The sequence below is a fragment of the Lissotriton vulgaris genome, chromosome 7 (genome assembly GCF_964263255.1).
Source record: "Lissotriton vulgaris chromosome 7, aLisVul1.2, whole genome shotgun sequence".
NCBI classification, from domain to species: Eukaryota; Metazoa; Chordata; class Amphibia; order Caudata; family Salamandridae; genus Lissotriton; species Lissotriton vulgaris.
Window position 1 is genome coordinate 1,137,861,076 of NC_141695.1, and position 72,089 is coordinate 1,137,933,164.

Sequence of the window (72,089 nt, forward strand, 5' to 3'; positions counted from 1 at the left end):
AAATCACAGAAGGGGCACAATTTTGCATGTTTTAGACAGCAAAAAGCTAGGCTTTGGACATGGTCTGAAGTGAGATCATAGGGCTGTAATAAAGAGGATACATAACATGAACCAATCAACATTAGAAACATTGTGCTACCTGAAATAAAAACCTTTTAGAAAACACCTTCATTATGATGAGTAATTCAACACCCACTTCCTAACAAGGGAAATGCCATTTCACTATTAAAGGAAAAAAAGCACAATAAGACTTTTAGAAAATAAGTGAAGCACAAGTGGGGCCTAGCAGCAAGACTTGAAAATGTTGAAAATGTTACATACTGGGCGCATCTTCTGTTATATGGCTTCCTTCTTGAGAAACAAATGAATACATTTTATTTGTAACTTCTAAGCACCATGAAAATGATCTTTTTTTTAAAAAAATCTGAAAAGAAAAAAACACCATCCAGAGAAGTAAACGTGAAAACCTAATTATAGAAAATTATGGCAACACCTTTTCTTCGGAAACTTTAAAATGGACGTCAGTGAAAGTAGGCTAAGCCCCTATAATGTCAATGTGTGGCCTTTTTACTCTAACTAAACATTATTTTCAATAAACGCTGTCTCAGTAGTAACCCTGCTAAAGCAGTGGTTTAGTTTACATATGTTTCATAGCAATGAATTGTCATCAAGCTAAGAATCCATGTTCTTTCCTAGTTTCTGATGTGCACGTGCACCACTGAGCATTGCCTGAAACAGACACTGCCGCCTCAAACTAGCATGAACATGGCACACCCAAGAACACTAACCCTGTCTCCTCCCCCCAACTTTGCACATGAGAAAAAAGCACACTCAGGTATGCAGCACTAAGAAAAAACATAACTTGCCTATGCACAGCCGAATAAGCACTATCAAAAAACAGTTGTACGCTTGATAAAGTGTTTTTCATGAGTGGCAGAAAGACTTGCAGGCCACCGCTAAGGATTATGTTTTTTAATGGGTGGATCATAGGGATGTGAGAAGAGAGAGGACAAATGGACGAGACATCTTGAGTACTTTTGACTACTGTTACATGCATATTAAGGGAAAGTTATTGGGACCCTTGGAAGCCCAACACCACTTCCAAGAACAAGAAGTGGCAAAATCTATGGTCAAGCAAATAAAAAAATTAATGAGTTTTCATCCTGAAAATTAATGGATATAATTCTTTTTCCCAACATTCAACTAAGGGGAAGTTTGGAAGAGGCTTACTTGGGCCTTCTACAAATCAGGTCCAGAAATACAATTGGACAGAGATTGCGGCCCGCTGTCTACCTAAAGAAGCAGAGACAGTGGTGGAAACAGAGAAATCGTGAAACTGTGGTGAAAAAAAGAGAGAACAGCAGGCACATAGAAGATCAAATGAGAGAGAAAGGAAATAAAGGCAAAGTAGGCATCAGGGAACATGAATTTTCAAATGGTATGCTTATTAAATATATTTGTGGTCAGCCTAAATTAACGGGCTTACAAAATAATAAAAATATACTCTATTTGGAAAACGCACCACAAAGATTAAAGAAAGCTTAAAATGCTTATACAATTATAATAAACAATGGCATTATCTAATATTTACAATAAAAATGTTTGGTTTATATAGGTTAGGGTATTAAAACAGTGGTTCAAGTAAAGTTTGTCTTGGTTCCTAAACAACAAGCTTATTGAAGGGACCAGGGAATACAAATATTTAGCATAAATGATCGACTGTAAAGGATCATTCTATGTGTACATTGAAGAAAAGACCCGTGTGAGGGGGGGCGCGGTTTTGGCGCCGCGCGTGATGGCTGCCTGAACTCAGAGCTCCAACACACCGAGATGCTCTTCAAGCCGCGAGTGCGTTTTTTCACGCTCTTTATTGACGGTCTTCACAAATTCAGGAACCGGAACATGCAGAGAGTTTGATGAGGGGCTTCAGAGTGTAAGTCGCGTTGCACTTCTCATCTTTCCCTTCATTTGCAAATGTTCTTCACGTGGCTGCCATATTAAGGTTGCGCTGTCGTTCCTGTCAGTCCTGCATGAGGCGTTTATAAACCTCAGTTTTTCCTCTCGATAGATGCGTTACAGATTCGCTTGCAACTGCAGCATGTCTCTCTTCAAGACATTAATACCAAAGTAAGCTGCCTTTTTATACTGAATGATTTGCTTCATACAATTTCTGTTGCTGTCACACTCCTCAGAGTTTCTACATATCATCCTGCTTTACTGAATTTTTTTTAACATTTCCCTAGTGCAACGCCTGCTGGATTCATCCACCCTCCCACAATGTTGCCTTGATATCTGAATGTTTTTCTCTTCCTGACATGCTTCTCAGTGCCATTTATCTAACTGGATGCATTCAGTAAAGTTCCTACCAGAGCTGTGCTTTTACTCCATCTCATCAATGTGAGATCAGGTTATTTCTCATTTTTATTTTTGACATCATCACCTAGGTTTGCTATGGTTTGTCATTCTCTTTCGTAATAATCTTTACTCAATGCAGAGCTTCTCTTATTGATTTGGCATTCGCATATGGGCAGGATACACAAGCCACAGTTTGTTTTGGTCCCTAAAAATGTCTCAACATTGTCACCTTCACAGTCTGTGACCTTTACACCGTAGACTCCTTCTTCAACAGGTATGGCTGGAGTGTCTTCTGCTTGCTCCCAAGCTTCGCAATTGACGCTTCATAAAATGTCTCCTCCGACTTCCACTACTAAAAGACTGAAACAGGACCCTCCATCTCCTGACAAACCATCTCCTACCGTTTCCTTGGAATTGTTATTGGAGGAAATTCACGCCTTACACCCGTTTGTGGAAGAAACAAACAGTAGATGCAATTTCTGGAAGACAAATGGTCCTCAATGGAGAACAGAGTCTCTACAATGGAGCAACAACTGTCATTGATCCAGGACGATTCTCAAAGACTTTCCTCTCTTGAAAAGGAAGTCCGCAAGTTTCAACAACACACTGAGGACTTGGAAAATCGCAATAGAAGGAATAATTTACGTATCTATGGTTTGCCAGAATCTTTGGAAGGAGAAGACCCTGTCACCTTTTTCTCTTCCTTTCTCCCAAAATTACTTGAGGTGCCTCCCTCAACAATGCTGAACATTCAGAGAGCCCATAGACTTGGTCCATGTCCTTCACTCTCTTCACCGTCGGTCAAACTTCAGGGTGTCATTATTCTCTTCCTGAAATCCACTGACCTGCTCTCTGTTCTTTCTGCAACTAGAGCCAAACAACACATTTTTTGGCTCGGTCAGAGAGCCTTTCTCTCTCAGGATGACTCCAATGTTACAGCCGCCAGACGAAAAGAGTTTCTTAATCTTCATCCTCCTCTTCGCTCAATGGGTGCTCACTATGGACTTTTTCATCCCAGCATCTTTAAAGTTACTTTTCAGAATCAAACCTTGTCCTTTGAAGATCCTGCAGAACTCAGGAAGTTTATCCATTCTCATTCTTCGGCCAACATGAATACCACTAATCCTCCTACGGGATGATATGTTCTACTCATACTATCAGGACTCGCATTGTTGTTGCAATGTTAATATATAAGTCATCTTTGTCCTTGTTTATATTTGTTCCCTGTTCAGCTTTCCCTGTATATTATTTGGATTGACATGTTTATATTCTTATTCCTATTATTTATCACAGTTGTTATAATATATATATTACATTCAAACTTGTTTATATCCTCGTTTCCTATTCTCATGTTATATTGCTGCCCTTCTTCTCCTATTGTTTCACATGCCATTGTTTTTTGTTATTTTCTTCTCCACTATTATTCTACTTGCCATTTCTATACTTCATAGTTATTGTCTGTGTTCTCAGTTCACTTTGACATATGTTCTCCAGTTATTCCTTATTATTTTCATACGAGTGTACGAGCTTCGCCGTCTCCAACGAATTCAGAACCAGTCTGCCAGGTTAGTTTATAAATTCCCCAAACACCACCATGTCACCCCACTTTTAAAAGTACTACATTAGTTACCTCTCTTTGAACGCTCTTTTTTTAAACTTGGCTGTTTGATCTTTAAAGCTTTAGCTGGCACTGCTCCTGCCTTCACAGCTGCTAAACTCAAGGTTTACATCCCCACTCGTGACCTTTGGTCCCTTTCCAAACATCTCTTGTGCGTTCCCCGTTGCAGAAGGAAGAAACATGGTGGCATGAGTTTTTATTTTCTGGCCCCTTCCTTCTGGAACTCTTTACCCCTTACCATTAGGATCTCTGCTTCTTATATGGACTTTCGCAGGGAGTTGAAGACCTGGCTCTTCCTGCAAGCCTTGGCCGAGTAGCCTGCCTCTCTGCCCCCCCCCCCGAACGTCCGTCCTTAGCACCAAGAAACCGCTTGGTCTACAAGCGCTCTACAAAACCATTAACTTTAACTTTCATAACCTCTTAATTCCCTTTTTTATCTTCCTTCAGGTTCGTTTTGTCATGTGTATAGTTGTTTGATCCGCCTGCACTCTTTTATGTGTTCTGGTGTAGTTTGGACTCCCTGATTCGGGCATTCTGTTTTACGTTCGTCGCCATTGCCCCAGCTTCCTTTTGCTCCCATTCCCCTCAGGTATGTTCTTCTCAGTCGTCCTTTATGGATAGGTACTGTCTCTTCTTATCTCCCTCTTTTGCTTCCTATCATCCCCTTTTCTCCCCTAATTTTCATTCCCTATTTTTCATTCCCTATTCTGTATGTATTTCTTCTTTCATTTTCATTTTTCTATTAAAGCATATTTGGTTCTACATAAAGCTTTACTGTTTTTACATTCAGAGTTCTTTCCTGGAATATGAAAGGTTTTAATAACTCTATTAAGAGACAGAGAATCCTTTCGCACCTCGCCCCTTATAACCCTGATCTAGTACTTTTGCAAGAGATCCACCTCACTGAAACTGAAGCGTTAAAATTAAAAAGAGGCTGGGTGGGTACAGTATTATTCTCTCCTTATTCTAATTAAAAAAATGGTGTCATTCCTCTATGTCATAAGAAATTGAACTACAAGGTCCTATCTCAAGTAATTGATACTGAAGGTAGATGGTTACTAGTTAAATTAATTAATAATGTTCCTTTAACCGCTTTTAATGTTTATGGTCCTACACATCCTGACTGCTCCTTTTGGCATGTTATCACGCAAAAATGTGTCCAATTTCAGGATGACTTTTTCATATTAGGAGGCGACTGCCACCAAGTTATAGACCCATTTCTTGATCGTCAGTCTCAAGTTTGTTTTACTTCTAGTAAGACTCACAAACATTTTCTTGACACCATTTCTCAAGCACATCTCATTGATTCTTGGAGACTCTCTCACCCTGACTCTTTGAGAACATTCCTCCCTCCCCTTCATCCCATCTTAATCTTCTTGCTCTTGAATCGGACTTGTCCCTTACTGAACTATCCAACACCCTAAATTCTGTCACTAAAGGGAAGACTCCTGGCCCAGATGGCTTTTCTGTTGAATTTTATTTGCACTTGTCAGATCTTTTACTTACGAAACTTTTAGCACTTTTTCATTCCTTTTTTTAGCTGGTAGAATGGAAGGTACCTTTCAGGAGGCAACAGTAGTTTAATTCATAAAGAGGACCGAGATCCTAAATATTGCAAGAATTATCGCCCAATATCTTTAGTAAATGTTGATTATAAGTTGTTTGCTAAACTGCTTGCTCTACATCAAGATCCTCTCATGCCCTACCTTATTGGGAAAGAACAGTGTGGGTTTGTTAAACGTAGGCACACCTCTGATAATTCTCAATATTTTCTTAATGTCCTAAACAAACTTCCCTCTATCTCTACTTCTCTAGCGGCCAAATCAGTTGATGCTGAGAAGGCTTTTGATAGAGTGGACTGGTCCTTCTTATTTGCCTTGCTACAGTGGCATGGGTTTGGACCCAAATTAATTTATTGTATCCCTCTTTTGTATTCTGCCCCCAGGGCCTCAGTATTAGTAAAAGGTTCTATTTCATCCTGATTCCCTCTTCAACAAAGAGTTTGTCAAAGATGCCCTTTATCCCCTCTTCTTTTTGTCCTAGCTCTTGAACCATTTTTGTCTTCTATCCGTAACAATGACTCTATTTATGGTTTTTCTTTTGGGGACCAGCAACTTAAACTTTCCGCATATGCGGACGACATTCTTTTATTTATTTCTAAACTTGACACCTCTGTCTCTTCTTTGCTTCATGAATATGACTACTTCTCCAAGGTCTCTGGTTACAAGATTAACTCGGACAAAACAGAAATCTTTCCCCTTACTAAATGCTGTCTTCCCCATTCTTTTTCGTCCACCAGTTTTGCCTGGAATGCTTCAAAAATTAAATATTTAGGTATATGGTTTTCCAACTCTATTGCTTCTTCGATTAAGTTAAACATAACTGCTGTTCTGTCTCGTATTGATAAATGACTCTCTTACTGAAATCCCCTTTTTCTTTCTTGGTGGAGTCGATTAGATTCAATTAAAATGATGATTGCTCCTATTTTAACTTATATTTTCTCTATGCTTCCAGTCTACATTCCGGCCATATACATGAAACGTATTGATTCTTGTCTTTCTAAATTTCTTTGGAAGAATAAAAAAGCTAGAATTGCCCTTTCTTCTCTTCGTAAGACCAAATCTAATAGTGGTGTGAATTTTCCAGATTTTCGTCTTTATCATAAATCCTTTTCTCTTCATCAAGCTTCGGAATGGCCCGTATCTGAGCATTCTCTTTTTACTCCTCTTTGGCTATCCATTGAGCAAACTTTATTATTATCATTCTCTCTCAAGGAAGTAATAGCTTTTTCTGCGAAAACTTCTCATACATCCTTCCCCGTGTTTAGACATACTTGTTCCCCTCTGAAGCCTTTAGCTTTACCTAATCCCCTTTCTCGTGATGACTTATTGGACTCTCCTATTTGGCACAATTCTCTTATTCTTCTTAATAACAGGTCCATCTTCTGGAATTCTTGGAGGGCAAAAAACATCATTTGGGTTAAACATCTTTTCAATGGCCTTTCGCCATGTTCTTTTCCCGAATTTAAAGCCTTATTACACTGTCCTCGTTCCTTCTTACAGAAGTTTACCACTCTTATGGCAATTATTATAGATGTGTACTACTCTCTTCCCCCTCATCTCCTACTGAAGCTCAAAACTCTCTTCTTAGACTTCTTCTCTCCTTACACAAAGCTTCTCTTATATATAAGTATTATTTAGCCCCCAATCCAGATTGAGTTAAATCTAAATTGGAACTTTCCTGGGAGTCTGATCTGGGATGTGAATGCACTATCTGCTTCTGGGACAAACTCTGGTCTCGATCTTTGAAAATCTCTCACTCTCCCGCTTTTTTCCTGATTCAGATTCTAAATGTTGGACCTGCGGTTCTTCTGATGCTAACCTTATGCATCTTCTTTTTCTCTGTTCGTCGGTTTCCAATTTTTGGAGATCCGTTTGTTCCTATATCTCTCACATCTTTAACCTCTCTATCTCTTATTCAATACCCCTATTGTTTACTGGAAGCATCTCTGACTCTTTATCTACACCCTCTCATAATCATGGTCTTTTTCATCTCATGCTCGCGCTAGCCATTCAGCACATTACCTGCAATTGGAAAACTCTAATCTTTCTACACAACACTGGTGGAATACTCTTTGCCACTTTCATAGACCTGATGTTGCCTTCTCCTCCTCCTCCTCCTGTAAACCAACACTAAACAGAGAGCATTTTTGGTTACCCCTTTCCACTTATTTAGATCAGATTGTTTTTAAACATAATACCTCCCTTAATTCTGAAAATGTTAAACCTCCTTGAATACCTTCTCTCTGTTCTCTTTCCATATCATCCAAGATAAGTTGATATACGTTGTTAATTGACCAATGGCTTGGTCTCATTTCGTTGTGTTATGCAATGTAATATCCATTCTTCTTTTATATTAATATGTTATTATTTTCCCCTCCCCTCCTCCTTCCTTCCCTTCAATTCTTCCCATCCCTTTTACATATAAAACCTTAAAATAGCTTTTATTTCTTTTATTGTACTAGCCATATATCTTGGTATAATTATGTTTCAATGTTCAAATCTATTGCTGGTATTTTTGCCTACTTCTCTGTTTATTCAAAAAAGCTTTTCAAACATAAAAAAGAAAAGGCCCGTGCATTACTATCATCATTTATTTTGCTATGCTTAACGCTAAAGGGCCATTTATTAGATCCAATATTGAAAGTTGTTGATGCAAACCTTTTACTAACCATTAATTATGGAAGCCTCAGCCTGGCGAGGAAGAGGAGCACCTCTATTAGACAAAATTGTGACAAAAGCGTGTAAATCGCTATTTCGTCTGCCAAAGCCAGCCTCCCTCATGCAGGTGCGGTCATCACAAGGCAAGGGGCCATTTTAATTTTCTGTTATATACTCACACCAACAAAAAACGATTCATTAAATGAATGCCCTGGGCCGAGTTGAAGATACAGAAGCACCAGACTCTCTTGCTCGTCTATACAGGGAAAGAGCATTGACAAACTTGGGAGTGCGAGAGCTGGGGAATGCGCCAGTACACGTTTTTAAGAAATATATGAACAGGAATAGGAGAATACTGTCACGCTTGCAAGACCAACTGATATTAACTAAACAGTCTCACCCATTGATGGTGGTAAATAGTTTTTACGGCATTGCCGAGCCAACCATATTTTCAGCGGGATACTCGCGTCAATATCATGCATTTATGCAATATTGTTTAGGTTATTTGCTGACTCCTGCTGAGGGGCAGATTTACAATTCCTGGCGCATTCCTGCATATCAGCAGGGATGTGCCAGGAAACTTGTGACACGCATTACAATACTTGCACCATCACGGATGCACCGCATTTATAATGCAAAAACAACAATTGATGGACAGAATGCAGAACAATGTCATACATTCACCCCAGTACAGAGATCTGCGCCTAAATCCATCGATTTTTGCACTCCACACCACCCCAGTTCAGACATGGCCATATGCAAATCAGCCTTGACCCTGTGCCTTATGGGAACAGTCCAGCCCGAACTGCCAAGCCATGTCTTCCCTGGACCGGAATCAAGCATCCTAGGACCAGTTTCTGGCTATCAGCCGTCTTCAGCCAGGATAGCTTGACGCCAGTGGTGTGGAGAGCACGGGACTCACGTCAGAGCATACCCTTCACACACGAGGTGACAAATGCAAAAACAACAATTGATGGACAGAATGCAGAACAATGTCATACATTTACCCCAGTACAGAGATCTGGGCCTAAATCCATCGTTTTTTGCACTCCACACCACCCCAGTTCAGACATGGCCATATGCAAATCAGCCTTGACCCTGTGCCTCATGGGAACAGTCCAGCCCTAACTGCCAAGCCATGTCTTCCATGGACCGGAATCAAGCATCCTAGGACCGGTTTCTGGCTATCAGCCATCTTCAGCCAGGATAGCTTGACCCCAGTGGTGTGGAGAGCATGGGACTCACGTCTGAGCATACCTTTCACACTCGGGGTGACAAATGCAAAAACAACAATTGATGGACAGAATGCCGAACAATGTCATACATTCACCCCAGTGCAGAGATCTGGGCCTAAATCCATCGTTTTTTTGCACTCCACACCACCCTAGTTCAGACATGGCCATATGCAAATCAGCCTTGACCCTGTGCCTCATGGGAACAGTCCAGCCCGAACTGCCAAGCCAGGTATGCAGCACCAACTGCGCGGTTACAGGCATTACAGTTTATAAAGTACATGCAGTTCAACATTCTGCTGTCTCATCCTTCCTGCTTCTAGTTTCCTTTTATTCCTTTTTATTGCAGGTTTAACAAGCCATTTGTACTCTTCTTGTGTCTCTCAGCTCCAATGTAATTAAATATGGTGTTGTAGAACATTGCTGACTAGTTGGCAACCGCGCTTTCTTCCAGTTCCCAAAACCCATCATTCTGAAGTGCAGGTATCCGGAAGATACACTTAGCTTTACCCACAACATCGACAGCCCTACTTGACTGTGTGTGCGGCCTAAAACGTGTTCCACACACACTGGCATGCTCAGCAGTGCATTTTTTACACGAAGAGTCATAGGTTTATTGCTGGACGAAAGACAAAGCGTTACACTTGAGTAGAAAAGGATATTTGGTTTATTCAAGTGAGTAAAGGCCAAGCTAAAGGGCAGCTGCTGAGGTAACCAGGTCCATTTCAACTGCCCAAAATGGAATCCTGAACTCATCACAACCACAGTTGGAAAAACTTGTGAAACACAGCTCACAACAACAGCGTACAACATTCATGACAAACAAAATATCAAATCCTCAATAAACATAAGTACAATGGATATAACACATACCCCGCCCCCTTTTACAAAACATAATTTGAAAAGAAAAAAAATGTAACTAAAGTTCAACAAAACCAAATCAGAAATAAAATACTTTTTTTTAGAAGAAAAAGCTAATGACCCAAACCCTAGGCAACACTAGCTGCACAGATAATCCCTAAAATGACGAGGAGTTTAGATACTACTATGGAACTACTTAGTTGAAGAATATCATTACCTCCTCGTCCACCTTACTCGATCCAGTCCTCATGCATGATACTTCTCCCTTCTGGCAGAACCAATTCCCTAGCTGAAGCTCAAAAAGTTCCCCCAAGAAAGGCCCCCGTTACCCATGAGCCACCACAAAAGAGAGGAACAAATGAATCACTTCCTGTAACATAACACGCCAAACTACACAAGAAATACAGGAAATAGTCAACCGCTAGGCCCGGGTGGGAGGGCAGGACTCAGGACTGCATCCAGGAAGACCAGGACTCAGAGTAATGAAGATTACCAGTAAGAAACAAGGGCATTCTCCATGCTGGAAGCCTCCTGCCCTAGTGAAAGCTGACGCCTTCACTGGAAATATCTTGATTTTCACACAATATATCTTCCTTGTCACCATCCATACAAGAATTAGTACATTGCATTGGGTGCTAGAGTAGTGTATTTTTAATTAAAAAATGTATAGAGCACATCTATTGCCCAAAGTGTGTCCTGGTGCTAAACTGGCTCTACTGTGATGAGCTTATTAATTCATGAATAAGCTCCTATGTGCTTATAAAGTGTAGAGCCACAGTTTTAAGGCCTTAGAAAAGCGTAGAATGCAGCAAAGAGACACAAGCAGGCTATTCCATAGCTGGACGGCCTGAACTGTGAAGGATCTACCTCCCGTTCGAGTGTGTTTGAACTTTGAGATGATCAACCGGTTGGTATCAGCAGACTGTAGTGGCTGAGTGGGTGTGCAACAAGAAAACTTATTGTGGAGGTAGATGGGCCAAGACCAATGAATTGTTATGTGCATTTAATAAAGTTGTTTGAATTAAATTCTGTTAACAACAGGGAGCCATTGTAGCTTCTCCAGAGTAGCCAAGGCTGAAGATCTGCAGGAGAGAGAGGGAGAGAGAGGGAGACAGTCCCATTATATTTGTTTGTATTTTAGTAAATCACATACCAACAATTATTCCTGATTGGAACAATTAGTACATTTTGTAATAGTTCTCAAATTAATGCAAATCCCGAACAGTACATAAAAGTTACACAAAATGATCTGGTTGTTTGGCACATAGTATGAGTCCAACGCCTATAAAATCAGACACTTTGCAGTGGTCGCGTTTCATTGACAATATTATAATGGTGTGGGAAGGTGACCAAGAGATCTTAGACAGGTTCCATGGTTGGTTAAACTCCAGAACACAGGATTTAAATGTTACCATGACATACAGTTCTGACAGGATCAACTTCTTGGATGTCTGAATTATCAGTAACGATGGCAAACTAGAGGTCAGTTTAAATAAGAAACCCACCGACCGCAACACGCTCTTGCATTTTACAAGCGGACATCCAAGAAGCTTAAAAGAGAATTTGCCCTATGGGCAAATACTCAGAATTCTAAGCAATTGTACAAAGAAGGTAGACTATTTCAGAAACGCAGAAAGGAGGCAGTAATGTGCTTGATCCAACCAAACATATTGTAAGTTTCCTCTCCACCACTGTTTTCATGGTGGGTAAACTGCCAATAAAACCGTGGTGGAGAGGAAACAAAGGGGGCTCTGCAGGCCCCCCTGCTGCCTCACACCCTGTGGATGCACACAAGGGGGCACACATGTGCCCTCCCCTTCTTTGTGCATACACACCTGCTCCTGCACAGCATGGACTTTACAGTCCATGCCATGCAGGAACTGTTTTTGGCATTCCCATTGCGGTGGCCATCTTCAGAGCACAACTTTGGGAATGTAAAAAAAAGCCAGCTAGACAGTAGGAAACTCCTAATCTAGCGAGTGAGTCTGACCACGAATTTAGCAGTGCCGTAGCAGGCGGATTGGGCTCCACACCACCAAAGTCATAATCGGGCACTAAGTAATCAATGCGCCTCATATAGTTGTTGGGAAGAGGTGAACTGAAAAGAAGCATAACATACATATCTTCAGCAATAACAATCTATTGTTTACCTTGGCTAATGCATTTTGCGTATGTGTATGACTACATATCCAGAGTGGATTAGGAATGTGCCTCTCTTCTATAGTTATTTTGTTCACCTTAGTATTGGCAAGGTAGTACATAAATTCTACTTTTCTCTTTTATATTTCTAGTATTTAAGGAAAATAATGACACTGAGAAGAAGTTCTTTAAAATCAACTTTACAACAGGTAAGTTGCTTTTCTTATTCTAAACTGTTACCATTTTCTGTTTCTACATTTACTACACAAACATGACATGTCTAATATTGTATTTAAAACAAATAGGTCAATCAGATACACTTCACTTGCAGCGTGATGTTGTAGAATCTCTTTCAATCTCACTGGAAGCATAAAATGCTCTGGAACACAATTCAGCTGCTGACAGCTGTCAGAAAGAGACACTAATCTCTATGCGGCACTGCCAGGAAGTTTAAAACTAGGAAACACTCTTCAGCTGAGGGGGGAAATACTATACACTCTGAAGCACAGTTATTTGTTGACAGCTGCCGATTAGAAACACTAAACTCTACTCCGACACTGCCAGCAAGGTTTCACAAGATAACACTATTTAGCTAAGGAGAAATACTGCACAGAGTTTAGACAATTGCAGGACTGAGACACTATTCTCAACACTGACAATGTCTGGATAGCCTGCCAGGAAATGCTACAGGCTGTAGGTGGACATTGACCCAAAAATCGCCCACAACCAAAGAGGAGACTCACTAAATGAACACTAGTCTCCACTAGAACTGCCTAACACTGTTTCCATGCAACTAAACTAAACGATGCCCTCACACGATGTCTCTACTAACAATAGCTAACATGACAGAGCTTCAATAAATCCTTCCTAACAGGTAAATGAAAAGGGGGGGCCCTCGGCTCCCCCGCCCGCATGGCGGTGCGGCGACCGCCTCCCCCTTCGTGCCTCTTGGTGGTGGGGCGGGCCCTCCGGGTGCGCCCCACCACCGATTGGTCAGCACCCTCCCTGACCCGGATACCATGGTAGGATGTCCGGGTCGGGGGGGGCGTGCCGCAGGAGGGGCTGGGTGGGGGGCGTAGCCACCCCCCACCCGGTTCCTTGTGAATAAAGAGGCGGGGAGCGCCCGGGAGACCCTCTTGTTCCCTGGACGCTCCCCCACAGCGTGTTGTGCCCCGCGCTCGGGGCTTCTTGTTTCCCCACCCACCATCCCTGGAACTAAATGGTTGATGCTGTATTAGTCTGCTTTAGGTGTAATTTGTTAGGGGATTGTTGCCATCTTTGCCATGCATAAGTGAACTTTGTCTGGTTTGTATATTATGCTGATGATGCTTTCTTTAGGAATTTTTTCCCCTTTTAGTGAACTGTGCTGAAATATGTTATGATGTTGCAATTGTGTTTAGGACTTTTTTCCCTTTGTAGCTTTACAGTGATGTTTTGATGTGTTAGCCAGAGTAGTTGTTCATTTGAAATTTTTCCCATAGGTCGTCGTATTTATTAGGTATGGGGCATGCGGTAAGGTCATGACCGGTGAGCAGCTATTTTAAGGTCTGAGGGGGCGGGCATCATCCTATGGAGGTTCCCGCCCAGGGGAGGGGCCATTGCCACTCCTAGAACTTCAGGGGCAAGGTAACTGATGCTTCAAAGGGGCGCGGGTTGGAGTAGTCACGCTTTCCTTAGGCTGGTAGCCACCCCGCGCGCGCATACTCATGACGTCACCGGACGGCGCAGAGCAAGGGCCCTCCTTTAGTGGGTAAATGGAGTTCACGGCGTGGACCGGGTAATTGCCAGGCCCGGCTGCGCATGCGCATATCTCTAGGTGAGGCGCAGCTAGTAGGACCTGACACCGGTTAGCGACCTTGCCATATGGCCAGAAATGTAGTATACAAAAATCAAGATGAGGATGTTGGATTCGGTTAGGAAACAATCTGTATTAGAGTTTCTGTTAAGGTTAGTCTCTCAAACTTGTTGACAATATTGTATCTAATGTCCTGCTGATTTTTGTATAAATTGTTGACCATGCAATTAAAACTTTTAATTTCATATCTTAATAAATACGGCCGGGGGGTCTTGCGACCTCCCGCCTTCCAAAGATAACCAGGTCTCATGTTCAAGAGTCTGGGGGTTGGTGTGGTCCGATGGGGGGGGGGGGGGGGCGGCAGCCAGTCGCTGACCATGTTGCTACAGCAAAGTGCGCAGAGTGGAGTCCTTGCACACTGAAAAGGGCCAGACTGGGAACATAAACCGGCCTTAGCAAACTGCTCAGCAGCCCCCCCCCCCCACCCCCCCCCCCCTATGGGTCGAGGGGGAGTGCAGCCGAGCAGTTTGCGAAGGCCGGTTTCGGACGATTTTCTTACAGCGGGTCCATATTGGCGACCCCCGGTAACACAAGCACTGGCGTTGCCAATAGGTCTCGCAGTAGGAAAGTTTGAGCTATTGGTTTTCTAAATTACATTTTATTTTTTTGTTTTGTGATTTACAATGCCCATACTTTTAACTTTTCGCATTAGGAAAGTTTGAGCGATTGGTATTGTAAATGACACTTTTTTAATTTATGTGTTGGTTTTGAAAATAGCAAAATTAATAGCTTTGTCAGTTACAATGTCAATAGTTTTAACTTTCGCAAATGTGACACCTATAGCATTTGTAATGCAATGTGTGTTGTATTTACGTGACTTAGATGTATTGATATTACAAATAACAATGGCTTTTAATTTTGTAAATAATTAATACTTAAATAAAAGTTATTGTAATTTATAATGGCAATAGCTTAAACGTTTGTAAATAAATTTTGTGAAGATTATGTTCAGTGTATTTTATTGTGACGAAAATCCAAGAACATCGCATTTGCACCTACACACACATATGTGTTGTAGCACTGAGTGGTGTGAGGGTGTGAGAGTGAGGGGGTGTGAGGGTGAGGGTGAGTGGGTGTGTGAGTGTGTGAGGGTGAGTGAGGGGGTGTGAGGGTGAGAGGGTGTGAGGGTGAAGGTGTGAGGCTGAGGGTGAGAGGGTTGTGAGGGGGGTGAGGATGAGGGGGTGAGTGAGGGTGTGAGGGTGAGGGGGTGTGAGAGTGGGTGAGGGTGGGTGAGGGTGTGACGGTGGGTGAGGGTGAGGGTTTGTGAGGGTGAGAGGATGTGAGGGTGTGTGATGAATAAAAAAAATATAAAATAAATTACATTTGTATGCGCTTGCACAATGGCAATACAAAAATGCTCAATGCATAATGGTATGTTTGCATAAAGCAGAAAGTAAAGTCAGACATCAGCGAAGTAGCCATCTTTAAAGCAATAGGGAAGCCCATTCTTGTGTTCAGAATGACCAATAAATATGCAAATAGTCTCAACTCAAATGCATAATATGTAAATTAACCTCATACATATTCATCGTGGTTAGCCTGAGAACCTGACTGGAATGTGCTACTCTGTTGCTCTGTGAACCTAGTTTTAAATTCCTACGAATGAGGTAGAAAAAGACATGAACAACTACGTGTCCGTTTTTTTCACAACAATTTGAACGTCAGCCAAGAATGCTGTGGAAATCTGCGGAGTGAAATGCTTCAGAATGTCTGCAGGCAAGACTCTAAAGGCCTTTGCAGATAGTTTTGCAAAGTCAGTAAATCTGTATTTTCCTGTACAGGATTTCATTACAAGTGCCAAACGCAGCGCGTGAGTTGGAATGGAACAGGACAGGATGCGGAAATGCACTTGTGCGCGAGAGAGGCAGGGAAGAGGAAGCAGCTGTGAGTGACCCTGAATAACCCTGGCGCGGCACAGAACCTGCTGCGTCATCTCTTTATGCACTGCTTCTGGGGTGGGCTGCAGTACTGGTTCTGTGGTTCCAGTTTCACGGGGTGTCGGGTGGTGGCTGCAGTGGCGCGAGGCAAAAAGATGCGCCCCACCCCAGAATGTGTGAAGGACTCCCCGCGTCTCAGACAGTTCAGAGATATTCATTGAGAATTTGAGATTGAGCTAAAGTGTGTCCCCCACCCCCTCAGTGGTTGGGCCCCCCTGGAATGCTGGGGGAAGGGGGGGGTCTATGCCATAGGGGCCTGTGCTACGTCCCTGGGAAGCTTCAGTTCACTAACTTCAGTTCACTATCGTTCCCCGGCCCCGGCAACGCTTGGAAACTTCGCACCAGGAAAATTTGTCATCTGGATCTGGGAAACTCTTAGCCACTTTCATTGGTTCTGTACATAGCTGGCTACTGGGCAATTTGTTTAATTAGAAACACTAACTCTTTATGCCGGAAAAGGAACTATATGGCGCTAAAACCACACAACTTGCCCAGGCTGGCACAGTTGGCCGAGTAGGGGAGCTGGGATTACTCCCCGGCGTTGCTCTGGGAGTGCTGTCCATAACAATGCAACTAGAGTTCTTGGAACATCGAACACGGAGCGCCTTCGCCTGTTCTTACTTTATGTAGCGTGCTCGCCTCTAGGAGCTGTGTGCGGCAAGGGGCATTGGGGAGATGGAAAGGTTTGTAGACGGGCCAGCAGATTAATGAGCCGGGCATTAAGTCTTGAGTAACCAGGAGCGGCGCATCCAGTTTGTGATGTTTATCTGAGAGTGAGGGATGACGTCATGAATCTCCAATACGTTTATAAGTGGGTCATGTCAAATGTTGGCAGAGGACAATGGTCGATATGTGCACCAATGTGGTTACAGCTCTTTGTATTCTGCTTATTTTCTTGGAAGATAAATATTCCTCTGAACAGAAAAAATGGTGGATCTGACTTTGCACACAGATAAACAGTGGGTTTTACCTCCCCCAGAGACAAAAAGCCGGGCTTTAAAAGTGGAGCGTGCGTGAGCGCCCGCCGAGGTTAAAGTGAAAGCACATATGTTTCCAATTAGACTGAAGTCGATGAAGGGGAAGACATTAGGAACAAGAGCGGCCGGGAAACTGAAAGTACGGCCGGCCACCGGCCCGAGGTTAAAGTGAAAGCACATATGTTTCCAATTAGACTGAAGTCGATGAAGGGGAAGACATTAGGAACAAGAGCGGCAGGGAAAGTGAAAGTACGGCCGGCCACCGGCCAGCCATGAATAATTAGGGGAGGAGAAGCCGCAGATCACACGCTGGGAGAAGCCCTTTGATGTGGTGGCGGCCGTGAAAAAATGCAATTAGGAGGGAGGGAGGGAGGCTGATGCGCGTGCTTGTTTGGTCAAGCGATTCACGTGAACTCAAAGAAAACCGCACAAAAAAAACCTTGGTTTCACGAGTATTTTGAGCACTTGAATTCTCGCCATTTTCCATTCCTTCGGAATGGAAAAGGCGAGACCTAAAAAACGGCTCCCCAGGGTCCCAAATCCGCCCACCACCCTAGTGGCCCACGGGGTAAACGCCCCGTGCCCGCTATGTCCAGTCCGGCCCTGGCGCTGAACATTCCACTCTGAGCTCCAGAGTGGAAACGTAGCAGCACTAGACTGGGTTTCCTTCAATGTGAATTTTAGCAGCCATTTTGGAGTTTCTCTAACTCCACTTCATTCTCCAGTGATTTGATTTAACTCATTCTAGAGTGCAGGAATTTTGTCGAGAAAGGATTGTTTTAACAGTTTCAGCCCTGAATCTTGCTTTCTTGGGAACTGTTCTGACAGTACCCCCTCGCAAAGGGGAATCTACCAGTCGAGGTTTGGTTGGACATTTCTGATGAAAGGCCTTGACTAACCGAGGAGCATGAACATCAGAATACAACTCCCAAGATCTTGCCTCTGGCCCATAGCCCCTCCAATCAATTAAGTAATGCACCTGACCCTTAACTTCTTTTGAATCCAGAATTTGTTACACTTCAAGTTCTAGGCTAGCCTTCACTTGGATGGGTTTCATACATGCCAACATTTCAGAAGAGCAAAGTGGGAGGATTAAAAAATAAAATCGGTAGAATGGGGCATTGAATCGGGTTACTTGCATGTATGGGCTTTGGAAGTGTGGCTCAATGGTTAGAGCGGCAGACCCTGATGCAGGAGTCTGGCCGGGACCAGGGTTCAATTCCTACCTCGGCGGGTCTCGGGCTCAATTTCCTCGGACCTGATAATTCTTTCCTCGGTGCCTATTCTGATCATGAGCCCCACTCTGCATCTCTGGGCAATAGCTTGCTTAATCTCTACAACGGCCCCAACAATGCTGAGGATGCCTGACTTCACCTTGGGGGTGCCCAGTAGTGGGCTCCTCACAGGGAAAGGCCAGGAAGGGTTCCTTGGCGGTATTCGTACAAGCGCTGAGATGCCTACGGGTAGTCGTGCGCTATATAAGTGCGTAATTATCCTTTATTTTATCCTGCTGCAGGATCGGACATTTGAAACGCAAATGCAAGTTTTTTTTACCTTTCAGATGCACGGAGCGCAATGGCAGGCAGAGAGAGGGTGATGCAAGTATTGTGCACTGGCCTGGCAGGTTGCTGGCAGTGCATGCACTCCTCCTCCCCCTCCGGTGTGGCAGCCCGGGCTGTAACAGCTTCCTGGCGCCCACACAGCCGCCCCAGTACTTCACAGGTCTTTAAAAGACCATTGCCTTGTTAATGACGCTTTGTTGGTTTTTCACCCCTTCTAGAGCCCCTGCATGGCCACTCTGAATATTGCTGGAAGAATTAGCACCTTACACAATACCAAACCCTGTCAGCTAAAACCACAGAGGAATCGGGTTTTTGCTTGCAGGAATCGGGAGGCGGGAGACTAACCTTGAAATCAGTAGTCTCATGCCTGAATCGGGAGGGTTGGCATGTCTGGGGTTTTGGTGGTAGAATCCTTCTAAAGTTCGGGGAGGTCTTTTTTAACAGTGATACATGGAACACTGGGTGAATTTTAACATGGGAAGGCAGGGTCAAATGAAAGGTAACTGGACTTATAACTTTATCAACATGACATGGCCCTACAAAGCTCGGTTGAAACATCCTGGTACCCTTGAGACTGAGGTTCGTAGTATTGGGTCATACAAAATCTCCAACCTTAAGTTCTAGCTGAGCTAGATTCCCCACAGAATTTCCCAATGCTGACTTATTGACTAATGTTAGAAGCTGAACTATAACCTTGGCTGCTGCAACTGTGAGTTCTCGAAGTTCTACTAATGAGTTTGGGTGCATACCATAGTTTGAATAAAATGGAGAATAACCAGTGGACGCATTTTTGCCGTTATTATGTGCGAATTCCAAAATCCAGAGAAATTCAGGCCAATCCCCCCTTGATCAATTTGGAATAACCTCAACTCTCTCTGTATGCCCATGAGGTTCTGGATGGAAACTAGTGGAAAACCTTGTCGCTATTCTGAGGCCCTCCGTGAAGGCCTTCCAAAAATGTGACAAGAACTGTAGATCTAAATCTGAAAAAAATATTTGTGGGATACCATGTAACCTCACAATGTGCTGGTTAAAATGGTGTGCTAAATCCTTTGCTGTGGGTACACCTTTAAGATGGATGAATTGGGCCATTTTAGTAAATGCACCAACACACACCAAAATTGTATCAAAACCTTGACTAGAGGGTAAGTCTACCATGAGATCTGTGGTTAGAGTATGCCATGGGTGAGGATATGTGGGTAATGGTTGTAAAAAAAAAAATACTTTTTAGCCTGTCTCTCTGAATTTCCCTGAGCACAACTCTCACAATAGGTTACATACTCTTGATTATCCTTGGTCATATGTGGCCACCAAAATTTACGTTTTACTATGTCTTCTGTTTTATAGATTCCTTTATAGCTTGCTAAAGGGCTATCATGACTCTTAAATAATGCTCTTTCTTGAATTGTTAGAGTCGGTAAGTAAAAGGCTCCATTTTTATATGGTAAGTGACCTCTGATTTCCCTTGTTGCATCTTCATCACCCATTCTTCCATTTCTGTCGGGTTCATAGCCTTGCTGACATTTTTTTCGAAGGTGTCCTTTTGAGTGGCCCCAATAATTTTCCTGTAGGTATTATTCTTTGAGGCTCTAGTACATATCTGGGTGTTTCTGTATCAATTTGAGGCGTTTTTTACTCCTGGTCTAGGTTATGCCAAATTCATATTCTGCAAAATACAGGGAACATTGAAGCTTCCTGGGTGTTAGTGTTCTGGCGGATTTTAGGGAGCTTCTGATTTCGATGATCAGTGTATACTGTAACCGTGTGTCAAGCTCCCATGAGGTAATGCCTCCATCCCTTAAAAGCAGTTCCTTTTCAGTGATAGTATAATTTACATCAGCCGAACTAAGTTTCATTGACTTATAAGCCACTGGATGCAATTTTCCAGTCTTCTTATGTCACTGACAACTATTGCTGAGTTAGAGGCATCTGTTTCAACATAAAACAATAATAATAATATTAATCCACATTTGTAAAGTGCACAATCACCGGTAAGGGTCACTAGGTACTGGGGGCCATCGGGAAGCTTAAGCAAGCTATAGCCCAGAGTCACATGGTGTTGGACTAATCTGCCACCGGTACCGGGGATCAAACTGTGATCCCCAGATTCCAGAGTCTGTCGCCCTAGCCGCGGCGCCACACCTCTCCTATTAGAAATGGTTCTAATGGATTTGCAGTAATATTGGAGCAGCAGAAAATCCTTATTTAGTGATATGAAGGCCTTCTCTGCTTCTTTAAACCACTGAAAGGTAACTCCTTTCTTTAGTAGATGCGCCAAAGGAATGATCTTCAGTGAAAAATCTTGGATGAATCTGCGAAAAAAATTGCAAAGCCAATGACTCACTGAACTTCTTTTAACGTCCTTGGAGATATTCAATTCACTACAGCTTTGGTCTTTTTTCATCCATAGGTACTCCTGCGGGAGATAGCCCAAATCCCAAAAAAGTAACAGAATTTGTGTTAAAAGCACATTCCTCCAATTTCACAAACAGAATATTTTCTCTCAATTTTTGCAGGACCGCCTTACTTGTTTCCAGTGATCTTCTTCAGAATTGGAATATATCAATATGTCTATGTAGACTATGGCACATTGGTCAATAAACTCCTACAGCACATTGTTGAAAAATTGCTGGAATGCAGCAGGTGCGTTAAATAATTCATATGGCATCACCTGCTACTAATATATGACAAATTTGGTTCAAAATGCAGTCTTCCAGTCATCTCCCTTTATTTTACTTTTCAAATGATAGGCTCCTCTTAAGTCTTGTTTTGTGTATATCATTGCCTCTTTCACCTGATCTAGGAGTGCCAAGATCAAGGGTAGTGAGTATTGATTCTTCATGGTAATCTTGTTGATGGCTCTATAGTCAATACACGTTCTTAAATCATTCCTACCAGGTAAATTGCCTCAGTGAAGTGCGCAGAGTAGAATCCTTCCACGCCAAGCATTCCACTCTGAGTTTCAGAGGGGAACCTTGGCAGCACTAGACTGGGGTTTCTTCAATGTGCATTTTGAAACCCATTTTGGAGTTCCTCTGACTCTACTTGATTCTCCAGTGATTCGATTTAACCCTTTCTGGAGCGCGGAATTTCCTTGAGAAAGAATTGTAATAAGAGTATTAGCCCTTATTCTTGGTGTCTTGGGAATGGTTTTGACATAAGCATTCCATTGTCTTGTTTAAGCAGTCCTGCTTTTGTTGTATTGTAACCCCTACAGAAGATCTGCATTATGTGTATATGAGGAAAGAATTGAGATGGTACGACTGGGGCTGCTTATTGCCTTCTCCCACCTCTGTATTTACATATAAACAAGGTGGGTGGGTCTGTATGCACCTTTCTCATTCAGCTGAGTGCTGTCTGATTTGACTAAACCGAGATGCCTAGTGGTGTTCAAATACTTGTTTCATGACTCTGTTTATTGGAATCCACATGAACTTCCATTAAAACCCAATGGACATTCAGAGTTTCTGCTTTATGAGTCGGTCCGTAGACCTGCTGGCAAATCATACATTTTTGATGAACAACGAGGATACCATTATTGGAGTTTGGCATAGCCAAATTCTAAATCATTCTAACATAAGCTATTGTTGCATAAGAGGATGTGTCCAATTCCGTGTCCCCAACTCGATATCACATTTCCTCACATTGCTTGCTATCCTTGTTTCAACAGATCACAAATTAAAGATAAGTCATGCCTTGAAAACTGCTGGACAAGCAGGACTGAAAAGTTAGAAACTTCTTAATAGCATTTCTCTATAAGGAGACCATCAGGTTAAAGTTAGCTGGAGTGGAATATTCAGATTAAATGTCAGCAATGGCGAGATGCATCTTGGCAGAATATTGCACAGCTATTTGGAAGTGTAGACCTATTACACATGCACTCTACTATTGCAGTTTGCCTAGCATTGGCATGTCATAATGTTAATCATCAGTTCTTCTGTAATCCTAACGTTTTAACTACTGAATGATTTACAATCTTAGTGATTTCTTCCCCTTGTTTAGAAGGCACCATGTTTAATCACTTTAGTTAATAATTAATTGCTCATAAGTATGATATTATCACCATACCCTGCAAATGGAAATAGTTGCAGACCTCAAGGTAAGGTAGTTGATGGGGGATCTGGATCTCTGGGACCGGATATGGGAATTAGGGGGTGCTTCGCCCAGGAGAACCTTGGGGTCAAGGGAGTGAATTTCAGTGTGGAAGGTAATGAATTGAAGGATGGGGAGTAGGGCAATGGATGTACAAGTGATGCAGGCTTTCATGGTGGACTGCTGCAGAGCATTGGCAGTACATTCTCTTCCCCTTGCAGCTGCAGGAACAGATTCCAGCTGCCACAAAGGCCAATGAAACTGCCTATCCTTTAAAAAAATATTTGCGCTTTACAAACCTCAGAAATTCTTTTAAAAATAGCTGTGAAGTTGAGTCGATGGACTTACAACTTCACACCCATTCTCCTTTTGGTGTCTTCCTTTGTATGTACCTAAAGCTAAAAAGGTTGTCCTACAGGTCATTTATAAAAATAAATGTATTTAAACAATGCCTAAAAGAATGCTTTCTGGCAGGAGTGAGTATGCTCCATGCCTTGACAGTAGTCAAGGTGAAGGAGCAACCTCCTGTTCTAGATTCTAGATTTCCTGAATGTGGATACCTTAACCAAACAGGCAGATTTGAAATCTCAATGTCCTGACCTGAACGTACCAGGAGAAAAGAGAGTTCATGCACAAGTTCTGTTTCAGATTATATATGGTTTTCTGACATAAACGTAAAGCCTTGAGCACACAGGTTTTAGAAACTGAGAGTCTGTGAGGCATCTTATGTTCTGTGGATATTGACGCAGCTCTTTAATTTTGTCAAAAACTCAAGTTGGTCTGCAAAGAGCCCTCGACCGATTTACCTTGTTTTACGATGACCATGAACTCATTGTTAATGTCGCAAAGACCAAATTCATGGTCCTGCATAAAAGTAAATCAGTGAAAGCCAGAGTAGTAATGAATAATGTGCCCCTTGAACAAACTGATTCTTTTACCTATTATGGGGTCACTATGTGCAAAAGATTGACTAGGAGGCCACAGATGGATCTACTGGTTGTAAAGCACAATCAACTAGAGGGGGCCCTCCTGAAAGAACATCGTCTATCCTTAACCAAATCAGTGGCTCCGGGTATGGCGATTTATTAAGGAAAGGTTAGAGCCTCAATAATCTATGGAGCAGAACTCTGGGGGTTGGTAAAGGTATCTTCTTTAGTCCAAGCACAGAACAAGTTCCTGAGGGCATTGACTGGTCTCCCGATGCTACACCTCTAAGTCCGTTATTGATGGACCTTGGGTGTATTTCTTTTGAAGAGGAAGCGGGTTTTAGACCTCTTGCCTATTGGCGATGGCTTTGGAACACCCCGGAGTTGGCAGTCTATAGCAGTCACTTAAGAATATTAGAGAGGCTAATAAATCCAATAAGCTTACATGGTTACACAAGATTAAGGTGGCTCTTTTAAGTATGGCCTCACCCACCTATGGCAGGTACCCCAAAAGCGGATTTCAAAGCCTTATACAGGGAGATAATCTGGCAGAAATCCTTTTCTCAGGTGAAAGGAGATTCCTTAATAGGCCTCTTTCGGTGCCATATAATTGTGCATAGTATGGAGGCCTACTGGGCCACCATTACCAGTTTTGGAGACAGGAAGCTTTACCACCAATTTTGAGTGGGAAGCCTCCCTATAAAATCGTTCACTAAAAACTGGGAGTCTGATCAGGACTCACTCTGTCACTCCTGTCTATGTGAGGAAGAGAAGCTTTCGCATATCCTCTTTTTCTGCCCTGCATACAAGGCGCCTCGAAAAAAATGGCTCAAGCCAGTTTGCGCCAAAATGGTAACAAGATCCTCCCAAATACCTATGCGTATTATAAAATCTGACACCAGCAAAGTCCTAGTGGTGGCTATGGCAAAATTTTGGAGCTGGACGTGGGCCATAAGAAGGATCAGGATGCAGTGCACTATGTAACTAAGTAATTATGTATTTATGCAATCACCTTAATACTGTATTTTCTATCATGTAACAGGGTTGCTGACCATGGTGCTCCAGTATTCTCTAATATAAACAGGTTAGTATGCGCTTATTCCTTGCTAATTTGCTGTTACATTTAACCGTGGATCTATCCTTTGGCTACAACCTTATTTATCCTTGATAATACAAGTCTTTGTATGTACTGAGATAAGATTCGAAAATTGATTTTATTGATTTTATTCTTGATATTTTACACGTTTTATCGGCCAATTTGGTTTTTTAATGTTTTTTGTACATGTGTCTTTTATGATTTTTTATAATCTAATAAAGATTAATTGAATTGAATTGCATTGAGCCAGCTCTTCTGAGGCCAAAGATTAATCTGCCCACTGTATTCTGAAGAATCTGTCTCCTTTTAATAAGAAACTAAGGAATTAAAATAAACAGGGAATTACAATAATCTGTCCTGGATAGGTTAAAGCCTGCACAAGATCCTCTGAAGCTATGGTTTGAATGAAATGGAGAAACTTTCTAATGATTCTGGAAAGTCTTAAGCCCGTGGTACTGTCCCGTCAACAACAATGGCCTGAAGTCTTTGGAGTAGAAGGGAGTGTGATATGTTATCAAAAGCCGAAAGATCTAATACGATCATGGCCTCTACCCCATTTACATTCAAGGTAGCTCAAAACTCCTGCATCATGCTGCAATACAAAGTGTTGTCACAACACATCACCTTTACTAAGGCTGTTTCAGTAGAGTTTCAGGAAAAGACCTTTCCAAAAACCTGATTAGACTGAGTGAAGTAGCTTGTTTGAGTTGGAGTTGATCTCAGTGGTGGCTCCTCCGCTATGGCGGAAGAGCATCGCCACACTGCTTTCAAACAGTGTGAGCGACAAAAATATAAAACAATAACTTTCAATTATTATCATTTTATGTGTGTGCTGCTTTGCGAGTGGTCGGGGCTGCTCTGCTCTTGGGGCAGGGGAGGAGAGGAGTGGTTTGGCCAATCCTAAGTGCGCAGTGACTGTTTGGTTGTCCCTCTCTGGCCGCCCAAACCAGTCATGAGTACTTTCCCTGTTCTCCATGCAGGCTGCATTACAGCCTGCATGGAGAACATGCCTACTCCTCCAGACCCTGGCTGAGTGCTGTCTCACGGCGCTCCTACCAATCACAATGCTGCATTGCAGCATTGTGATTGGCTTAGGGGAGGGAGCCTGGCTGCCTACCTTCTGTTACTAAAGTCGGAGGCAGGAGAGCAGGAGCAGAGACGCGGGACACGGATCATCATTTGGCTGAAAACTGGCATAAAGGGCCCCCCGGTAAGCTGCAGTATTGTCAAAAAAGAAGTTTAACGCTTGGGACATATTATTGAGAAATGAGCAAGGAGAGTGCCACCCGAGAGAGTATATACAATTTTAAAAATTAACTCACCCAGAATGCAGAGATGGGTAAAAGTTTTCCTGGGAATGGTTAGCTACTGTAGACAGTGGATACCAAGCATTTCCCTAATGGCTAAGCCTTTACTGAGGCTGACACACAAATATGTGCCTGATCTACTTCCATTAGACATAGAGTGCTTAAGAGCTTTCCTAGAGCTGGGAGAAAGTCTTTATCGTGCCCTGGCACTAGTTTATTGCCTGATTACAGTAAGATATTTACATTATTTTGCAGTGAGAGGGAGGGCTGCGCTTTTTCATTGCTTACACAAATGCATGGGGATTCCCAAAGAACAGTGGCTTATTTTTTAACCACCCTTGTCCCTGTCGCTGCAGGACTGCCTGGCTGTCCTAAAGCAGTTGCAGCAGTGGGAACTAGTCTGGAGAGGAATGAGATATCCTTTAACTGTTATGGTTCCTCACTTTTTAGAGATCTTGCTAATCAGATCAAAAACCCAATACATGACCAACACAAGACTTACCAGATAGGAGCAACAACTGCTATCTAAAGAAAATGTGGAACCCGCTCGGTGCCATGTGCTTAACCCTTCAACCTTATTGCCTATAGATGAAGATGTTGATGATGATAATAAACATTATTGTCTAGATGTCACGGATTTGTGCACCAAGTCAAGACCCAACATAAAAGATGAACCTCTAATTGAGCTTGATTATGTCATTTTTGTTGATTGCTTATGTTTGAGAAACAGTCCTAAAAGCTTACCCTGTCTATACAATTCAAGAAATAGTAGAAGTTTAATGGCTTCAAAATTTCATCTCTGCACAAGTTGCAGAACTGAGTTCCCTTACGAGAGCATGCAGTCTAACAGCCCAATTCAGAATGACTATATTTACAGATCGTCAGCATAGCTTTAGTGTGGTCTAGGACTTTGGATAATTTTGGTACCAGATAGGTTGTATGACTTCATCGGGAACCAGATTAGAAAATAGATATATGTAAGAAATGTTTTAGAAGCACTTCAGGTGCCAGCAAAAATGGCAGGGGTTAAATGTGCAGCTCACAGGAGTGGCAATGGATATGTCACCTTTGGGAAAACAGATATGCTGATAAAGTTATACAATATTGTGCACTTATGACCTTCATATTTAATGGAACATATACAAATGAGTCAGAAGAAAACACTGCTTGTTGTCTTCTGACTCAATGTCTTCTGACTCAATGATCAATATTGTTGTCAGTAGAATATCTTGGGAAGAATTCAAACATGCAGGGAAACGTTTCAGAAGTAGAACAGCAGAGCTGGAACGGAGCAAGTTGTGAGAAAAATATATATGGCAGTTAGATATCAGCTGTCAAGATCTGGACTTGGGTACTGCCTTGTCCATGTCCCCCAGACAGAGTGGTTGAGTGCGGTATGACCTTTTTATATTTTTTCCTCCTCGTCAGCGGGACCTTACGTGGCAATGAGCTGTGTTGTGGCCATGCATAGGAAGGGTGTCTGTCGACTCGCTGCAAGGTTTGCAGTGCAGTTGTTTACTTCCTGCGATTTACATGGACTCTGTAGGTCGGATTGAATATCGGGGTCAAATAGTATTCAGACATGGGTCACGCATTTGACGCTGCTTTGTCTCTGCCCATTGACCTGCGAAGCTATATTTGGTCTATAGAGCATCCACTCTATTATGTTGACCAGTGCTTATCGGAGGCAATACGAGCCACAGCCCTGCCCTTCGGACATCTGTCTCTATGCCCCGGGCTCTCATGTGAGGCTTCTCCTCTGTGAGTACCACACACTGGGAAGTGCGCATCTGCTATTTGTTTTATTCCTTATTTGTCTGGCATGCATTGGAGTGTGTGCTTGTCAGTGCCCGATACATGCTTGGAGAGTGTGTTTTTTATGACAACTCCTTCTTTCCTGGAATGCATGCTTTGGAGCATGTCAATACCCCTTGGCAGTAAACTCCATACTTTCGTGAAGCTCTCCTTTACTGCAGCCTTGGTTTCCTTCTTGTCAACATGCAGTGGAAGCATGTTGCTTATTCAAAACAGCTGCTGTCTTGCTCTTGGAGTACATTTCCTTTGGCAGCATATGCGTGGAGCACCTTCTTGGACCCAGCACACATGTGGAAGCATGTTTGTTGGTGACCTTGGTTTTCCTTTTTGGAGGATAATTCTGGGATAATGCTGTAAAGCATGTGGAGCACTTATCTTTCTTTGTTTATTAGTGCTGGATGCACAAACGTAAACATTAAGAATATTTTAAGACATCTTTCATTATTGAATCCATATTGCACAATTTGCGCTACAAGATGAAAAACTATAAATAAACACACTAAAACAGTGGCGGGTGGGCAATCTGCTTCCTTCGTGGTGAAGTGACACTGCTCTACCCCATACACACGCACAATAGAGTATGTATGAGGAAACTTTACATGAAAGGCAGCAATGCAGCACAACAGACAGGGGTGGTAAAAAGAAAAGGCCAGATGCAGTTCCTATCCCGTGCTGCTGCAATCTGCATGTCGCTTCCGTGTACGGCCTGGATGACACACAATCAACAAGTCCAGTTCAAAGGTCTTCCAATGTAACCTTGATCAAAAATCTTTATCAGCTACCTATTTTTGGTCTTAGTGAATCTCAAGCTGTGACTGAAGCAAAAAAGGCATGTGTACGACGCGGCATGGCTTGTGCAGCAAGATACCAGTTACTCAGCAAATTGATCACATTCAGTGATTGTTCAATGTCCTATGAAGTGGTGGTGCAGCAATTCCTACGGTTCCCGTCCACACCAGATTCAGGTGCCATCATTGCGATAGACAAGAACAAACTGACCACGGATGGCTGGTCAGATGTAGAGGACACACAAGCTTGTGGTGGGTCTGATATGCCCATCGCTGTCCAGCTCAGGGGTATGAAGCGATGAGGCAATGAAGAATCATGTGCCGATTCTACAAAGCCCATCAGTATGTATGTGCAGTATACCTGGATTGTAAGTGAATGTATTTCCAAGAAGCAAACTTACGCTGTTAACCACCTCAAGACGCTGTGTATTCCCACCCATAGAAGCTCAGAATTGGAGGCAAACAAACAGATGACATTTGAATAAGCATTGCAAATGACTGGAGGCTATCTTCCAAGATGCCGGAGTAGTCTCCGCAAACTGCACCAGAAGGCATCAGAACGCTTTACATTAGCACCAGTTGCGTTACAACGGGAAGGGGGAGAAGGGTGCAAGGCAGATGGGAGAAGGGTGCAAGGCAGAGGGGAGAAGGGTGCAAGGCAGAGGGGAGAAGGGTGCAAGGTAGAGAAGGGTGCAAGGCGGAGGGGAGAAGGGTGCAACGGGGAGGGGGAGAAGGGAGCAAGACAGAGGGGGGAAGGGTGCAAGGCAGAGGGCAGAAGGGTGCAAGGCAGAGTGGAAAAGGGTGCAAGGCAGAGGGGAGAAGGGTGCAATCCAGAGGGGAGAAGGGTGCAATCCAGAGGGGAGAAGGGTGCAATCCAGAGGGGAGAAGGGTGCAATCCAGAGGTGAGAAGGGTGCAAGGCAGAGGGGAGAAGGGTGCAAGGCAGAGGGGAGAAGGGTGCAAGGTAGAGTGGAGAAGGGTGCAAGGCAGAGAGGAGAAGGGTGCAAGGCAGAGAGGAGAAGGGTGTAAGGCCGAGGGGAGAGGGGTACAAGCCAGAGAGGAGAAGAGTGCAAGGCAGAGAAAAGAAGGGTGCAAGGCAGAGAGGAGAAGGGTGCAAGGCAGAGGGGAGATGGGTGCAAGGCAGAGGGGAGAAGGGTTCAAGGCAGAGAGGAGAAGGGTGTAAGGCCGAGGGGAGAAGGGTGTAAGGCCGAGGGGAGAAGGGTAAAAGCCAGAGAGGAGAAGGGTGCAAGGCAGAGAAAAGAAGGGTGCAAGGCAGAGAGGAGAAGGGTGCAAGGCAGAGGGGAGAAGGGTGCAAGGCAGAGGGGAGAAGGGTGCAAGGCAGAGGGGAGAATTGTGCAAGGCAGAGGGGAGAAGGGTGCAAGGGGGTTGGTGATGAAGTTAAAAATGTTCCCCCCCACCCCGGAAACATTTCTGCGGACGCCCATGATCAGAGACCACACCACGTAAACTTCTTGTAACGCCAAAGAGCTCCGTGAGCCTTTCTCTAGCCTGGATACTTTCAGTGGGAGTGCTTTATACTACTCTATGTATGCATTGAGATGTACTTTATAAGATCATTGTGATTGCAAATAAAGTTTAATGACAGTGATGGCTACTCTCTGAATCCTTCATCAGGTCAAGGCTTGATTCTTCATGTAGACCAGTGGTTCCCAAAGGGTGCGCCGCGGCAGCCCGGTGCGTGGGTATAAAAATGGTGGGGAGCCACGGCGAACTGCCAATTAGGTCAAGGGAGCCACGGGTCAAAAAAGTTTGGGAACCACTGCCCTAGGGCACAGTCACATCGTTGGCAATCAGGGGGCTCAAGGCCCCGGCGATCCGTGCTGGCTCTCCACCTCCTGGTGGCATGCAGCTCCCTCTGCCCAAAAGCGGTTCTGCTTCACTTCATGAAAGCGAGAACATTTTCCATGCTCTTGCTTCCATGAAACGACGCAGAGTTTGCTATGGCTTGCCGGAAGCAGTGCTCCTGTCAACCCGACAGACACGTTTTAATTTTAGGTCTGGCAGCTAGGAACTAGACATTCACTAAATGTGCAGGCTCCTGGCTGCCTGAGCAGAACTTATTGGGCTGAGTGTCACAGCTCCTGTGGGCGTAACTTCCTCAGCTCAGCAAAGGTCCTCAAGGTCCTTCACTTTGTGACGAGGGAGAGGGTCAGTGATAGCCTCATACCTGAGCTTCAGTTTTAAGCTCAGAAGTGCCAGGGATGAGTGTCTATCCCTGACACCTCCTCAAAGAGTGGGTGGGGTCAGCAGTCTTTCTGACCCCATCCCACTCTATCTGCCCTCATTGGCTGGCATAACATCAGCCAATGAGGGGAGGTGGCAGTTCCTACCCTCCTGGCACCTCCGAGTCTTCCCACCCGGAGAGCTTCAGCAGGAAAGTGTTTTTATTGAATGTTTGGTGCGTGCATGTATGAATCTCTGTGCATTTGTGAGTGAGTGTTGTGAATGGGTGTGTATGTCTGCATATGAATGCATGGGTGTAAGTGAGTGCATGTGTATGGGACCGCCGTCCCCCTATAAGTTGTACTTACCGGCCGACATTGAAATACATACCTTCCATTGGAATAGCACTGGGCAGACATGTTAAAATTCAAATTCGGCCAGGTTTGTTTCTTCGTCGAGTGTTTTGTTATGATGTTTAGGCCTAGACTTTTGCGGTGTAAATTTACTTCAATGTGCCATTCACAAGAGGATGAATTAATGCAAAAAGTACAACCAACACCATTTTCTTGGCGATCCTCATTGAACGGTCCATCAACTCAGATGATTGGAAGAGGTTTTTCAGTCACCATGCAACTGCGTTATGAAGCAAAAACATCAATATGAAGCAGTAAACATGTTTGTTTCGCCAATATTTGGACAAGATGGGTGAATTACATTTGAATATTTGCTCTTGGCAGGGAATGTGGACGGAAAACGTGTGAATGAGTATACTCATCTCAAAATGCTGGGTAAATGCCATAATTTTAATGCGAGAGCAGAGCCCTGATCAACATTGTTTTGCGTCCACCTGCAAATTGTCAGCCCTTTAGAAGATCCCATAGAGACAAATTCATGAGACAATTGCTACCAAAAAAGAACTGTGGTTACAAAGTGATTTCTCCCTTCGTGACGGCTAGAGCATGGCCAAAAGGGTGCAGTACCCTGTTGACTCTGTCCAGCAATTGTCCTAAGGGATGGAATCTGGCTCAGTGGTGATGCAGTGGAGAAATCTAACAAGGGTCCTATAACTTACCTGTAGTGAAACAGTAGTTTGTTAAAGAATGATAGAGTAGGCGCTACCATGCTGTGTTATGAATGTAGGAATGAACAAAATCTGGCTCATGGTAAGGAGTAAAAAGAGCTAAAGTATTTTGTTGCTTGTGTGGAAAGATGGTGCGTTCAACAAAACATTTAATAGAACTGCAAGTGATCCAAGATTTGTGATGATTTTGCATTAACAATTGTGGTAAATGGAATGAATCATCCACACAGTGAAGTGCTTGTGATTTGTGGTAATTGTAGAGAGTTCATATATTTGGAATCATAATGTAACATGATCGGTAAGAAGATATTCATGGAAAAAGTTGGTGGGGAATTAATGGGAAAATCTTATATAAAACGGAGAGGTTATTGGGGAACTGCAAACTAGGCGAATAGATTTTGTAATGTTCATGTAGAATTCAGAAAAGATGGTACAAAAGAAAGCTTTATGTGCTAGAAAAGGAAGTCAATATTAATTTGGCCCTGCTGAAACGCATTTCTCAAATCAGAAGTTTTAGGCTTAGAGGATGACAATGAGGAAGTAACTGGCAAATGCATTTCATGAAGATTTGTATAAAAGAGTGTGTAGAAGTGGTCATAACATTACACTAAAAGAGAGATCTGTAAATGTCATACTTACAAATGTAGCAGGTAGTTTGGGCTATTTTGTGAAAAAAACATGACTGGTGTCAAGGCCACTAACCTCTGGTCCTGGTTTATTGCAAAAGCAATTTGGATTACACCAGCCCCCTACCCAGTTGTCACTGTTGTATATGGGTAAATAATTCAGACACCAGTGACGCCGATGAACATGGGAAGGAAACTATGATGGTAAAGAATGACTTCTGTTACATTGTATTGTATTGCAGCATTTATATAGCGCTTACTATCACTATGTAGAGTGTTGAAGGTCTTGCCTATATAGGTATCGCACTACAATGTGAGGGTTGTGTGACTGCAAGGATGTTGTCTTTGTTTTGATCCTATGTGGAAACTGTTTTCATGTCGTGCAAGGTGTGGTTATCGTGTTATAGGATGTAGCGCAGAGCAGTCTGGTGAATGATGAAGTGTTCTCACACTTCATTGTCCACTGTCTCTCGACAGACGCAATGTTATAGTTTTAAGTGTGGTGGTAGCTGAGAACAGCTCTGCTGGTCCCTTTATTGTATCTCATATGATATGGTTCGCTTAGCTGGTTACTTAACTGGGTTGTTCAATCTGAGATATTATGTATAGTTGTAGTCCTGAGCTGGCATGGTTGTAGGGAGAGTGGGAGGGAGGGAGGGAGCTGTTGGAGTTGCATTATTATAATCATCTGATATTTAAGTGTCTTTGTGATTGAATCATGCGCTTCATAATTTTTTGTTCTTGACCCTACCATGTCAGTTGCTGTTTTTCTGAACGACACTGTGTTTCCCTAGAAGAAATGTAACAGAACTGTACGAGTATTCACATCTGATAGAACAATCACAATAATGTTACACATCTTATCATTAAAGAGCATCACTCAAGCAGTTATTATCTGTTCAGTAGAGTTCCAAATAATAAGCATTCCAACCTTTGAGGATTGTTTTACCTTTAGAGTCCTAAAGCCTGAGACTTGTATTTGGACTTAAGTCCTCATGTTTACTAACATCTCCGAACAGCCACAGATTCAAGCCTGGCTCTCCAAATTAAACCTGCCATGCTTCACTCCCCGCCTGAAAGACAATGCAAATGATCAGAGATTCACTTTCAACACAGAAATCTCATTCATGCAACACTTCGCCAGGAAGACCAAGACAGCTTGGTTCTAACTCTGGAGCGAAGAAAGTGAATCCATTTGGCGACATCAGCACAAGCCTTAGAAGGTTATTTTGAGTTTGGGGGACAGGGACCTCCACTACAAACATGAAAAAGTATCCTGTCACCACACTAAGTTTGTCCCCTCTATTCAAAGCTGTCGTGCACTAACACCGGCACCTTTGCACCATGGAGTAAGGGTGCCTGCATTGCGGGGATGATTATTTTTGTACAGGAAGGGAAACCTTCCTGTACAAAAATAATCATAAGAGGCTTCTTCCTCCTGCAGCACACATAGAAAAAGGAAAAACGAGGATAAATCAAGATATTTCGCCCCATTGTACCACCCTTACACCTCCCCTGGAGAGGCGTTCGTTTTTGGTGCTGCCTCAGATACTGAATAGGGATAACTTTATGAGAGTTTTGGAATAGGAATCCCTACCCCATGTTGTTTGTATAGAGATGATATAACATCACCCTGCAGCTACAAATCATTGCCAAAGAGACAGGACTGGTCAGTATGACAGAATTCTGATCAAGGGAGGCTGTGATAGAGAAGGAAACACCAGGGTCTCCTACCTTGAAAAGTAAACAACATGACCAAAACCGCTGTGTTGTGTAATGAACATATGGATAATCCCTAATTGTAGTACAATAAACACTACAATTATTTAGTATGTTAAGGAAAAACCGTTTATGAATACATACACATTTATATATGACCTTGTGTAGTACTTAGAAGAGACCTTGCTTTAAAAAGTGCAGTCATAATACAATAGTCCACAAGCATGCAGTCGCAAGTGCAGTCCCAAGTTTTTCTAAAGGATTCAAGCCTGTATGTGCACTTGAAGTTGAAGTTTGTGTGTTGGTGCAGTTCCCACAGAGCGTTACTGAAGCTGAATACATTAAAGTTTGGTATGGTGATGTGAGGATGGAATTGAGTACGCCACTCACAGTGGGATTGGGCTCTTACCATATGTAGAGATAGGTCCAGCATGTCCACTGCACTGAGGAAAGTGTCCTCTTGGGCAGAGAGCCCAATCCCCTAGGCAATGGCGAGATGGGCCTGAAACTTGCTAGGTGGATTTGCAGTGATCCATTGTGGCTTCAAAGTCATCTTTAGGCTGGTGTTTAGTGTAAATGCTTAAGTGTATAACCAAAGGGGCATATCTCACAGAAATGGTGCAGCTCTGCAGCAAGTTTTGCAGTGCTGCATCATTTGAAAAATGCAGGGAGGTGCTGCATTTACAACAATACGGTGCACCACTGTGTCTTTCCTTCCACTGGCAGTAAAAATAGCTGCCTAGCGCCGACACAGAACCCCTTGCCCCATAGTGCAAGGCTGCCTGCATTGCAGGGAGTGATTGTTTATGTGTAGAAAGGTGTCTCTTACTGCGCAAAAACAACCATTAAATAAGGGCGCTTTGCTATTTCTATGTGTACTGCATTCTGCATTCAGGCAGTGTTTAGGTACCCAGTCTTATGAGTGATACAGTATGTGAATGCCAAGCTGGCAGATTTCCTACAGGGATGTGGATGCGTGTGTATCAAGTAAAAACGGAGCACAAGTGATTTCTGTCAGTTAAGTTTAGGTGATGAACTATAGAGGGGACTGCCATTCAGGCAATCCTGGCCACCCAGCTCTCGATCAGGTGACGTGGAAATAATCAGCGTGAATATACCTCACTCAACCTCTGTAAATATGCATTCCTCAGCCTAGGCTATGAATCAAATATCAAATTGAAAGGCAAGTAGACCCTAAGATAAGGGCATGTGGAGGATGTATGCACATTTATATTTTTGTACATCATTAACAAATTGCAGAATAGTTACAAACTTGATTATACATATGTATAGTGAAACAGTACTGTTGTTTTTTAAATTAGTTTCTTATGATGTATAGAAGTACGTTTCCCTGACCCTTGTTTACTAGGCCTCAATTTGAGCATGCCAGTCAAATGAATGTCACCCTTGTCTTCCACTGGTACATCTCCCTCTTTGTTATATTCGCAGCACTTAGTCAAGCAGAATAATATTTGTTTATTTCCATTCTCACGGTGCATGTTCTTGATAAATCGCCTCTGGTTTTTAACCAAACCTCAACTTTTACTTCAAGGTCTTCCACTGTACCCTATAGAATCGTAATAACAAGTTGTCGTTTGTGTATCTAGTTTGTTCCACCTTCTCCGGAAAGGCATTAGCATAGACAGGACCGAATAATGGGATGGTGTTTAGGTGTTAAAGCAATATGACATTTAATGAGACTGTGCTCTGATTTGCTATGGGTGTAACATTTTCAATCATACCCCAATGATTCTGCAGTTCTGTTAATTTCGTATGCAAAATTACGTATAAAATCCCTCAATTTTTGGGGTCAGCTAGAGACTTTTCTGTACTACTAGGAATGCTGTCCGTATTGCCCTTGATGTTTATGACTTTTCTCACAATGGCCGTGGCTCCGAATACAATTGTCTGACTCAGTAAAGGCCCATCTGTGTTAACTTCTGACTTCGTAACAGGGATTAGCTATCCAGAAGTTGACAGGAGCAGTTGGGAAAATGAATGAAGGACAGCATTAGCATTGCTTATTTTGACTTTGAGATGCTGAGAGAGATTATTTTCCCAGGACCCTGCTAGACTATAGAAGAGAAACACTGTTTTGGCCCTGTTAGCTGGGGGATTAGCTGAAAAGGTAAAGCCTGGCCAGGCTAGTGGCCTCTGAGCCACATCATGTTGAAACAGGATCAGGATATTTTTACAGTAAGGCAAAGAGGAAATGCTGCAAATGAAGGTGGAGGACTTCAAGGAAATAGTTAGAGCTTGGTGGTTGATTTTCACCAGTCACCGGCTAGGGTACACAATAAATCTTGCACTTCAACCACCACCACCTTCCGAGAAATCCCCAAAGAGAGAACTCCATCTGAAGAAGAAGAAGAAGGTCCTAGTAGAAGAAGAATCCTGGCTTGTGACTCCTGCTGAAAGTAGAGGACTTATACAAAAAATCCTGAAACATGCTGAAACCCAGAGACTGGAACTGCTCTCCAAGGATAAAGTGTTTAGCCTCCTTTTTACCTGCTTAAGGGACACACAAAGCAGAAGGAGTCCTGACTCCAAGAGGTAAAACAATACTAAAGAAGAATAGACCCTACAGGAGACCAGGCTTTAGAGGGACATGGTGCCTAGGAACCTTGCTTAAGGAACTACGGGCTGGAGGACTGACCAGATGAAACTTTCCAGACAGATGAAGGCTAAGGGGCATATTTACAAGCCCATATCGCCACCACAACATCACTTTTGACTTTGTGTTGGCGATAGGGGCTTGGACTTATCACAAGGCGGCGTTAAGTCACTTAACGTGGGTTAACACTGCATTGTGACTAAAGCACCCTTTCACGCTATACTTAATGTGAAAGGGGCGAGCAATGGGTGTTGTAGTGGGTGTTCCACCGCAACACCGATTGATTTTGACGCTGACCCATATTTACAAGGTTAGCGTAAATATGAGGCAGCGCCAAAATTAAGACCAGGGAAAACATGGTCTTACCCTGTTGCTTCGAGTCCTTTGCTCACTTTGCCACTGGATTCAAGCAAGCCGGGCTGAAGACGGCTGGAATGCCAGAAACCGGTCCTCGGAAGCTTGTTTCCGGTCTAGGGAAGACATGGCTTGGCAGTTTGGGCTGGACTGTTTCCATGAGGCACAGGGTCAGACTGATTTGCATATAGCCATGTCTGAACTGGGGTGGCAGAGTGGGCTAAAGAACGGTGATGGATTAAACCCAGATCTTTTGACTGGGTGTGAGTGTTTGATTTATTCAGATGCTCCGTCCATCACCACCCCCTTTTGTACCGCTTTGGCCGCCATAAGTGTGGCAGGGTATGCTCAGACGTGAGTCCCTTGCTCACTTTGCCACTGGATTCAAGCAAGCCAGGCTGAAGACGGCTGGAATGCCAGAAACCGGTCCTCGGAAGCTTGTTTCCGATCCAGGGAAGACATGGCTTGGCAGTTCGGGCTGGACTGTTCCCATGAGGCACAGGGTCAGACTGATTTGCATATAGCCATGTCTGAACTGGGGTGGCAGAGTGGGCTAAAGAACGGTGATGGATTAAACCCAGATCTTTTGACTGGGTGTGAGTGTTTGATTGATTCAGATGCTCCGTCCATCACCACCCCCTTTTGTATCGCACACATAGAAACAGCAAAATGCCATTGATTGTTTATGTGCAAGAAGGTGTCCCTTCCTACACATATACAATCATTAAAAAAATGAAGCTTTGCAACTTCTATTTGTGCTGCATAAAGCTAGGCAGCAAAATTAGCGCTAGCGCAGGGGGAAACGCAAGTCTGCACTGTATTCTTGTAAATATGATGCAGCCCTGCATTTCAGAAAAGGCGGAGCGTGGCTTTAAGCCAAGGAGGCTAATGCCACGCTCCACCACTTCCTTGTAAATATGCCCCTAAATTTGAAGAAAAAACCTTTTACCAAGACAACCTGCTTAGTGTATCGGACAGATGTGGTCCGTGCAGGTAATAGCGGTCGGGCCACATGGGGGGAATTCGAGGGACGATGCTGAGGGGAAATTAAATAAATAATTAATGTTTCTCTGCCGCATCCCTCGAAATCCCCCCCCCACTGCCCCAACGCAGTTACCTGCACGGACAGCGGCTGGCATCTGATCTCTGGTTCATTATGGTCAGCTACAAATTGCACCCAGGTACCAGTCGACCATGAACTGTTGTTTTTCCATCAGGCCTCACTTTATCTTGGCACCCCTTTTGATGATCTTGGTGTCTTTTTTCTTATTAAATTGTTCTCTCTTTGTCTAAATTGTTTTCTGAATTGTATTGTATTTTTTCTTTATTTTGAAATAACTTTATTGCTTGAATTTAGCATGCACTTCTCGGAGGATTGCCCACAGCTTGATCCATAGCTACCAGAGGTTGAGCTGATATTGCCCTGCTCTCTCAGAACTTTGTTTTAACCTAAACAGAGCGGGTTTATTGCGTTGGTAGGAGGATTACCTTGCCTAATTAATAAACCCATTTTTGACAGGAAGCATAAGGAAAACTGAATTAATAAGTCAATTTCTCAGCAACGCTCCTGAAAATATAGAATCCCACTGCACATAACGTTTCCTCCTTCCCTCCCTTCTAATCTTTAAAAAACAATTTGAAATGCGCCTATGACATGCTAACTGCTCACCCTTTTTGGGTCAAATCCTCGTTTACAGTGCTATCATACTTACAGTTCCTCGCTGTCCACTATCTGTCGCCTTTTAAGCATGACTACTTATATATAACACATAAAGAACTGTTGCTGTCTTCAGGTACATAAACCTTTGAAATATAAAACATTTTGTATAGTAACCTTTGCGTTTTTTACTATCATATGTAATCCAAGCTGGTGTTCTATCCATGTTCAGGATGTAAATAGTGCTGCCCCCATTCCTAGATATGGATAATGTGACCCTAATGTACTTTTGTTTCTGTTTCTTATGCTGCATTTAGAGTGTTCCTACCAATTGTCCTCTTACAGAGCATCATCGTGTAAAGCGCAACGACACCCTTATTAAGCACTATAATAGATTAATAAAAATGAAGAAGTCAATAATACCTGCGAAAGGGCATTGTACTTTTGCAGACCTGCTGTAGAGACGCTGTGAATCTCAAGGTGAAAGGCAGAGCTGAAGCACCATGGGCACTTGTGGTGATGCTGATAAAGAACTAGGTCAAGGGGGCGGAAGGGGGGTATGTTTGTCCTAACCTGCTCTCCAGACCCCTCAGTCTGTAGATGCATTTATCTTGGGTTGTCGGGAATGAGGAGGCCCAGCGGGGAAACCAAGTTCAGTGCAATACAATAGAAAGAACTTTATGAGCTTGGCAAGCCTGACTGGTATTGCCAAAGTACACACACTGAGTGCATCAAGTAAGACGATTGTTCCAGGGTTAGTCATTGCGGTTTCTTCGATGATACATGGGCTCTGTTGTTTTACATGCTCACCCCCTTCCGTCTCTTCTCATGCCAGGCACGGGCATGTTTTGAAGCACTTTCTGCTGTTTCTGGCGGGGCTAAGGGAGTTTTCCCTACTTTTCTTTTTTTTGTCACAATTTCACAAAGGCTTCGTTTTGCTCGGGGAGTTTGGGAAAAGTGCCCTGATGTCTCTACACAGGTTAAAAAAAGAGTTTCTCTGTCCTTAGTTATTTCATGTCACAACATTTGCACGTATCGTCTTCTTTGAGTTTCTGGTTTAATCTGTGTCACACAGTTTATTTTCAGTATGTGGTCATTCAGTCTGCATGTGACTATTGTTTGCATTAATAAGCTTTGTTATTATGTTTTTTTGTTTTTTTTGCATTTCTGACCACATGGTTTTTCCTACAACATTTTCGTGCAAGTGGTCCATAACATTTGGACTTTTCTAAGGCAGTGAGGGCGAGAAAGTACAGGTTCTGAGGGAGTACAAAGACAACAACTCAAAGCACTTCTTTCGTCTCACACTCACACACGATTGATTTCTGAGGTAATTTCATATTGTTTTGCAAGACAACGCAGATTCAGGTGAAATGATAATGTGGAGGATCAATGGAAGATGGGAAGGAGTGAGGTTAAGCACATAACCCTGTCGAGGAATGACTGATTTTAATCTGAGGTCCTCAGCTCTGTTTCTCTTGCATTCGCCCTATTTCATGTCTCTTGTCTCAACTTCTATCCATTGCCTTCTCATTCTTCTCTTCTATCCTCGTTCTCCATTTTATTACTTACTGTTCAAACTTTCTCTTTGCACTTATCCCTTTCTACTTTCCTCCCTCTTTCTCGCTCTCTTCTCGTCATATCTTTCACCAGCTGTTTGTTTCACGCCTCCTACCTCTTTTCTCCGTGTTTCTCGTTTCCCCTAGCTGCCTTTAGCACCCGCCTTTTCCGCACCTTAGACTGCAGGAGACGTCCCGCTGCTTTCTTCTCTATTCCCATCCTTTCTCTCCGATATCCCCCGCCCCCTCTGCCCCCAGGACAAGGACAGGAGCTCAGGGGGGAGAGAAATTGTGAGCTTCCCTGCAATAAAGTCCTGCTGTGTGGGTCAGGATGGGCCGTGGCCCGCTCCCAGCCTCCGATTGGTGGATTTTGGAGGAGTGTTGCCTTCAGGGGGTGTGCCTCTGCGGACCTCATTCACGGAGCTGGAATTTAAGGACATGCTGTCCAAGGCTGCCCCGGCCAGGGCCATCCCCCGTGTCCTGAGCCCCAGGGTCATTGCTAAAGCACGGCAATCACTCACACTTGTGCCCTGCATTCCTCAGAGGACAGACCCTTCCATCCTCCTCCTCAGATCATCTGTCTCCTGACAATGATGGATGGGAGCGGATACTATAGCAGCAGCGCGGGTGCCTGACCTGCAGCAGGCAAGTGTCAAGGGACCATGGGAAAAAGGAAGTCTGGTATAGTGAGCGCTTCCGTGTACTAATATCAACACAACTGCTAATGTTGTGTGCTTTTGTGTCTGAGAGGACTGATAGAAAGACAGACATATAAATAGAGAGAGAGAGAGACTGGCCGACATTTAAATAGACAGACGTATGGTTTAGACAGAGAGACAGAGACAGACAGACAGACAGACAGACAGACAGACAGACAGACAGACAGACAGACAGATAGATAGATAGATAGATAGATAGATAGATAGATAGATAGATAGATAGATAGATAGATAGATAGATAGATAGATAGATAGATAGATAGATAGATAGATAGATATGCATGGCAATGTACATATGCATGGCTTTTTTCAACTTGCCTTATCAACATAACAGAAAAGACCCTAATAATAGTTATACTTAATTATCTGCATGTTTTTAAACTGTGCAATACTCATGTTAATTTTGCACAATTTCACTTAATTTACCAACCACTTGCAGGATTTGAACTCACTTTGTACAGAGCCCAAAACAGTATAGAGGTGAGAATTCACACAGAAAAAAAACATAGGTTTCAGGCATTATATATTTAGAAATTAGCATTTAGAAAACCTTACAAATTCACTGAAAAAAACATAGGTTTCAGGGACATTATAGTTAGTTGGACATTTCACTCATACAAAACCATAGAAATTCCGCAGTTATAGTTAGTTCAGCTAACTATAACTGGCACCCCACAATGCACTGCTGATGTCACATATTACATAATCAATGACATGGTCTGTGACATAACTGATGACCTCTCAAATGACATCACTGATGACATCACCCAGTGACTGTGTGTTTCTTTAAATTTTAAATACGTATTATATATATGCCAAGGTGTATTGAAGAATGAGTGGGTGTATAAGTGTCTGGATGTTGGATTTAGTAGGTGCGTGACTGACTGTTTAAGTGAGTGATTACATGTGTCTTACTGAATGCATGGGTTAGTGACTAAACTGTGTAAATGTCTGTATCAGTCTGTCTGTTGTTGTATAAGCTGCTGCATGAGTTAGTCAGTAGCTACATGAGTGTCTATATGGGTTATCGATTGATTGCTTGAGTGTTTGTATGAGCGCCTCAGTGTGTGTGTGGGTGGATGGGAGGTGTGTGACTGTGCATAGATGTGAGTGGTTGATTCACTGGGTGGATGGATTCAAGAGTGCATGTGGAAACAGCTGTATGGGTGGGTGAGTGTGTGTATGGGTGTGTTGATGAGTGAATGGATGTCTTTGTGGTACATGTCCAAGTAACTACATATGTAAAAGGCAGTGTATGTGAGAGATTTGGAGTAAATTAATAACTATACGTGAGAGTCATTGATTGCGAGAGCGGCTGTATGGATGAGTGTGTACTTGTATCAGAGATTGTATAAGAGAGTAAGTATGCATTTGTTTCTGTTAGAATAAGTGATGTGTGTATACTGTATAGGTCAGTAAATGGAAGTGTGATTTATTCTTTGCATGACTGACTAGGTGTGTGAGTAACTCTGGATGAGTGGTGGTATATGAGTGTCTGTATAGGTGTATAAGTGCATATGATAATGTTGTATTGATGAGTGACTGCATGTATGAGTGATTGTATAGGTGAATGAGTGGATGAGTGTGTAGACCTAGGAATCAATGAGTGTGTATGTAATAACTGGTATTGGTGTGTCTTGGTTTCGAAAAGGGTAGTCTATATTTTACAGTGGGTGTATCAAAGGTTATATTAGAGTGTGAATGAATGTTGAGGAGGTGCATCAGATTTTCACATGGATGATGTCATCAGTGATGTCATTTGAGATGTCAGCAGTGATGTCATCAGTGATGTCACAGACCATGTCATGAACGATGTAATATGTGACATCATCAGCAGTGCATTGGGGGGGGGGGCGCGAGTTATAGTTAGCAGAACTAACTAAAACGGAGGAATTTCTTTGGTTTTGTATGAGTGAAATGTCCAACTAACTATAATGTCCCTGAAACCTATGGTTTTTTCAGTGAATTTGCAATGTTTTTTAAATGCTAATTTCTAACTATCACGTGCCTGAAACCTATGTTTTTTTCATTGAATTTCAATGGTTTTTTAAATGCTAATTTCTAACTATAACATCCCTAAAACCTATTGTTTTTTCAGTGAATTTCAATTGTTTTTTAAATGCTAATTTCGAACTATAACATCCCCATTAAACCACATTGAATCATGAAGGTCCCTGGTGGCCAATTAGCCTACCAGGTACTGCCAGTAAGCACCACAGAGCTCCATTGCAGAGAGGTGTTCCGAGGCCACGCCCCTTTTTACACCACGCGGCAAACGTGGCTTCTGGTGCACTGCTGCTCGGAGGATGAAGTCCACTTGTGTCCTGAGGTCATCAGGACACAAGAGGACCTCATCGCCCCACCAGCAGTGCACCAGAAGCCGCACTGCAGAGTGGTGTAAAAAGGGGCATGGCCTCGGACCACCTCTCTGCAACACATCTCTGTGGCGTTTACTAGAGGTCCCTGGTGGGCTAGTTGGCCCCCAGGGACCCTCAGGATTCAATCGGACTTAATCCCCCAATTTACAACGCGCCAAGGGGTGTGTTTGCACACTTGTAATATCAGGCCCCACCCCCTCCATGCACCACTGTGCAAACACCCCCCCCGGTGCGTTATAAGTTGGGGGATTAAGTTCCCTTGAGTCCGTCCTGAGGGTCGCTGGGGGCCAACTAGCCCACCATGTACCTCCAGTAAGCGCCACAGAGCTGCGTTGCAGAGTGGTGTAAAAAGGGGGCGTGGCCTTGGACCACCTCTCTGCAACGCATCTCCCTGGTGCATACTGGAGGTACCTGGTGGGCTAGTTGGCCCCCAGGGACTCTCAGTATTCAAGGGGAATAAATTCTCCAACTTACAACATGCCAGGGGGCGCGTTTGCAGAGTCCTACTGGGAGGGGGCGGGGCTTCTGGCGCAATGCCTTTTTTTTCTTCTCTTTTTTAGAAGGGGGTCTGTGTGGCCTCCCTTCTTTTACTATATTTGGGGCCCTGAGGACCCCATCCCCCAGGGCCTGACAAATTTTTTCTCGAAAAAGAAAACGGGAGGGGGCCGGGTGGCCCCCCTCCCGATGCCAATTTCATTCCCAGGGACTCCATCCCCGGGGCATGCCCACATATATATATTTATTATTATAATTTTTAAGGAGTGGGGCTGCGTGGCCCCCCTCCTGGGCCACTTCTGGCCCGGGGACCTCATCCCCCGGGTCCGGCCCTTTTTGTTGGGGATCATGGGGGGAGCCTCAATGCCTCCACAGTCCCGGCGGCTCCCCTCCTCTTTCGGGAGCCGGCATTGCTTTTCCACAAGGGGAGCTGCTGACATGCAGCTCCCCTTGTGGAAAAGCAATCCTGCTTTGCTTCATTGAAGCGAAAGCAGGTTTCTCTGCTCTTGCTTCAATGAAGAAAAGCAGAGTTTGCTATGGCAGGGTGGGAGCCGCTTTGACTCCCGCCCTGCCATAGCAAACAGCAGCGTTCCGGGGGTGGGCACCCAGGGACACTGCAGGAGCCAGCCCTGAGGGGTGGTGGTCCCCAGGGCCATGAAGAGCTCCAGCCCTCCCAATATTTAAAGGTGGTGGTCCCCAGGGCACAGGGTTCCGTACCGGACCCCTGTTTTGACATCCAAAGTGCCCCGGGGAGGTGGTGGTCTCCGGGGCAGTGTGATTGGGATCAAGCCCCCCACACTAATTAATGTTGACAGCCCCTGGGAGGTGGTGGTCCCCGGGGCTTGGGGCGCCTGCAATGACCCCAACCCTTATTTAATGAAGGAGGTGGCGGTCCCCGGGGCAGCGTGGGGGTTGGGACCCCCATGCATTATTTTTTTTAAAAGCCCCGGGGAGGTGGCCCACCTGGGGCTGCGGGGGCAGTGTGCCCCCCACACATATTCAACAAAGCCCTGGGGGCAATGAAGATTGCCCCCGGCACCTGCCCCACCTGGGGGCTTTAAAAAATCAAGCGCGGGAGCCCGCCTTCTTTTTTGTCAATATTCGATGGAGTTCACGCACCCAGCGCAACCTAGGCAAAAATGTTCAAAAAAATATTTTTGGCGGGGGTCCTTGTGGGACCCCCTGAGCAGGCCTAGGGGGTCAGGGTGTTTATACCAGGCCCTCTTTTCTTATTTTTTATATTTGTTTGACCTTTTTCTTGTGACTCGGTTCTACCAAGTCACAAGATGGCAACCAACACTTCTTGGTTTGGAGTTTTGGCAGCCTATCAGAGTGACGTTTGTGCCCGGGAGGGTTCGCGATCCCTCCTCGGTGCTCAGATAGTGAAACTTTCTCAGGAACTACTGAACGGATTTACACCATTTAAAAAAGGGCTCTTTCTGAACCAAAGGCTACCTTGTTGCCAAATTTAGTGACCTCACATATTGCATCACTCATGACATGCTCAAATATATAATTTAAAACATCGCTAATTACATCTCAAATGACATCTTTGATGACTTCACTGATGACATCATCCAATGAGTGTGTTAGTTTGTTGTATAGCTTATATAGTTTCAGGTAACTACCATATTACTTTTTTACATAATTTTGGACAGCCTGTGTCCAGCTAATGAGTGTGCTTACAAATGATGCATCATAGGTGTGTAGCAGTATTGAACACATACATCATTGTATTGAAGAGTACCTCTGTGTAAAGATGGCAGTTGATGACTTGTGTCCAGTATGTTCCATACAAGGTTTATGGTTCAGAAGAAAAAGTTTGCAATGGGGCAAAGATTCTATGTAGTAGATACTAAGTATTGTAAGCAGCCTTGAGTTACTAGAAAGACTCATCTCAGCATGACAACTTCCACATAACATAAATTACTGTGTGCACCAGGTACTAACCTATAAACATGTGCTTCTTTTGCTTCAGAAGAAGGCCTATCTGTAAAGGTTTCACCACAGTATAAAGGTGGCAGGTAGCATAATCTTTAGCATCTTCAGACTATGGTTATTTTAGGCGAAGAGTGTCCCTTTTGATAAGTGTTGCATAAAGTGTCCACTGTTCTGAGTAGATACTTTTGTAATACTCTGTGGTGTATTTCTCATGAGAGTTTCACTGTCTGCAAACAGTATTGTACAGAGTAAACTCTCTCCATGGACTAATCACTGTTTACAGTACCCACTTTTCTACTTTTATCAACTTCAATTCTCAACTTCAATTCAATGACTGTGAGGTGTTTGATACAGATAAAATCTATCCGTAGCAGGGCATTAATTTTGGAATAGATGTTGAGTAAATATCTTGAGGAACTTGGCTTTCTGTGAACAGCTATATACATGTTGAAAAACGTGTGCAATGAGGGTTTCACATATATCTGTGGTTGATTGTTAATGTGAACTAGGCTACCTGTGAAGTGTATGTCATAGGGCCAATGTTGCACATAACACATGCTTGCTACACCTAATGGAGTTGTATTTGTGAGGGCATTAATGATGCTTTATATTATTTTGAGCTATTTTGTACTTACTTTCAGGCCTCTGATGCCATACTAGTCTATAGCGTAATATGTACAAAAGAAGTTTGGATGATGTCATCAATGATGTCCTTTGAGATGTCATCAGTGATGTCAGTCAGTCAGTCAAATCTCTTTATTCACTTTATTCCGAAGCATAAAAGTACAAATATCAAAACGGTCATAAAAAGACATTTGAAACAATAAAAAGAATTAATGGATATAACAACATTTTTAGGAACCAGTTAGGTAAAAGCCTAAGCAACCAGTTCATACCTAAAACATAAGATTCATTAAAACATTCAAGATGAATAAAAGCATTCAATTCATCCTTTCCTTATGTCAGATGACGTCTAATTTTCAGACATTGCTAAAGATAAAGAGCAAACACCTGGCACAACAGTGGGCCATCTAGCTTTTGCATAAAACACAGGGCTGGTTTATACTGCCTAAAATTATAGCTACGCATAAGCGGAGCAATCATTTTCTTCTTTGGGGAACAATAAAGAATACAAAAGACATAGAGTGTAGGGGAGACTGAGTTGACACTGCCACATAGGCACAAATCGAGCTACCTAAATGAATAACAAGCTACAGGGAAGCCAGCATTAATGGATTATCATTTATACAGAATCTAGTAAGTATGAAACAATGGTACAAGTTCTGAATTAATATCAAGTAAGACTGCAAACCGGGGCAAAAGGGAAGAGAATTACAGTACGTTTTCACATATTTTTGGCTATTACCTTCCCTTCTTTTAAGTGCAGCTTTAGCTAAAAATACCTCCTTCAATCTCGTTTTACTTAGTGTGAAACAGGTGGTCGGACTATTAAACAGTTTGGGCAACCACAAATCCTCCACAGTCGACTTTACATATAACAACCAAGGAATCTCTGAGGCATACTCTAATTTCATACTCAAAATTAGCTGGTTTAGAGCAACTGTGTCCCTCTTCCAAATCGAATGCTAGAGCACTACTGGTGGCGACCTAACTATGGGCCAGATGTAGGTCGCCCAATACCGGTCGGTAACGAACAAAATCACTGAATTTCGGCAGTTACCAACCGGTATTGGGAATTTGTAATGTAGGAGCCCAAAAAATACCGTTTCGGTAAATACGAATCGGTAAATACCTAATCGGATGTTACCGATTCGGTATTTACCGATTTGGTATTTACCGAACCGGTAGATGATATGTAGCAAGCACATCTAAGAGTGCTCATGTGTATTAAGGATTCGGTATTTACCACCAACAAATAGTTGGTGGTAAATATCGAAAACCTTAAAAAAAGCTATTTTGTGCTTTTTTTAACTGTGCCATGTGGCAGACATACATGCCCTTAGGGCATGTATGTGTGCCACATGTGCACCCATGCACTATACAGGGGTGCAACAGGGTGTCAATGTGACACCGTGACACCCTTGTAAGTCTACCCCCTATTACCGATTCGGTATTTACCGAATCGGTAATTCTCATTTAATTCTATGGGCCTCCAGGCCCATAGGAATGAATGGGGAATACCAAATCAGTATTTACCGAATTTTACCGATTCAGTAAAATTTACCGAATCATTAGCTACATATCATTAACCGATTCTAAAATACCGAATCTGTAAAATTCGGTATTTTAGAATCGGTAAATGATATTTACCTACATCTAGCCCTATTTCTATTATGTGCTGCACCCCCAATTCACTTTGGCTTATTATGTTAGGGCAAGAGTGGGGTAAGGCTATAAGCTTCCTAAACAATTTATCCTCAACTCGCTGGATCTCATCAGTATCCGCCATGCCCCAAACAGCTGCCCCGTAACCAGCTGTTGTAACAGATTTTGCTGTATAAATACTTAGTATTGTGGGAATAGGTTTCGGCCCTAGTTCTTTGTGAAGTTTAACAGAGCTAAAATCATTTTTCCCAGTGTCAGAGCCCTGATTACAAACACATTTTTCAATGAATACTTAGTTAGAATCGAACAAAATATCCAGGTACAAAAATGTCTCAGCCTCTTCCACCCTACCGTGGAAGAGGCTCCACGGTAGTTCCCTAAACTGGAAGTGGTTTGGGACGTTTTCTACAAACAAGTGAGAAAGATTAACTTTCATACTCCTGAAGGTCCAGCTCCCTCTTAAAAATTGTATAATCCTCTATGAGACCCTGCAGTGTTCTTCCAGTTCGTGCTATGAGCACCACATTGGAGTATGAGGAGTGTGTATGATGTTATGTATGGAAAATACCTGGGCCTCTCCACCAAACTGTTTATAATCTGTTAGTATAAAGGGAAAACAGAAATGGGACCAGGACGCAACCCTACCTTACTCCCCTGTCAATCTTAAAGGGGTTTGTACATTGACCTTCCCGGCCAAATCGCACTCAGGCACAGGCCCCAGAGTACAGCTCTCTTATAAAAGTAATACCGGGGTCTTAAATACCCATCTTAGCTATAATGGGCCAAACTTAGAGTGAGAAATGATGGCTGTAAGGTCCATAAAGGCCAGATAGAAAGCACATTTCTTCGCCACCACATACTTGCCTATCACCAAACTCAAGTTTAGGCAAGGGTACGGTAGGCACTGGACGACCGTACCCCTGCCCTTCCTAAAACCATACTGTACTTCTACTAAAATGTTATTTGACTCTGCCCATTCCTCCAGTCTGTGTGGCAGTAGACGCCCCATTAGTTTTGCGGTGGAGTCAAGCTACGATATTGGCCTATAGTTTTTGGGGCTGGACTTATCTCCTTTTTTATGAATCAGGAAAATTACCAATTGGTTCCAGGAAGCCAATGGCTAACCTTTACTATGGCATTAAGCACAACCACCAAAAGCTCAGCCTATAGATCTTGATGTTCCAAGAAAACACCCACTGGTACCCCATCGGGGCTAAGAGCCTCAAGGCTACTACATTGCCCCAGAGCCCTCTTTACCTCCTCTAAGTCTAGGTCTAAGTCAAAAACCAAGGGAGATCACCTTCCCCAGGGGCGAGATTATTTGCAGCCTCTAAGGGCCCAGTCCTACCCTGATATATCTTCGTAAAATTGTCTATCCATCCAGCTTCACCTACATGTACCGTTAAAGAAGGACCTCTCGGGTCCTTACTTAAAATGTGGGGCATTCACCACCTTCCAGAATTCTAGAGCTGTCTTTGGCTAGACCTGCTTCCCGAAGATCCTCCCAGGCATGTTCTTTCAAGACCTTTAATCTAAAACATCTAGCCTGTTTGTATACTGCGCACCGCCTTCTCACCAGGACCCTATCTCTTTGTTTCTTCACGGAAGGTTACGTGCAGTTTGGCAAACGACCCTGAGCACGACGAGTCGAGCCCACTTGGAGTCGGTTGCTTTGTAGGAAGACTATCATGTGCCAGATTTTTTTTATATGTGAAAGGATATCCTTGAAAGCAAAAATAACCTGTCCCGGGGGAAGTTCTGGATTCAGACAAGCAGACAACTCTGATTGTTTGCAAAAGAGGAGGCCTTGGAAAAACCTAGGTTTGTCAACTTTTTACCACCTCAGAGAAAAGCCATTTTTACTAGCTAACACTGGTTTAGGAACCACTATTCTGTTGATTGTTTATAAAACCTCCACCCTCAGAGTGCAAGACAACCAAGCATGGTCACTAAACCCTGAAAAAAGTACTTCAGACTGAGAGAGCCATATACAAAAAGATTCAGGACTGTAAATCTCGCTTTTATCTATCCCAATTTGCTGTGCATTCAAAGACCAAGGTCTGTTTTTCTGGGGGGTTTTTTGCCATTGAAAAGATAGACTTTGGTGAGCTACACCTTTCTTTTCTTCGGGCGTGGCTCACCAAAGTCGTTTTTTTCAATATGAGATGCTTTTAGTAAGCAGTGTGCTGTGCCGCTTGCAAAAAACTTACAATTTTTAAAAAAATAGACTTTTGCAAGCAGCGCCTTTCTTTTAACTCTGTGCAATAGGTCTCGCATTTGTTGGAGTTATTGGCATTGTAAATGCCAATGTTTTTTACCTAGCAATGGTGCAGTAGCATATGTAGCCAAAATAGGTCCCATGAGACCTCTTTTGGCCACATATGGTACTGCACCCAGCAACATGGCTAGTTACAAAACATTGGCCTTTATAACTCCAACTCTAAAATCCTTGTCCTTTTATGTAGTGCTTGACTATGTGGGTTTGAAGACTGTGTCATCCTTTCTACTGGAATTTTCTCTGACCCTATGAGTGATCTGCAACTTTCTGTGGATATATATGTTTTGTGAGCCTACCCTCATTTGAGCAGAAGCACCTGCTGCGAGTTTGGCACGCTTTGGTGGGACCTGTCTTTGACATATACACTGCACTCACGGGATTGCTTCAATAATTTATTTGCGGGCGAGGACACGTTTCGGCGTTCTGGCTTCTTCTGCTCGCATATGCAATTGTATATATTAGTGATGGTACACAAATAAATTACTGAAGCAATCCCGTGAGTGCAGTGTGTTTTGCCACAAGAAGCCTTTGGCCGACCAATAAAGTTTTAACATCTTCACGGTGCGTCGACAGCCTTTCAGAAGGAAAATATATAAAAAAAGATTATATTTTTGGATGACAAGGGTATTTTTAGGGTTTCTCTTTTCAGTCTTTTGAGATTTTTACTTTAGGATAGTAGGAGGTCCGAGACCCATGGGTTACCAATCTAATCTATGGATTTTGAAGTTTGAGTGGAACACTCTTGTCAATAGTTGCTTCTCTGACAGTTGTTAAAGGAATTATTGACATAGTTGCCGATATGAGTATGATATCTTGCATGTTGCCTAGGTTGGTATACTACCGTGGTCCTTTACTTTACTTTACCTTACTAGGTTGGTATACTACCGAAACCAGTCATAGAATGATTGTTTCCAGTTTGTTTCCAGTCCAGGGAAGACCTGGCCTGGCTGTGGGTGTTCCCACACAACACCCATGGAACTGAAGCATTCCCAGATTTACGAGAAATTGTACACCTGGGAATGTGTCAGAATCTAACGCCATCCCAGGGGCGGTGTTAGGGAGGCGCAACGAGGCAAGATTCCTTGCGGCGCTGCACTGCGCCCAAACTTCATAAATGAGGCACAAAGTATTTTATAGGGTTATTTATGAATTTAGAATTTAGAGATGCTGGAGAGAAGGGTAGCTTGAGGCATTATACACAATTCTCACCAGAGGGGATCATGTTGGGCTTATATTGTTAATACTACTCACCATGATACAGCTTAAAATAATGTGCTGGAATGTGGCTGGCCAAAACCACCCCTTGAAACTACGACGGTTAAGGACGAGATCTTGCTTTATAAACCTCACATTCCATGTCTTGCTGGAACTCATATAGCCTATAAAGATAGGGTTTTGCTACAGCAATTAGGCTATAAAAATAGTGTATGTACGACACAGCAGGCCTCAATGTATTAGGTTTGCTGTATTAAGCTCTCGTACTTTGGAATATAAAGCTATTCGAATGGCATCTGATTCGCAAGCACGTGGGCAATTGTGCAGGTTATGGTTAATAATAAAATATATACTATCTGAATTGTATATGGTCTTAATAAAGATGGGCTGGCGGTACTAGACTTATTAACTTTCAAAGTGGCATGCTGGTCTGGAGAGATACTGATACTAGGAGATTTAAATTGCATTACAAGTTATAAGCAGGATACAACAAATATGGGTGGTACTCTATGTATGATTAACACTAGGCAGACTATTAAGGTGTTAGCAAGAATGGATCTCTGGAGAACTTTAAACCCGACTACTCCTGGCTATACATATTTTTCTACCCCCATGGACATTATTCTAGGATTGATATGATTTTTGCACCACAGGGCATGATTAATAAATCAAAAAATTGAGCTTTTTCCCAAAATCAATAAATCAATCAGGTGTTTGTTAAGCGCACCTACTTAAAACTTTATTGTTTCAGTAACCAGAATCTCTGTTTGTTCATCTGAGGGCACTCTTGTTTAGTCATAGCGCCTGGACGCCGGAGGGCAGCTGCAGAGCTTTACATATTTCATTTCATTTTTACCCGTAAGGGTCTCAAGGGGTGGGGGGGGGGGCAGGTTCCATTCCATCAAGAAGGGGTCTGTCGAAGAGCCAGATTTTGAGGTTTCTTGCAAAGATGGGGAGCGATGTTGTCTGTCTGAGGTGGAGCGGAAGGGCGTTCCATGCTTTGGCTGCGAAGGAGGAGAAGGAGCAGCCTCCCGATCTGGTCTTTCTGGTGCAGGGGACCACAGCGTAGGAGAGCTGGGCTGATCGTCGGGTCCTTTGGGGTGCGTGGAATTTGAGTCGGCTGTTCAGGTATGCTGGTCCGGTGCCGTGGAGGGCCTTGTGTGCGTGGGTGAGTTTCTTGAAGGTGAATCTCGCCTCGACAGGGAGCCAGTGGCGTGTGCGCAGGTGCTGGGAGGTGTGGTAGTATTCTGGCAGGTTGAGGATCAGTCTTGCGGCGGCGTTCTGGATGTTCTGTATCTTGCGGGTGAGGTTTTTGTTTATTCCGGCGTTGAGTGCGTTGCCGTAGTCGAATCTGCTGGTGACCAGGGCGTGAGTGACATCTTTCTGTGTTTGAGGGGGATCCATTTGAAGGTCTTACGAAGGAGGTGGAGGGTTTTGAAGCAGGAAGACGAGATGGAGTTGATCTAGTGTTCCATTTTGAGCTCGGAGTCCAGGATGATTCCCAATTACGTGCGTGAACCGTGGGGGTTGGCTGGTTTCCAAGGGCGGGTGCCACCAGGTGTTGCTCCAGGCATCAGGGCTTGGGCCCATGATGAGTACTTCTGTTTTGTTGGTGTTTAATTGAAGGCAGCTGTTTTTCATCCATTTGGCGACGGCTTTCATGCATTCTCGAAAGTTGTGTCTGGCGGTGTTGGGTTCATTGGATAGGAAGAGGATGAGTTGGGTGTCGTCTGCACATGACACAATGTTGAGTCCGTAGGTTCTGACGATGGGGGCGAGTGGAGCCATGTAGACGTTGAAGAGCGTCGGACTGAGGGAGGGGCCCTGGGGGACTCCGCAGATGGTAGGTGTAGGGTCTGAGAGGAAGGGGTGGGGTCTGACCCGCTGCGTTCTGCCGGAGAGGGAGGAGCAGGGGTCTTTTCCTGGATTCCTGCATTGTGGAGTCTGCATATTAGGGCGCGGTGAGAGACTGTGTTGAATGCCCCTGAGAGGTCAAGGAGGATGAGGGCTACTGTTTCTCCATTGTCAAGTAGGGTGCGGATGTCATCTTTTGCAGTGAGGAGGGCGGTTTCCGTACTGTGTTTTTTTAGTCGGATTGGGAGGAGTCGAGAATGTTGTGCTCTTCGATGAATGTGGTGAGTTGGCTATTTATGGCTTTCTTGATGACTTGCACTGGGAACGGGAGCAGGGAGATGGGTCTGTAGTTTCTGAGGGTCTGTGGGGCCCGCCGAGGGTTTCTTCAGGAGTGGTTGACCTCCGCGCATTTCCAGTCATCAGGAAACGAGGCGGTCGCCAGGGAGCGGTTGATGGTGTTGCGGAGTATGGGCGCGATGGTGTCAGCGGCTCTGTTGAAGATGTGGTAGGGGCAAGGGGCTGTGGGGGCTCCTAAGTGGATTGACTTAATTGTCTTCAGTGTGTCTTCGGTGGTGAGGGCTGTCCAGTTGTCAACTGCTGGTTTCCGGGTGTCGGGACCGCCACCAACCGGGTGTCGGGGGTGGTTGGTGAGGGTTCAGTGTGTTGGTTGTCTTCGTTGAAGTTGTCGTAGATGCTCTTGATTTTGTGTGGTGGAAAAAGGTGCTGAGTTTGTCGCAGAGGTCTTGTGAGGGAGGGATGTCAGTAGACTCGCTGGTGGGTTGGGCGAACTCCTTGATGATGTTGAAGAGTTTCTTGCTGTTGTGCGCGTGGGTGGAGATTCTGTCTTCAATCACTTTTTTCCTCGTTTTTCTGATGAGTTGGTGGTAGTCATTGGTGGCGGCTCTGAAGTTATTGTGGGCTTCTGTGGATTTGGTGTTCCTCCAGGCCTTTTCGAGGCAGCGGTAAGTGCGTCTGGAATCTCGAAATTTGGTGGTAAACCATCTGGCTTTCTTGGCACGGTATTGTTGTTTTTCTCGATCACCTCAGATCATAATCCCTTATTATTAACACTTCAAAGTGCTGAATCTTAATGGGAACCTCGTAGATAGGCCTTTCCTAAGTCCTTATTGTTGAATTCTGACTATATTAAAATAATTAATACTGGGCTAACAGATTTTATAGCTCTTAACACGGGTTCTTCTACTACCTATGTTGCCTGGGTTACTACGAAAGCGTTTATATGGGGGTGTCACAGAACAATTTATCCTGGAGCAGAATAAAAATTGGAAGGAGCAAACACAGTCTGCATATTTAGAATTGCAAAGGTGGGAGCAGAAGCATGCACAGGCAGTTTTGGAAAATAGCCCTAATGAATCTAAGATACAGGTCGAGATGATTAAAGGCTAGGGAGGTCTGGATTGTATACAAAGAGAGAGAGCTGCAGCTGTTTATATCAATGGTAGGGGTCACTCTATTTCAATGCGGGAAAAAGTTGTTAAGATCCTTGCCTATAAAATTGCCAAGAATAGGCAGCAGAATATGGTCAAATATATTAAGGGCACTGAAGGTAATAAATACTATGACCCTCAGGATATACGTGGCCAATTCCGGTTTTTCTATCAAGAACAATATACAGAAACTCAGGACCCATGTGTGAGTGCAAAGGAAGGATATATACTAGCAGCCAATATGCCTAGACTTGGCTCTATTAAAGACGAGGCATTAGAAGAACCAATAACTTTGGAACAAATTGACATGGCTATAAGCTCACTTCCCTCTGGTAAGGCTGCAGGTGATAATTAATTCCCTATAGAGTTCTATAAAATATTTATAAACATTTTAGCTCCAGTGCTATTCACTGTTACTGGACAGGAAGGCCATATACCAGACTTGTGGAATCATACGATGATTGTTCTTTTTCTTCAAAAGGATAAACTTGCAGAAGAGAGGCGATCTTATCGACCCATATCTTTGATTAATGCAGATGCAAAAATGTACTTAAAAGTGTTCTCAGCTGGCCAGCTATATCAAAGAGCTGGTATTCCCCAGAAGCATAGCTTCATTGCAAGCAAAGACACTACTAGTCATATGCATGCTGATATAGCACTATTCGATATGTCTCATACTGTTGGTACACAGGGTGGCATGATCCTACCTGTCGCAGAGAAGGCATTCAATAGGGTTCAATGGACATGTTCGTGGCTAACTCTACAGACTATGGGAATTGGGAGTAATTTTTTAAGTAGGATATAAAACTTATATCTGAGACCAATAGCCAGTGTAGTACTAGCTGGGTATAGTTCTACTCAGTTCAGGATCACTTGTAGCACCCCACAGGGGTGTCCGCTATTCCCACTTATATTTGCCCTTTATCTGGAACCTTAACTGGGTTAGTACCGGCTTTCGTGCATGGAAATGATATTACTAGTGCCTATGCGGATGATGTGGCTGTATATTAATTCGAAACTCTTCACGTTATGAAGTTAATTATTACTGAGGAAGAGATTTTTGGGGCCTTCTCTGGTTACTGTCTCAATATTAAACAAAACTGCAAGGAAACCAAGTGTGGTCTCAATTGCAACTTATCTGGGAGTTAATATTATCTCTTCTGTTAATTGCATTATTGAGCTAAATTATGTACTACTCCATCAATGTTTAACTAAGATGCCGGCTTGGAATAAGCAGCCAATAAGTATCATTGGCGCCTGCAATATCGTGAAGATGAATATTCTGCCCAAATTCCTATTTCTGTTTTGCTCTATCCCCTACAGGTTCCTGACTTCTTTTTAGGCGTCTTGAGGGGGCATTTTCATACTGGGATATAAAACGGTAACATATGCCTGTTGAAATTGCATCATTTTAAAGGTGGTTGGGCATTACCATACTTCACATTTCGGGCCTGAGTTTGAATCCTGTCTCCGGTGCCTTCTTACAGATTGTAGCCAGATTGCAATACCTTTGCTTATCAGATTGTAATAGGGAAAGAGTGAAAGCTCTTATTGACCAGACAAACTGATCGAAATTACTTTATCAGGGTACATTTCAAGCTGGTCAGAGATGTTTGAGGAACCTGGGCTGAAATCTGCTCTTCCTTCAAAATTTCATCACTACATTACTATATACCTCTCTGGGGGAACCCTTCTCTAGTAGCAATATTTCATGAACTGGCCACTAGGTCATGGTATCGGAGTGGACTTAGAACAGTGGGTGAATTATATGATCATCAAGTGTCTAGCACGCTCCACATTGAAAATTGCATATAATTTGACACATAAGACATTTTTAAAAGTATTTATAGGTACAAGAACTTCAAATGTAATGTCTCCCACAATACTATTAATGACAATTCAGCGGTCCTCTCGTTTATACACTGTAACGCTCGAAAATTAACTATTAGGGAACTCTATCGTTTAAAGGCTGAGCTTAGGGAAGATGATCTAAGATGACTGCGTGTAACTGGAGTTCCAAACTGGATCCCTGGTACAGGAGTCTGACTTGAAGGATGCTTTTGAAGTTATATATTCTTCTGTGGCCTCAGTCCATCTGAAATTAGAATTCAAAACTCTCTATATGTTATATTATACCCTGTATGAAATACACAAATGGGATATGAATCAAAGCAGTAATAGGAGAAGCTGTCCTTGATGCAGTCTACATTCCACAGATTTCGTCCATGTTTGACAGTTGTCTGCATCAATATTGGCAGGTCATAGTCTTTTTTCTTACTCAACATTTATAATGTGATTTGTAATAGAATCTAAGGGATTGGAGCTAGGCTTACAACTGAAAGGGGGTAGGCATATTTTGACTGTTGTCTATTTTGCTATTAAAACAGCTTGATTATGTATTGCAAGGAACTGGGCTATGTCGACGTCCCCCCACATTTTATCAGTGGTGAACATTATTTGTTAGATATATTGGACGGATGGGGCAATCTTTCGGCTTAGGGGAAAAAAAGGGACCGCAATTATAAATCAAGTTTGGGCTTCGATATTCACTTGATCAACATCTGGTTTCATTTTAATGAGTAATTTCTGATGATGGAAAGGTGACATGTAATTTATAGTTTGGGATCTTAAAAATGATGGCTACTAGCCCCATGGTCTTCCTTTCTACGTTTCTTTTTGCTTTTCTTAAACAATTTGTTGTCTTGGTTTGTTTTTCTAATGACTATTTTCTCCCTCTTAACTTGCTTTATCTTTCAGGATCTTTGTAACTCGTTTTTCTTCCTTTTATCCAGTTTTCTTTCTATTAATTTGCTTTATCTTTCAGGCTCCATGTCATTCGTTTTTTCTTCCTTTTCAGCCGTTTTTCTCCCTCTTAACTTTCTTTATCTTTCAGGCTCTCTTAACTTGCTTTACCTACCAGGCTCCTTCTAACTTGTTTCTCCTTGCTTTTAACCCGTTTTTCCCCTTTTAACTTCCTTTATTTTTCAGGCTCCTTGTAACTCATTTTTCCTTCCTTCTACCCCCTTTTTTCCAATTAACTTGCTTTATATTTCAGGCTCCTCTTAGCTATATTACAGGCCTCATTTTAACTCGTTTTTTCTCCTTAAACTTGTTTTCCTAATTTTCCCTACTCTACCTCTTGTGATCTCATTCATTCCTGCTTTTTAGGTCGAGCCTAGCTTAGCGCGTATGCTCTGCTCTAGGAGAAGGCCTCTTGGAATCACTTCAGACTTTCTGCAAACTTGTGCGTGAGGTGTTCGATTTTCCACACATGCTATTTGCCGTTGCGTGTGGCTTTCAAAAATGAAAGCACGCAATTGGCCAAAGGTGGGTGCATGTTCCACATTTTCTGAAAATGTTTACTCTCACAGTGTTTAGCTGTCTGGAGCAAGCAGCGGCACACACCGTGCCATCTGTTGTGAATCATCTTTCATATCAAGACCTTCCAGCTTTCCTTACAAGGTGCGTCCACTCCTCCCTGGGTAAGAGACAGACCCCACCGCCACAAGAGTGCAAGCTTCTTTTTCCAGCACTCGCATTTCATCTATGTCAGCACTCTTTTCCTGCACCGTTATCTTTGTATTAGTATGTTATTTTCAAGACATTTGCTGTAATCTGTAGTTGGCCACTAGAGTCGCCTCTCTTTCAGTACCATCTTAAAAAATAGACCGCACCTTTTAACATTGGCATTTTTTCATCACCATGATGCGTGCTTCCTTTCACACCTCTGCGCGGCTGTGGTGCATGCTACCTTTGACATCTCTGTGTAGTGCACAGATGTGGTGTGTGTTTCCTTTCCCCACATTGCTTTTGGTGCTCGCTCGATCCAGGGGCGTAACGCAGGCCCTTTCTGGGGGCTTAATTTGAGCCAGTGTCTGCCGGTGCATACATGTGCACTTAATTATTAGCACTTGCTTTTTGTGCATGCTTGCTGGTACTGGTTGCTAAATAATGCCTCTGCTTAGCATCGTACTGAGCGCTTCCTTTCACACCTCTGTGCAGCTGTGGTGCTTGCTACCTTTGACATCTCTGCACAGTGCACAGCTGTGGTGCGCGCTTCCTTTCCCCCATTGCACAGTACACATTTTAAAAATTGACAGCACCTTTTAACATTCACGTTTTTTCATCACCGTGGTGCGCGCTTCCTTTCACACCTCTGCGCATCTGTGGTGCGTGCTACCTTTGACAAATCTGCACAGTGCACAGCTGTGGTGCGCGTTTCCTTTCCCCCCATTGCAGAGTACACAGCTTAAAAATGGACCGCACTTTTTAACATTTGCGTTTTTTCATCACTGTGGTGCGTGCTTCCTTTCACATCTCTAGCAGCTGTGGTGTGTGCTTCCTTTCACATCTCTGGCTAGCTGTGATGCGTGCTATCTTTGACATCACTGCACAGTGCACAACTGAGGTGCGTGCTTCCTTTCCCCCATTGGATAGTACACAACTGTGGCGAGTGCTTCCCTTCACCCCACTGCACAGTAGTGGTGCGTGCCTCCATTTACAACACTGCACAGTGCAGATATGTGGTGTGTGCCTCCTTTCACCTCAGTGCACAGCTGTGGTGCGTGCTTCCTTCAACCCACTGCACGTGCCCCCTCCATCACACCCACGTGGTTCTCTCATTTTCTGTTACTAAACAAATTTCACACACAGATGCCCAGGTTTCCGATGTTAGCATTTCTGAACTCACTGGACCCCTCAGTTTTTCTTACAAGGTGCATCCCCTCCACCCCAGCCGAGGGACAGACCCCACCGTCATAAGCTGGATTATAAAGCGCAGTGACAGAAGCACCAAGGCGCGGGACCTTGCAGCTTTCCTTAGAAGGCGCGTCCTCTCCACCCCGGCCGGGGGACAAACTACTCTGTCACAAGCTGCTGTGATACTATGATAATATTATTATTTTTAATTATTCCTAGCAACTTTGACATTTACATTTTTGCCCTTTATTACACTATTTGTTAGTTTTTAAATCATCAGCAGCAACATTTGTGCCACTGTGCTGCCCAGACAGGAAGCACATCAGTACCACCACTGTCACAGAAGGCAGACCCACCACCCCTCCCACACTTCCAACAGACAGCTCTCCAGTAAACAGTCTGTGTATTGTTTCTTATCTCTGCAATTTATCTCTCTTCACTGGCTCCTCACCCGCCCCTTCACTCTTCCCCTCTCTCCTTCCCACTGTCTCCTCCCCGAGATTGGTGCACCAGACATAAGTGTTTAGGCTCTGTTAATCCGCAGGAACTTTAATACCCTTAACAGGCCCACGCTGCCACCATTATTTTATTTTTCAGCAACACTGAATGTATTGATATGTCAAAGCCATCCAAGCATCCAACAAGGTGCCTACTATACAAAATAAAGGACACGGAGCATTAAAAGATGACTTGTTTTTGGGAATATTCTTAAATAAAGAGTTTTCCATGGGAGGCCTGCACACAGCGACAGTTAATAAGCACCAGTTCAGCTACACAACATCGGCAAAACTCATCACCACAACATCACTCAGCACCACCTCAGCATCACTCAGTACCACCTATGTATCATTCAGCATCACATAAGCATCACCTCGGAACCACCACTTCAGCATCACCTCAATATAATTTCCGATCACCTGAGCATAACCTCTGTAACTACTCACAACCACCTCAGCATCATCCACACTACTTCAGTTTGGCATAAAAATTTGACATCTATTAATTCTCCACAAATAACTCTCCACTACTCCTACCTAATTAAAATACTATTTCCCAACATCAACCCTCCCGTTGTTTATATCCCAACACCTAACAATAAAAAACGATAACAAAAATGAATTACAACAAGCAAGGAAAAATTGACAGCATTGCATAAACAAATAAACTAGAACACATTTTTTGTAATAATTTTGGTTTTTAGTACAATACTTCAGTTGTATATGTTTTTTCAGTTAAGTATAAGCTGGCAGAAATAGTTATAACCATTTTATATTATAACTTCTACATTTTCAACATGCTGCACAACATTCACAATGCTCTACAACACATATTAAAAACGTTACCAAAGCCAATAGCTCTGTCTAAACAAGTATAGCGCCCCAAAGGCAAAAAGTATTGGATATGCCAATGCTTGTTTCTCTCAGGCTTTTTCCCACACTCCCACCTGAAGCACTCTCCCTTCCGCTTCCCCGTGAACCTGCCCAGCGCCACAACAGCTTCATGGGAACCTACTTAATGTATTCTACAGCACGGCCAGGCAGTGGGCACGCCTTGCCAAAGTCAAGTCTCTCCACGCCCATCCGCACCTGGACCGCGCACAGTGCCCAGACCCCTGGCCCCCACCCATTCACAGATATACCAGCACCAAACTTCTAACCCTTAACCCCGGACCACGCAAAACAACTGCTACCTCGCCTCACTGTGAGCAACAGGAGCACCTTTCTCCTGCTGGTCCTGCCTCTTCCACAGCAACATAGAGTCCTCGGCTCCGGAGCCCCCGCCCACCAAATCCACTATAGATCAACTCCAGTGGCAACTGATCAACACCTGTTCACTCTACAAGCACACCAGTGAGATCCGGGACACCATCACATCACTCACACCAGACATCATCTTCCTCACCAAAACGTGGTTCAATCTGGCATCAACACCGACATCGCCACCGCCACACCAAACCATTACAAGGTAATCTAAAACCTGCCCTGACAAACAAGGTGGTTGAATAGCCATTATCCACAAAGAGTCCCTCAACTGCACAAACACTGCCAACTCCTCTACCCTCATCAAGGAACACCTCAACTTCCAGATCAGCTCCAACAGCAAAACAACAGTCAGGGGCACCCTAGCCTACTGACACCCTGGACCACGCCCGCCTTCTGCGAAGCCATCTTTAACTTCATCATCCTGCTGTCCATCAACTCCAAAGACTTCCTCTTCCTCTGGGACCTTAACGTCCACCTGGAAGACCCCAACGACACCGATACAACCAATTTACTCTAGAGCATGGAAATCCTCAGCCTCTCCTAACTGGTCAGGGAACCCCCACACATTGCTGGACACACCCTTGACCCCATTTTTACAGCCAGCAACAGAATCAGGTACAGCCGTTCCACTGTGCCTGCTGCACCACTTCATTGTCCACTTCCACATCTCATGCTGCCCCTCAACACCCCCCGCCCCCCAGCTACCCCTACAGGAGCTGGAGCAAAGTAACAGAAGACTTCTAGACCAACTCCCTCAACGCCTCTCCTCACGACACCACCACTAATCTCGAGGTAGAAGTTGGACAATTCAACGCATGGATCAACAAATGTGCAGACATAGTTGCACCCCTCAAACACACCAAAACCACCTGATCCTCCAAATATCACAGCTGGTTCACACTGGAGCCCAAGGCTCAGAAGCACACTTGTAAGTGACTTGAAAGGGTCTGGCGAACCAGAAAGACAATCAATGACCATAACAACTTCAATCTAGCCCTCAACAGGTACTTCCACCAACTCAAAACCAACCAAAGAAATGCCCTGACCTCACGCCTGAACACTTGCTTGAACTACAGCAAAGAGCTATTCTGCATCATCAGAGAATTCTCCAACCCTGCAGCCACCAGGAATGCCTTGCCCCCTCTCGGGAGCTCTGCAGCACCCATGCTGACTTCTTTTACACCAAAATCCCCAGCATCTATGAGAACGGGCAGGACCACAACATGTGGAGAAGGTCTGCATCAGGCGCCTGACACCTGGGGCAGTCCGCGGAGTCCGTGGCAAAATATTGTTGGATCTTCGCCGGGGTCAAGTATGCCCTATGGAGTACATAGTAGTGGACCAATTGAAAGCGGGCGTGGCGCGTGCCCTTCCAGGCCCGCCTCATGAGTTGGGACCAGGTCGTCTCCGGGATCTCCTTCCCTATGTCTTCCTCCCAACGGGTTCTTAAGGTAGTGAGGGGGGGCCAACCCCTCATTGAGCAGTCTGCCGTATAGGCAAGTGACCGCCTTAACCGTTCCCGCAGACATCATGACGTACTGGCACACCGGAGATGTAGGAGGTTCCTCCTGCCCGTGCTTCCAGTGCGCTTGAATCGCTCGGACCAGGGCCGAGTGCAAAAGAAAGTCGCCGCGAGGAACCTCGAAGCGATCAATGAGCTCCTGAAAGGGCAAAAGCGCCCCGTCCTCGTAAAGGTCACCCACCAACTGTAGGCCCGCGTCCTCCCAGTCCGCTAATCATGACCAATCACCGCCATGAGGCAGGGCCGTCAGCATGCCCAGAGGTATTTCGGGTGCATACGGTATCCGTAACTGGCCCCGGGCGTGGGCTCGGTTCCAACACAAGCGAATGGTCTTCTCTTCAAGCGTCAAGTCCTGCAAGGCCAAACGCTGTCGCAGCGCTATGAAGGAGAGAACATGCCTAGCCATCCCTGTGCCCCTCCTGTCCTCTGGGCCTCGGAATTCCCTGGCGACCTCCTGGGTGAAAGTCTGCAGCTGCGCTGCCAAGTAATACTTTTCAAAGTCCGGCACCGCAAGCCCACCCTCAGCTTTCGGCCTCGTCAGGGTCTTGAGGGCCACTCTTCGGCGGCCCGAACCCCAGAGGAATCCGACCACCATTGACCGTAACAGTCGAAATGTGGCTGGCGGGACCCAAATCGGTAGCGCCCGGAAATAATACAGCAACCGGGGGAGCGCCACCATTTTAAGCAAAGCGATCCGTCCTGCTACCGAGAGCGGTAGAGTAGCCCAGAAGTCCATGCTACCACGCAGCGCGCGAGTGCTGCGAGCTATTTTCCCATCCAGGAGGTCAGACGGTTCATGGTAGACGTACACCCCCAGGTACTTAAAGCAGTCAGGTTCCCACCTAATCTCTCTACTGATATCAGGGCTAGGTGTACCCTTGCGAACCGGGAAAAGACAGGTCTTAGCCCAATTCACCCGAAGGCCCGAGACCTCCCCAAACACCGTGAGCGCCGTCGCAGCTCCATTCAGGACAGCAACCGGGTCCTCAAGGAAGAGCAACAGGTCATCAGCGTACAGCGAGATATAATGTGGGCCCGAAGGTGTCCATAAGCCATTATAGTGGGCCCCCGACCGGAGTAGCAGCGCCAGTGGCTCCACCGCTAACGCGAAGAGAAGCGGGGATAATGAACAACCCTGTCTCGTGCCTCTCTCCACCGGGTATTGCGAGGAGATCAGCGGGCCCGCCCGTACCCTGGCCGACGCCGAGGCATACAGTACCGTGGTCCATCTGACGAAACCCTCACCGAGGCCGAATCGCAGCAATACAGTGCGCAGGTAGTCCCATTCCAGGCTGTCAAAAGCCTTCTCCAAATCTACCGAGAGGACTACCGGGCATGGGGCGTCCACGAGCGGTTCTCCCAGCAAGCGGAACAGCCTACGGATGTTCATGGTCGTGTTTCGCTTGGGGATGAATCCAGCCTGGTCCTCATGTACCAGAGAGCTCATGTGACCTAGCAATCTCGATGCCAAGATGCTGCTCAGTATTTTATAATCGACCGTCAACATTGATAAAGGACGGTAGGACGCCGGATCGGACGAGTCCCTTCCCGGCTTGAGGAGGGGAACCACTAAGGCCTCGCACATCGAGCCGGGGAGCCGACCAAGCCGCTTCGCCTCTCTGTAAACTATCAGCAACCTCGGTGCCAGGAGATCAGCATAAGCGGCATAAAATTCAACCGGAAGGCCGTCCAGTCCCGGGGTCTTATTCCTCGCCATCTTTTTAATGGCACTGCGAATCTCCCCCAGTTCAATGTCGGAACCCAGGGCTTTCGCTACGTCAGGCTCCACTATTGGGAGCTCTAGGGGTCGCAGGTAGTCATCGAGCAGGTCGGGGTCTCTGGCAGAGCGACTGCGGTACAAGCGTTCATAGTAGTGCAGGTAACAGCTCAGAATCTCAGGTTGAGTGTGCACTTCGGTCCCATCCGCCGTACGCATGGACGTCGTTAGAGAGGTCTGGCGCGTAGGATTAGCTAGCCACGCCAGCAATGCGCTCGATCTATCCCCCTCTGCGAGGGACCTAACAGTATAGGCTTTATAGTCGAAACAGCGCAGCCGTTCGACTTCCGCCGCTACCGCCTCCTTCGTCGCTGCCGTGCGTTCCTGGAGTTCAGGGCGCCCGGGGCGGCGGAGTTCCAACTCACGGAGTTTCCGATCGGCCATATCCAAATCGTCCAGGATGATTCGCCTCATGCCCACCTTTTTGGAAATGCAGAAGCCCCTGACCACCACCTTAAAAGCGTCCCATTCCAGCGCCCTCGAACCCGCAGTGCCCCCGTTGGACGCGAAGTATTCCGAGATCTTATCTTCTAGGTCCGCTTTGAATACAATGTCCTCTAAGATTTCGGGACGCAACTTCCAAGTGGGCACAGCAGGCACCCCAGGAAACCAGCGAAGGTCCAGCAGGAGAGGGTTATGATCTGAGATGGTCCTGGTCAAATATTCAGACCGGACCGCCGCTGAAACCAATTCCGCCGAGCCCAGAAACCCGTCCAGTCGGACGTGTAACTCGTGCAGGCCTGAGAAGTAGGAATAGTCCCTAGTGTCGGGGTGCTGTGCCCTCCAGATATCCGTCAGACCCCAGTGCAACTGCCAGTCCCTCCTACCTTTAGCCACACGGCGAACCGGAGAGTCAGGGAGGGGGGATGTGAGCGGTCATTCTCCACATCTACTACTGAGTTGAAATCTCCGCCGAGCAGGAGGGGCCCGGAAAAGAAGTGGGCCAACGAGCCCGATAACCTGGAAAGGAAGGCAAGCTGGTCCACATTGGGCGCATAAACACAGCAAACGTTTAGGTCCCTCCCCCCCAGAGTGCCCGAAATGGCCACGTAGCGACCCTCCGGATCCACCACTGATTTCGTAACCTGAAAAGGAACCCCAGCTCTGATCCAAATTAGCGCCCCCTAGCATACGCGGAGTACGAAGTGCAAAAGACCTGCCCTCTCCACCTACGCTGTAGCGCCGCCCCTTCCGCCTTGTTAAGATGGGTCTCCTGCAGCAGCGCCATTTGTACCCCTCTACGCACTAAATAAGCGTGGACTTTGTAACGTCTAGACATAGTGTGAAGCCCCCGTACATTCCAAGTAATGCATTTCACATTAGCAACATCAGCCATTGTCCCATATTGTTCGTGCAGTCCGGGTCCCAACAAAGAAAGAGCAACAATCAACCCAGCACTGATGGCGGCCATTTTCCCCAACCAAAACACAACAACCCCGGTTCGACCCAAACCCTTGCCCACCCTCCCCAGAACAGGACCCAAATAGTACCATCTAGTTCCCATCCAAACCATACCCTCAGCAAACCCTCTGTCCCCGACTAATCCTGCAGTCGCCACCGCAGGAAGGCCTTAAGGGCCAGGTGCGGGCTGGGCGTTGGCAATGGGCCCTCGATGCTCGGACTACCGAGACTAAAGTGAGCCCAAAACAATAAGAGAAAACCCTCATGGCACGAGCAGGGCACCCCATCTCCACTTCCCCGGGGTTTATGAGCAATCGCCTACCCCCGCCACCCCCGCTGCAGGCCCCCACCCAAATGGACGCAGCTCACCCCGTCAACCCTGTCCATCCAGAAGGTCCTCAACCGAGTTCGGAGTGATCACCGGCATGTGGACACTGTCGGTCACCGATTCCTCCGAGTCCGTTGGTACCCCCTCGTCACCAAGGTCCGCTTCCTCTTCAATGGTACCGTCCCGTGAGCCAGACAGCGCAGACAACACCTCCAACACTCCCTTCCGCTCCGTCGACGTCTCAGCAGTCGAGGGTCCGCCTGACCGGCCACGGCGACTCCGAATTCTTTTGGACCGCCGCCGCTGTCCAGGCTCCACTGCTAATTGAGATGAGGAGCCAAAGCCATCCTTTCCGGTTCTATAGAGTTCGAGCCAGTTACAGACATCCTCCGGGGAATCAAAGAACTGAGTCTTGTCATCAACGATTATGCGGAGTCTTGCAGGAAACAGGAGCGAGTATTGGATGCCCTCGCTCCGGAGCTCGCGCTTGACCGCCAGGAATGAGAACCGCCTGCGCTGGGTCTCATAGGTGTAGTCCGGGAAGATATTCACCTGGCTATTCGCCACCTTGAAGGGGCCATTATGTCTGGCGGCATTAAGGATGAGGTCTCTGTCCCGAAAGTGCAATAACCGTGCCACCACCGGTCGCGGGGCACGGCCCTGTTGCGGCGGCCTCGCTGGGACTCTGTGTGCTCGCTCCAGGGTGTAGAAGGAGGATAGACCCTCCGGGGCCACCGTGTCCCGTAGCCAGGCTTCCAAGTAGGCCACCATGTCGCCATCTTCAATCTTCTCCGGCAGGCCCACCACTCGAATGTTATTTCGCCTATTACGACCTTCCGCGTCTTCCGCTCGCCGCTCCAGGGCATCAATCCGGGATAGGGCATCCTTCATCGTCGCGGCCAGGGTTCTCTGTGCCGGCTCCAAGGTTTTTATCGAGCCCTCCACTTCCTTGACCCTATCCGAAAGCTTGCCGTGGTCCGCTCTAAGGAGGCCCAGACTCGTCGCCACCTGGGCAATGTCCTGCTGGAGGGCCGAGCGTGTGGTCGCGATCGCCTCCAGGACCCGGTCAAATTGTTGCTGCAATGGCGTGCCACCAGAACTCTCCGGGTCCCCACGTTCTTCTTTGTCCGGGGCCTCCGAGTCTGAGGCGGCTGGGGTGGTCCCCTTGGCTCCCCTCGGTTTCCCCATGGCGCAGGAGTCGCACGGTGGAGAGCCAGTCAGAGGCGCCACCGAGTGCGGACGTCGGCTATGTCTCTCTCGGCTAGTGGCCTTCGGGCAGAGGGCCGGCGATCTCCGTCTCCAGGGCCTGTTGGATCTCCACAACCTCGGCCCGCGCCACCACCGCGTCGTCGGAGGGCACTGAGGAGGAGGCGGGGACAATCGGCGCCAGGTCGGGCAGGCCCGTTTGGCCGATGAGGACCTGGAACGAGGGTCACCAACACCACCGGAGACTTTGTGGCGCCAAGGCGCCGTGCTGCCCATGGAAGTCAGTCGCTCGGGGGGATGCAGCCAGGTACGGCTCAGGGGGTCGGCACCGCAGCCAGGGCCGCCAGGCGTCCGTGAGTCGAGGTCCACTATAGTGTGGGCATCCGATCCTCCAGGAGCGATCACCGTGTTCAAAGTCCGATCAGAACGACACCCAGACCATCACATCACAGGGAGATAAAAAGGTGGAGGGTGCGCTGTAGCTAACGACGCTCCTCCAGACTAAAGGTCCCGACCAAGGGGACAAAGAGGTCCGGGCGCCATGTTGGGCCGCACTCCGCGGGTCCACAAACTTCGATTTTCCGTCGGATCAACTCATGTTCGAGTTGCACCAGGTGCCTCGGCAGGTCCCAATCGGTCTGATCACCGCTTTGCGGGGACTAGGGTGCCCCACGGCCTCCGATCTGCAGGATAATCACGGGCTCAGTCCCGGAGCCGAGCTCTCAGGCGACCATCGCCATCCAAGCCACGCCCCCTCCCTATTGCCATTACCAGCCAAGGTGCTAGAGAAAGCTATAAACCTCAAACTCATCGTGTACCTGGAAAAGAACAACCTACTGGACCCCTCCCAATACGGATTTCACTCAAATCACAGCACCGAGACCATCCTAATTGCGGCCACAAACGATATCAAAATTCTGCTAGACAGGGGAGGGACCTCCGCCCTGATCCTCCCTGATCTCTCCACAACATTCAACACTGTGTCCCACCACACCCTCCTGCAGGTCTCCACCAAATAGGGATCCAAGAGAAAGCCATTGAATGAGTTTCGCCCATCCTTTCCGAATGAACCCAAAGCATCAGCCTATCGCCTTTTACCTTGGGACCAAAACAAAACATAATTTGCTGCGTCCCACAAGGTTCCTCTCTAAGCCTGGCCCTTTTCAACACTTACATGGCACCTCTACCAACCCTGGTTAGGTCCCACAGCATGAACATAATCTCATATGCAGATGACACTCAGCTCATCCTCTCACTCTCCTCAGACCCGACTAACACCAAATCTAGCTTCCTCAGATGCATGACCAGCATCGCAAGCTGGATGCAAAGCAGATGCCTCAAGCTCAATACAGACAAAACAGAAATACTCATCTACTCAAACACCAACTCCCTGTGGTACGACTCCTTGTGGCCAACAGAGCTTGGCCCCACAGAGCACAAGAGAAACCTCGGAATAATACTCAACATCAAGCTCTCGATGAGGAAGCAGATAAACTCATTTTCATCCTCCTGCTTCCTCACCCTGCGCTTGCTCAGAAAAATCTACAAATGGAAACCCCTCGAAGTCAGGCGCACTGCCACCCACGCCTTCATCACCAGCCGCCTAGACTATGGCAACTCCCTCTACATGGGAATCACCACGCAACTACTAAACAGACTCCAGACCTTCCAGAATACAGCAGCCAGACTCATCCTCAACCTCCCAAGGTGGACCCAGATCACCCCCCACCGAAAAGCTCTATACTGGCTTCCTGTCAACAAACGGTGCAATTTCTGACTGCTCCACCACACCTACAAAGCCCTTCACAGCAAGGTACCAGCATACCTCAACCACAGGGTGAACTTTCACCAGCTTACCCACAAACATAGCTCCTTAGCCCTCTCCAAGGCCCATACAACCCTCATCCACAGAAGTAGGAGTGGCTGCCATGCCTTTCCACACCTGGCAGTCAGGTACTGGAACGGCCTTCCCCTCCACCTCCACACATCCCCCACCCTGCAGGGGTTCAAGAAGGACCTGGAGACCTGGCTCTTCGACTAATTTATCTCAACAGCAACTATCGCCCCCCCCCACCCCCCCACTGCCTGGATACTCTCACAGGTGATAAGGAACTAAATCCTGATTGATTGATTGACTGATTGGTTGATTGATTGATTGATTGATTGTATGACTTTATGATTTAAATTCATATTGGTAAGACCGCTCCAATTCTTAGCAATGAAAAGAAATTTAAAAAAAGAAAAATATAGAAATGCATGAAAGAAAAAGCAAAATCCCTTTCTTATGATATACTTCCAAAAATATTTATGCATAATAAATAGACCTACGTATTCCTGCCATACAGAAAATATATCAGTGTACAGAGTGGTAATAATATACAAGTCCCACTTCAAATATCAAGTAAACTAATAGTGAACCATACTTTAAAAAAACAACACTCCATATTTCAGTGGTATAACCAGCAATTGTCAAGCCACCTGCTTTAGAAGAAAGCTTTCATTTTCTTTGATAACTGGATTGTGACGCATCACTAAATCAATGGGTTCTTAAACAGGAGGCTTTCAATCTTCACTCTTTCCAAGTTGGTAAATTATTGAAATCGTTTTTTTGTCATTTAGTCCACTCTTGTGAATGAACTCACGTTAGACCATTAAGGGAGGTTCAAAAAGTCGTCTATACTCAACACGAAGGACAGAATTTCAGCATTTTATTGAAAAGCGTTGTTTAAAATATGCATGCCACTAGAGAAAACATCTCCATTGTCAGAAATGTGTTATATTTAGGAAAAGGTTTCAACAAGCATAACGGCGAATACGTGTAATAATAATATCTAATCTTTTATTTAGCTCTTTCTGTCACTAAATGTGGCCTTGTGACTTTGCAAATAGCAGATGTTACTACTACCCAGCTCAACGGCCAAAAAAATCCCTGACACATCAATACACCATATTGCATGAAGACAAGTTCCTCCCATGTGCAGCCTGTTCATCATTAGCTGTACTGCTATAAACACATTAACACATGTCTGTGATTTATTTCAATCAGTAATAAAAGTATGTCTGTTTTAATAAATGAGTTCAGTTTTAAGTGAACACATAATTCTTATAAGCTGTTTGGCATTTGCGCTTTGCTGACATCTGGGTCCCATTTTCAGCCATAAAATGTTGGCACTTATATGCACTCTATTTTCTAAATTTAAGTCAAAATGATCTCAGTCAATAACATGCTTTCTCAGTCCAATTTTAAAGTTACCACATTTATGAAAAAAATGCATCTTAAGAGCATTTGTAAGAGTGCCTGCAGCAAGGTTCCATGCTTGCCAACATTATGTGACCAAAAAGAGTTAGGCTGTTTCAGGTTTCAAAAGTGTTAATTAACATTCTAATGGTGTTATAGGAAATGGCATATCACCTTTGACCTAAAAATGACATCATAACAAATTACATCATTAGCCACATAAAACCCTGTGGGAAACAGCTAGAGAATGCAGCTAGGTTAATGAGCCTGCTGCATACATGTGTCTGATAAGTTGTGGCAACCAGTTCAAATGAAGAAGCTACAACCAGAACCTGTGTTGATTAAAACACAATGCAGCAATGGAAACAATTGCCTATATGTACAACCCACAAACGTCGCTCCTCAGCCCTCTCCAAGGCCCATACACCCCTCATCCACAGAAGTAGGAGTGGCTGCCATGCCTTTCCACACCTGGCAGCCAGGTACTGGAACGGACTTCCCCTCCACCTCCAGACATCCCCCACCCACATAGCACATAGTTATACGATTTTTCACCTTTAATCTTGAGTAGTGTTCGTGGTCATTCATTCTTAGTGACTTTTTCTGCTTGCTAATTCAAAAGGAAGAGTTAAAGGGGACGCACAGCCACATAGTTGTGCCACTTTTTAAAAAAAAGATTGGCAACACTCAATGTCTCAATTCTGAATCATAAATTAGGAGGGAGTGTCTAGATTACATAATGCTAATCTCTATTACTCCAATTCCACATTCTCTCTTACTACCTATACCACCCATCTATGCTAGATCAATTCTTCCCACTCCTGCTGAATAAGGAAAGACGTCCTTCCACCTTCAACAAAGGGTTCTGTGATTAAGAATAGCTAGCACTACTGTCTAGAATGTGTCTTTTCACCCTGGACACACACTCCAAAGTTATTCTATCTGAGTTGGAAATTAGACTTATTTAAAG

At 44.7% G+C, this 72,089-nt stretch overlaps 1 long non-coding RNA gene across 1 annotated transcript; it reads right to left on the reverse strand.

Moving 5' to 3' along the window:
* Window positions 1-10,075: 10,075 nt before the first annotated feature.
* On the reverse strand, window positions 10,076-40,880 carry LOC147703031 (uncharacterized). Its single transcript, XR_015297276.1, has 3 exons — window positions 40,689-40,880; window positions 33,619-33,742; window positions 10,076-11,368 (listed from the first exon to the last, which is right to left on the reverse strand). It is a non-coding gene; the product is annotated as an uncharacterized LOC147703031 (long non-coding RNA).
* Between the last annotated feature and the right edge of the window lie 31,209 nt (window positions 40,881-72,089).